The following is a 72,089-nucleotide window of genomic DNA, read 5'->3' on the forward strand; positions in this document are numbered from 1 at the left end:
CTGTGTTACAAGCTCATGTGCAAAGTTAGGTAATTTACGGATAAAAACGGTATAAGGAAGCAAGTGGCCCTTTAAATGGGAACATTATATGCCCATTTTCTGAGTCTCTAACACAATTTTGAAGTGGCCCTTTAAATGGGAACATTATATGCCCATTTTCTGAGTCTCTAACACACAATTTTGGAGTGGCCAAGGAGATAAACAAAGACAATAGTCCAAAAAGAAAATACAACCATATAAAGACAATTCACATGGCATGAAAAAACACACGCATGGCATCTATTCAAAGCAAAGAACATATCTTTTGCGCCAATTAAGCTGCATTTAATCAGCATAAAGACACATCAAGATTCTAGCACATCTATACTATTAATTAATCACCAACCAACTAACTATAAATAAGGTTAAGCCCTAGCCCTAAACTCGACTACCATATACAGTAAACTAAAGTAGCATATGCATAGCAGATCCTAAACCAAAATGAAAAATGATACCTTTGGTGCCATAAAGAAGAGCCTTGGCAACACGAAGTGGGGTCTTCTTAAGACCTTCTCTATGGATATTCTCACCAAGGCCTTGTAATAGAACACTCACAGCATTCTCAATAGCTAAAGTTTCAGTTTGGTGTTCAAACTCGAGCTCAAGGCAATCAATTTTCATTCCATTCTCAAGTTCCACATTGAAATGCCCCTCATCCAAGGCACCCATCGACCAGACCAACAAATCCCAGACTATGAGGTAGGTTCCCAGATGCAAAAACAAATAAGGGTGGTATTGAAAAACCAAAACCAAAAACAAAGAATCTAATCTAATACATAAAAGGAAGCAAAACCCAATAAATAAATCAATGAGGTACCCAGAATCTAAGGAATGAAAAAAAAGAAACCTTTGGGGCGGCCAAATGATATGAAAAAAAAAAGGGAAAAAGATGAAAACTTTGGAGGCTGAGAAAAAAGGAGGTGGAATAGAAATGTAGGGCAGCCGTTGATTGTTGATTTGTGTGGATCTTTTTAAAGGTTCAGTCCATCATCATCATCATCATCATCTTCTGAAATGGTGGGTCCTGTTGCCCATTGCTTGCCACTTGAGATATATTGGTGTTTGTTAAAATGCCACCATCGTCCTGGCTGCCTATTTCATTTCTATTTGTAGTTTGTTGTTTTGCCCTGCGCACCCTCTCTACCCTTCTTGTATTTTGGGCATATAATCATATTCTATAACACCACCCTATCAGCTTTGCAATCTAACTTGAAATCTATGAGATCCAAACCCATTAATTCTTCATCTCCAATTAACTTAAATCTCAATCCAAATCCACTTCAGAATATCCCATTCTAAATACCTTCATTTCATAACATCTTTGAAAATACTCATTTAATCCGTCATGATCTAACCAATATTCGTTCCTGGGCCGCGATGGGGCCGGGCGAACGGTCTTTTTTTTAAGTCCAAGTGCGGTCGGAATCCGGTTTCCTATCCAATCCGTTACATCCGATGTATGCGAGTTCAGGCCGAAGTTTTTCGGACTTACTTGAAAAATTGTATGAAAATGAAAGTTCAAACCCTAATTAAATAGCCTACTATTTTCAGGTTTGGGCTTGGACCAAAATTGGGACGAAAAATTACTGTCCAAGCCCAGCCTTAGAGGACAGGCCTGGGAGAATTCAAGTGTATGAACATGTCCTAATAAAATATTAATTTTAACGGTTAATCACTATTGCTCCTATGAGTTTACAGCTGAATTAATGTTTCCCTCTTGAGTTTTATTATACTAGTTTCGCATTACGTACTACGCACGTGGCTCGTAGTGTAACCCGTCAATTTATATTAATTAAATTCATTATAACTATACCAATGTGTTTATTTATAATCAACATAAAAATTAATTAGAATTTTTATTATAAACAAAATAATATTCAATTTACTGATTTTAAAATTAATTGACGTTGATAATATATTTCTTTTAATCTATTATATTTTTCAATATATTTTACATATAATTAATATAAATTTAGTTAGAATTTTTGTTTGTTGTTAAAACTGATGATATTTTTAACTATGATTAGTCTATTATAAGTAATTTAATAAGCAAACTAATTAAGTAATCTTATTCTATTATTAGTATTATATATAAAAAAAGTTCATAATTCTCTCGATTTTTTTTATTGAAAAAAAATATAAAATTGCTAACACATTCCAAATTTGTTTGTTTTTTTTTTAAATAATTTGCTTTAAAATGATAATATATAAAATTGCTATTAACACGCCCAAGTTTGTTTGCATCCTTAAGAATGAGTATTCTATTATAAGTCATTTACTTAAGTATATTATTATGATATTACTATTACATATACAAAATACCCAATTCTCTCAGTTCCCAACTTCGTAAATACAGTTTATAAAATTGACAACACCACTAATCAGTAAAATTAATCTATCTCAGGTTGCTATAGCTATGGGAGTTAATTAAGGAAAATGGTAATCAAACATTAAAGAGTTTTTATTCACTTAGAAAAGTTTAGAGTTTAGATTATTAAGGATGCTATATTATAGGAAAAGTTAATATCGTATTTGGATAAGGAAGTATATTATGAGTTGAATTAGGATTGATTATTAGATTGTATTAATATAAAATATTAACACAATTTTTAAGTTATTATTAAGGACATTATTGTAAATATGTCTGTCCCTCCCCCATCCGTGCTTTTATATATAGTATAGATAATTAGTTACCCCTTTAAATTTTGGTTTTCTTTAACTAGCGCTCCTTATGTAAAGGGGATTCCATTAAAACATAAAAGTTAAAAGGGAAATAGTAATTTTCAAATGTAAGGGGAAAACAGTATTTTGAATGTAAATTTATGGAGATCATAATAATTTAATTATCCTTAGTTTTAATTGACTTGATTCTAAGTCATGTCTAACTAGTCGCATACGCAAGTGAGCTGTAGACCGTGTGGCTAAGCTCCGCTCTGAGTTTTCTAAAGGTCCTAGTTTTGACCCGGTTTCTACAGCCAATGTACCGACTTGAAAAATGATTTTATCTAGTTATAATAATAACAATAACTAATATCCGCTAACCTCCGCTAACAATATTTCAATTAAAAAAAACTAGTCATATACAATCATAAGGGATCATTATAATCTTTTATCTAATAAATTTAAAAATATTAAATTATATCTATTTTATTGATTAATTTATTCTTAATAGTTACAATTAAAATTAAATTAATTTAAAGTCAAATACTTTTAGTAATAACAACGTTATGATAGAAAAAAATAATTTTGACCAACGAGCTATAACTCAAAACCTTATGTTCTCACCATTACCCACCTTAAAACCGATCCTCGTTCAATCAATTAGAAAGGATGTCCAAAACCTTAAAAATCCTCATTTTTTTCATATTGAGAATAAAAGGAAAAAGGGTCATTTATGATCCTAAAGTTTGAGGGCTTACTTGATCTTAAAATCAAATATTAAGGATATAAATGACCTTTTTTTCAAAATAAAATGTTGAAAATTTATTAATATTTATGAAAAACATTTGAAATTTACATAGAAACAGAGTCAGAAGCGTTAGATATAGAATCATATCATTATGATAATCATATTGTACGCAATGTATTTAACATTAACGAGCGAATGAGATAAATGCCGTGAAATTTATAAATATTTATAAATAATTAAATAAATTTATAAATGTTTATATTCATCAAATTAGAAGTATAATAATTTCTATTTTGGATATCTCTAAAAAAACTATTAAATGAAACGTTGTAAATAAATTAAAGACAAAAAGTACCAAAAAATCCTCGTAGTTTTTACTTAATTACAGATCAACCCTTTTATTTTTTGAGTATAATTAAGTCTCTTTATTTTCAAATAGAACAAATAACCCATTTCGTCCAATACCATTAGAAACACTCGTTAATAGCTGGTGGCATGTCTCTCATAATCATATAGGGAAAAAGTTCAGAAATAAGTTTAATGTTTAATCCAAAAAAACTAAAATAGTTTATTTATTTGATTTCAAAAATAATAAGAATTTAATTGTGTCCAAAAAATTAAATGACGGATATGGATTTTTAAGGAAAAATCGAAGGTTTTTTTTACTTTTTGCCTAAACCACACTAAAAATGTAAATCTATGTTAGGCGAATCAACGACTTTTGGCAACTGCTAGAAGGCAGGGCAAAAACAACAAATGAAGTAGGTGGAAGCTGTAGGACCCAAAAACTAAATCGGTTTCACCAACCCACCACGGCAAATCAACTTGGACTTAGGAAATTACAAAATAATGATGACATAAATTAAAAAAAATTACATTTAACTTAATTATTAATGATAATTAGACTTTTTTAAGTAAAATTTTATAGTCGAGAAAGATTCTCGCTATAATTAGACTTAATAATTAAATGGAAAGTTTATATATTTATCTAAAAAAAAATATTTACACTTTTTATTTCAATATAAGAAAAGCATAAAAAAAATACTCTGTGTTTTTTTTAATTTATATTTTTACTTTCAGTTTTAAAATAATTATAATTTTACTCCGTTATCATGCAGGTATCATAATATTATTATCTCGATATCATTAATTTTTCTGTAATTTTTTTTCTCTGTACTTTAACATACTATTATCATAACCTAATTTTATAAAAAGTTATCGTAACATTATCATGATGTACTTTATCATGATATTATCATACTATTATCATAATTTTATCATTTTATTATGGGTTAATTACATATAAAATCACCACCTTTACACGAAATTGCAAAAATAACACGACCTTTAAAACGTGGCAATTCAGGGCACCACCTTTCATTTCTTTTCAAAAACAACATGAGCACATTTTTAATGACGTTTTTGCTGACGTGGCATGACACGTGGCACTCACATTGGGTGTCCAAGTCAGCAAAATTTTATATAAAAACGTGTCCATGTTTTTTTTGAAAAAAAATGAAAGGTGATGCCCTGAATTGACAGGTTTTAAAGGCCGTGTTATTTTTGAAAATTCGTGTAAAGGTTTATATGTAATTAACCCTTTTATTATTATAAATCTTGTTATACTATTATCATAACCTTTTCTATCTATTATCACAACCGTATCATACTATTATCACAACTGTATCATACTATTATCATAAATTTTATAATATTATGATACTAACATGATAATATTATGATATTAATATGATAAACATCGTTTTCTATAAAAAAAAATCATTTTTCTGCAGTACCAATATGATTATGTCAGTGATACTCATATGATAATCATACGTTATTTTATGCAAGAAATCGTGTTTTTATCATAAAATCGTTTTTATGCAGATTTTTAGATTTGAAACTGAAAAAAAATTCAAAATTAATTATTTTTAGATTTAAAAGTTAAAATAAATTATAATAATAAAAAAATCGGTAAAATTAAAATTGAAAAAAATAGCAAAGCGACGACAGAGCGACTGCGAGTGATGGCGTAGCGAAGAATTAACGACGAAAAAAAAGACAACAAAAATGGAGAAGAAGGAACGAAATGGAGAAAAAGAAGAAAAAATGGAGAAGAGGGAAAGAGAGAAAAATGATAGGCAGTTGGAAAAAAATATGTTTAGAGTAAAAAATAATAATAAAAAATATAATTATAATTAAAATCGGTTTTATAGTTAAAAAAGTAAATATTTAAAAAAGATCAAGTATCTTGCTAAATTTTTTTTATTGGGATAGATTTTTTTTTTTTAAAATGTAGTATTTATTCTAATTTTTCTAAGTAAATTGAATATGCTTGGTTGGTTAGATTTGAAAATTTTCCGGCCAATTTTTAGTGACCGGACTCATCACTCAAGCATTGTATTTTTAATAATTTTTGGTATTTTTGAGGTTTTCTTAAAAACAAAAAAAATATTTAATGTTCTAATATGAAGTGTAACTTATAAAAATGATACACATTCCTCATTATTTACGTGCTTAGTAGAGTTAATTAAATGTTGTTACTAATATACTAAATGGGATTGGGATTCCCTCAAGTTCATTTGAATTTGAGGAGGTCATGTTTATAATCTACACCGTTCATTGTAAAATGAACGGTGTAGATTAATTTGATCAAAAGTATATCTTTTTGATCTACACCGTTCATTGTAAAATGAACGGTGTAGATTAATTTGATCAAAATTATACCTTTTTGATCTACACCGTTCATTTTATAATGAACGGTTTAGATCGTGAACATGACTCCCTTAAGTTTATTGTGAAGTTGAGGGAATCTCAATCCTACTAAATGACCAGAAACTGTATTGTTATTTCAAATGTTTATTGGTTTCATAGTAATAATAAATTAAATTATTAAATAAAACATAAATAAAATTATATTAATGATGTAATAATTTTCAATTTATAAATTATTTAATCATTTTAAAATAAATTAGATATCAACTACTTCCTCCGTCCAGTTTAAGAAGCGATAAATGACTTTTTCACATATATTAAGAAAACATTAACTACTATAGTATTTTTTTATTTTATCCCTATTTATGATAGTGTTGTATTTTGTGTATAATAGTCATTAATTATGGAAAGAGAAAAGGGGGTAAAAAAGGAATTGGCACAAAAAACACGATATATCTTTTTAAGTGAGACAAATAAAAATGGATATGTCCATTTTTAAATGTGACGGAGGGAGTATTTTTTTTGGCGATGAGGGAATCTCTGACGGAGCCGACCATTCTTTAAGAGCGGAGCTCGACCATTTGTGTAAAATCTCGGAAATCAGCATCTCATTGCCCGACCTCTCACTTAATACGGATCTTTTAGCAATTCATTTATAAATATTTTAGATAAGTCCCATTTTATGGGATATGGACTGATTGTATTTATGACCAATTGAGCCCACCCGTGACGGTTAAATATCAACTATTGATAATAAATTTTAAAATAATGACTCTTATATCAGCACATGTTTGAAGCAAAAAATATCAACAAATGTTGATTATATTCATTTCTCAAATTTAAAATTAATTATCCAAACCAAACAATTCATATTTCACTTTCAAACAACCGATTCAAACTTTATATTTATATTGTTGGCATATATATATATATATATATATATATATATATATATATATATATATATATATATATATATATATATATATATATATATATATATATATATATATATATATATATATATAATATATACATATTAGATCGAGTACAAATATATTTTTGATTTTATCTCTAAATAAGTACATACATTTATTAAAAAAAAAAGACATCCATTGAATTTGATCCCAAATATTTCACCTCTTTTGTTGAAATTATAATTATCTTAATTAAAAAAATGTAAAGTAAATGTAATTATCATACATAACGTGGTCTTCAACATATTTAACATAAATGTTTTTGCACTTGAAAAGAAAAATAATATTAGAATATTATTTGAATAAAAAGTATACATATATTGTAAAATTGGTTCCGACCGAGATAATACATAAAGTTTATAATTCTTTAAATTGAAATGTGTTTCATTTTCATTATTCAAATCATATTCAATACTCGCAAATATATTGGTTCGAGGTCGGGGTGTAAATGAACAGAGCCGAGCTGAGTTTTAGAGTATTCATGTTCGGCTCGTTTAGCGAACAAAGTGTTCATATACGGTTCATATTCATTCGAGCTTTAAACAGGGGTGTTCATGTTCATTTTATTTAGACTTTATATTGTTCATGTTCAACTCGTGTTTAGCCGTGTTCGTTCGTTTATAGCTGCTAAACGAACAAGCTCGAAAACGAGCTCGTGAACTAGCTCACGAACAAATTCGACAAGTACCGAACAAGCCGTTCGCGAGCTCGTTCGTTCAACAACTAAAATATATATAGAATTTGCGAGCACAAAACTTAGTTAGTTTTCTATATCAAAACTACGTAGTTTTGATATATTGGCTAAATATATGTAATTTTAAAATTATATAAAATATATATAAATTAATTTAAATATTAGGCAGTTTACGAACACCTAATTAAATTTTTAAACGATCTTCTTTACGAACTTTTATTAGAATTGTATAAGATAGAATACCTTTGGTGGCATAGAGAAGTGCCTTGGCAACACGAAGAGGAGTGTTTAAAAGACCTTCCCTGTTGATGTCCTCATTCAGACCTTGCAATAAAACTCTAACACCATTCTCAATGCCCAGATGATCGTCACCGTTCACCACTTTCACTTCATGCTCCAAATGCATCTCATCCATACACCCATTCATCATCTCCATATTCAAACTCAAAACACAGCCAAACAGACGAAGATGAATATTTCACTGATACAGACACTTTTTATTGCCTTTCTTCGTCTAAATGATATGCCAATTCCTAGATTTATATAGACATGGATATATGTTTATTTAGTTGGCCAAATGTATACGTTGGACTTTTATGTTTGGTTCGGTTTTAAAATTGGACTCTAATGAACTTTTTTTTTCCGATGGAGTTACTTAACTTTATAAAAACATTTCACATCGGACCTCCCAAACCTAAAATGCCACATGTCCGTTAGTGATCGGCCAATGTGAACTGTGGAACCTAATACATCAGTGATAAATTGTCCAGTTACTAACGGACATGTGACATTTTAGGTTAAAAGGGTCGGATGTGAAATATTTTTATAACGTTAAGTACTTCCATCGAAGAAAAAAAAGTTCATTAATATCTAAACTCAAAGCCGAACCAAATGTAAGGGTTCAATAAGTACATTTAGCCAATTTAATTGGTGGTTAATTAATGCTTATGTATAGTTTAATTTAAAATTATAAATGATCTTATATTTTATGATTATGTTAGATCTCAATCTTTTAAAAAATTACCCCATGATTGAAATGCCAAACTATTAAACTAGAATTATTAGATGGACTGCTTCAACTCAATTTGAAATCTCTGAGATTGAACGAGAGAAACAAAGCATTTTATTGAAACTTATAAGATTACAAGGGTTGGAGGAACTCTTATTAAGCATGCATTTTGGAATATGGCACATTGGCACTTGTATTGTATAACACATGGATATAACCTAAACATGCAGCACATGCAACATGATGCTTGGAAACTATGCATACAAGACATTGACACAAGATGACATTTGTACAATAAATTGACATGCAAAGCTAGACAAAATTCATTAGCTAAGCGCTGTGGATCCTGGAGAGCTTGCTTAACCTGAAATGTAAGCAAGCAAGACTGGCAATATGAGAAGAGGTCGAGATCTCGAACAAGTAGGAACCCTCCAGCATGACCTGCTGCATCATTTAAAACCAGCTTCAGGGAATAATGCACTGTTAGCAATATCTTCTGTGTTATAGGCTCATGTGCAAAGTTTGGTAATTGTGGACAAATAAAGTGGCCCTTCAGAGGATATATCGATTTTATTTTTAGCCCGCATGGGTTCTCAGCAATCTGAGCGTCAAAAGTTGCAAGTTTGAACCTCAGCTACACTCTTTCTTAATATGGAGCGGTTGGGGTTGGGTTGCTGGTCATTGTAACACGGAATTATCAGATATACCGGCTTGCGTGCGGTCCACATCTTAGATGTTGGGTCCGGCAATAGCTCAAGAGGGGGGGTGAATTGAGACTTTAAAAACTTTTCTGAAATAATACTATATTGAAATACTTATTAAGCTGGTTGATTACAAACCTTTCAAAAGCTAATCAAATATAAGCTAACTAAAGTCTTTTAGAAAACTGTTTTGATAAACACTTTAGTAAGTTAAAAGTCCAAGCTAATATAAATTGTAAAGCATTTCAGAGTAATGGTATAAAACATTTAAAGTCTTTCAGAAAATCCTTTTGTAAAACAGTAAGCTAGAAAAACAGCAAGCTAATGAAACAGTAAGCTAATATAGCAGTATTGAAAGCATAAAGAAAGAACACCAGATTTATAGTGGTTCGGCAACCCTGCCTACATCCACTCCTTAAGGACCTCATCCTTAAGTATTTAACTTGCACTCCAATCTCTATTACGGGCTAGAGATAAGCCTTGAAAGGATACAGCCCTAGTTCTACCCAGAACCTAATCTGCTTCCCTTCCTACTGGTTTTGATTAGTTCCAGCAAACTAATAGGTTCACAGCCTTAGCTTTACCCAAAACCAATCTGCTCCCCAACCACTGGTTTTCATTAGCTCCAGCAACTACCAGGTCACAGCTTCAGCTTCACCCAAAACTAATCTGCTCCCTGAACCACTGGTTTTCATTAGCTCCAGCAACTAACAAGTGACAGCCTAATTCTACCCAGAACTAGTCTGCTACCCACAAGCTATTCTCACAAGTTGCTTGAAACCTTCTCACAAATACATATAAAATGTTGGTGTTTACTCTCTCATTTAATACATGATAAACCCCTAAAGATAGAGAGAGAAACCGAAAATGAAGCTCCTTTTGGTGGTGCTTTGATGCTCTCACATTCCACACCCCAATACAATAAGTGAAGTCTTCCTTTTATAGAGAGGGTAGAATATTCTGGAATTAGGGCTGAGTCATCCTCCTATTTTCTTCAATTCTTATCCTCAAGGCAAGGTGTACAAGGTGACAAAAGGAGGAGCCTATTCTAGGCTGACTTGGCCAATCAGGTTGTGCTCACTTTTGTTTGCTAGTGCTGGCAACCTGATTTGTGTAGTACAAGGTACACTGCCAGCCTGTTCTTGTCTGCTGAGCTGGAGATCCTCATGCTAATTCCGAAAATGCCCTCTAGGCAGTATGCTTGATCTTCAAGATAGAATATTCTAGACTCTTCTAGAATGTGGGCCTTGCAAGCACTCAGATAAACATGAGCCTTCAATATTTTCTTTGTCCATAACCATATGTGTGCAAGATGACAAATCACTAGCCTGCTGACGAGCTAATAGAGCCGTTGAGCTATTTCTGTCTTATTCTGGCAGAGGCTGATTTGTCTGTACGAATGGCAGACTGACGTGTCAGGTTGTCTGGTCTGGTGTCAGAGACCGTTGAGCTAATTTTGTCTTCTTCTTGCAAAGGCTGGTCTGTCCGTACGATTGCCAGACTGATATGTCAGTTGTCTGGTCTAGTGTCAGAGACCGTTGAGCTAATTTTATCTTCTTCTGGCAGAGGCTGATTTGTGCGTACAATTGGTAGGCTGTTGGATTAGGTTGAGAGACCGTTAAGCTAATCCTTTAGCTTACTGATGAATTATGTTTTCCCCCTTTAAGGTCTTTGCTTCTCCTTTCTTGCATATGGATGATATGTCATTGTGCTCTCCATAGATGGCCATTTGATTTATCGAAATGCCCTTCTAGGTTTGGCTTAGCCTCCAAGCTAGTAGCTTTATGAAACTTGTAGAACCTTCATTACCTAATGTATCCTTCACAAACACTTGATAGAAACATGAGTGAATATTTTGTTATCATCAAAACATGGGCCTTGGAGCTAGGGCCTTTAGCCAACAATCTCCCCCTTTTTGATGATGACAAAACCTTGACAAAATACATAGGTAAAAGGATATATTATAAAAGTGGAAGTTTCATGAGCGGAATATGCAAGCTGACATGATAAGCTAATTATGATAAGCTGAATGTTTAAGCTATATTGTTCAATAAGTGCAATGCATATGCTAGTGCAATTAGCTTATCAAGCTCCCCCTGAATACATGCAATTAGCTTATCAAGCTCCCCCTGAATATTGGTAATAATACACTCAAAACTTCTCCCCCTTTTTGTCATCATCGAAAAAGGTAAGTAGGCTAGCGGAAAATAGATTAAGGAAAATGATAAGGCTTACACTAGCAGAAACTAGAGAGAGTATGAAATTGATGGATGAAATAAAGCACACATTAGGCCATTGCAAAAATACCAATAAAAGTCAACGAGAGAGAAATAATTTTAAGAGCTAATGCAATAGGCTGAAGCACAAGACTAAAAGGATAAGAACACAATAAATACACAGAAAAAATGAGCAATTCTGACATATTGAATTCGCAAGCTAGACATATAGGCTGGCATGATAAGCAAATGAGATATGCACATGAACATAAGCTAAAATGTGTATCATAAAGAGTAGACCATGTCATACCTCGTCATCATTACCTCTTTATCTAGCTTGTTGATTGTGCTCGCTGATGTGTAACTTTGTTTAGCTTTGGACATTTGAAACTTCTTCAGCAGCTCTCTACTGTATTTAGCTTGACCTTTAAACCACGGGGTTGATCTTCAAAACATTCTTCATCCTTACTATAGCCTTTAGCCACTGGTAGAGTCTTGAATATAAACATATTATTGAGATCATGTACTGTTTGGTTCTCACTAGACCTCTCATTTCTCTATTTCAATGTCAAAGAGTTTAGCTTGAATTGTTCTTCCCTGAAGCTGATTGATTTTGAGCTAACACAAAGATTAGCTTTGTCAAAGACTTAGCTTGATACCCTATTAGCTTCCCATCTTCTAGCTTTAACAAACCTGCAATCTCTTATTTGCAGAACTGATCCTCTGGTAATGGCTTGGTTAATATATCAGCTAATTAATTTTCAGTGTAGGCACAAATATTAGCTTGATATCACTAGCTTGAACATGACTGCGAATAAAGTGATGTCTAATCTCGATGTGCTTTGTTCTTGAGTGTAGCTCAGGATTCTTTGACAAATTGATAACACTTGTGTTGTCACATAGAATAGGACTGAGCTTCAGCTTCTATATTAGCTCATAGTCTTCAAGCTGTTGCTTTATCCATATAATTTGTGCAACACAGCTTCCAGCAGCTATGTATTCAGTTTCAGCAGTGGATAAGCTAACAGAGGTTTGCTTTTTGCTTTGCCATGAGACTAATTCACTCCCTAAGAATTGATAGCCTTCTGAAGTACTTTTTCTATCAGCGTAATTCGAGTCTGATTTGGTGGTTGTGCTCATTGATGAACTGCTTCTTTAGCTTCTGTCAACTGAAATTTTTGAGTAGCTCTCCGGTAGGCTAATCTGGTAGCTTTGAACACAATGCTATCCACGCAACCTTTGACATCCATTTGAAGTTCTTGTGATATGTCAAGACACATAGCATCTAGATTGCTTCTAGCGTGACGGTTGAAACAAATGTTTCACCAAGTCTACTTCTCCAGCTTGATTATAACTTTTTAGCTCCTTCATCATTTTCCTTAGCTTACTCCATGTGACTAGCTTGTCTGAAGTGGTATTGGCTAGTTTCTCTTTAGAGTGATGCCTATGGTATCTCTGATTATTAGATAGCTCATTGTTGATCTGATCACCTTGATTAGCTTAAAGATCATTGACAGTAGTTTGATCTTCTCAGTTTAGAAGCTGGACATTTTAATCATTTTCAAGCTAAGTCTGTTAGCTCAGTGGACACAGGTTTATCTTGCACAGATTCATCAGCTTGAAGAGTTTTAGCTTGATCATTTCCTGTTACTTAATCATCAACAAAATCTCTACTGGGCAGAGAGGGATTAGTTTCACTAAAAACAATATGAGTAGATTCTTCAACAACACGGGAGACTTTGTTGAAGACTCTATTAGCTTTGCTATGATTTGAGTAGCTTAAAAAAAATACCTTCAGTGTTTCTAGCATCAAATTTAGCAAGCTGATTCTTATTGTTATGTGAATAAAGCATTATAATCCAAAGACTTCAAAATAATTTAAGTCATGAGTTTTACCTTTCCAGAGCTGATATGGAACAAATGTTACCAAAGCTTTATTCTAGATGTAGCAGGTTGTGCTAACAGCTCCAACGAGCTGATAGATTCATAGTTTACTGATTAGCTTCAGACTTGACCTTACATCCAGGTTGTAAAATAGGCTCAGTCTGAGTAGTCAGCTTTGTCTTGTTTATTTTCACGATGAAATTGTTTAGCTAGATCGGTGAACTCAGTTCTCAGCTTGGTCAGGTATTGGTCGAGTGTGACTTGACAATGTTTCTCAAATGCTTCGAACTAATGTATTAGGCTCTCACAATCCAGCCTAGATTTGACAGTGTTAGGTTCAACTGCTTTTGGTTGAGCTGAGGAGATAGGCTCAGTAACAATACTCTTATCTTCATCAGCTTTAGTATTGATTTCAGGCTCAGAAATGCTATCTTTTCTAGAGGTTTCTTCGACAAGACTTTCCTGGATTCTTTTCATCAAACTAAATCTTCATCATAGCATTGATGATTTTATCCATCTCCGAATCATATTGAGCAGCTGTATTGGCTTGACCTTTCTTATGGAGATCCCTCTTTTTAAGGCCATAGCTATCTTCTTAGCAAGCTATTTTCTCTCAAACAACATAGGCTCGGATGAACAGATTTTTAGTCCACTGGTTAAGGATGCATCTTCTATAGGGAGGTTAGTCACAATAGAAGGGCGAATCATATTAGCTTGACTGTTGTCTCCAAAGCCGACTGTTTCTTTTCAAATAGCTTGAGCTGAGTAAATTTGTATTTGCCACCCGTCACGCGCCTATTGCAAGTGTCGTCCATGAATCAATTAATATGCACCTTCTTGATCCTCGGGCCAAACCTACAAGAGTTAGTGAGCTTTTGGTACCCAAGCTATATTGGGTCCTGGTGAGTTAGCATAAAGGGTCAAGCTAATTCTTTTAGGAACCCTAATGCAATTAGCTTCAACTACTCTTTTCTCAAAAGCGCAAAGCTTAGCTATGTGACCACTGTGATGACAATTAAAGAAAGCATAATGTGTGAAGCTAGGTGATGATTTCAAGAAGTAATGCACGAGCTGAATATAAAGGCTTTTTAAAAATGATTTCCAAAAAGTTCTCTTCCATATTAGCTTAATCCATTTTGCTTTAATAGAAAATCATTTTAATTTCAATTGTAGTTTCAAGTTCATTTTCAAAAAAAAAAAAAATGATTTCAGAAAGAGCATCATTCAACTTTTCATTCAAATCAAAAAGAAGTTTCATTAAGCTGTTCTTAATTAGCTTGAGAATCATCAGACAGATTAGCTTCAGTATTATCAAACTGAGCAACCAGTTTATCTGATTCTAAAGCCTTCATCTTTTAGAAATCTTTTTGAATTGTCCGAATAAGGCATTATATGTATCTTGCAGCTTATTAGAAGAAAGAGGTTTAGACCGGTTTACCTCACTGTTAGCTTCTCCAGAAGAATCGGTTTCTAAATCTTTATCAGCTTGCAAGTTATTAGCTTCACCCTTTTTATTGCTATCAATAAAGTTATTCTTTGGAATAGGCGCATCATCTAAGCTTTCTTCATCAACATGGCAAGCTATTTCAGTTCCAGAGCTAATTATCTTATCATCGACCAAGCTGATCTATCAGACTGAGTTATTTAGTCTTCTCATTGTAACCAGCCAATTTCTTTTCATTGTTCTCAAAGACTCTTCTGTTCATTCACTATGTCAAAGATCGAAAAGCTTAGCTCTGGAGTAGTTTCATCAGGCCGTATCTGCCATAGCTCGTAGTCTCTCCTTAGCTTACTAATTTTTAACTCTTTAACCTGATCAGCTCAAGGTGACTTGAAACTTGTCCCATGTTTCTTTAGTAGTGGTGCATCCGCATACTTTGTTATACTCATTCGCATCTAAGGAACAAAGGATCATGTTAATAGCTTTGACATTGGGTTGAGCTATTTCTCCAATCAGCTTCACAATAATCTTCTTCGATTTTAGTTCTTTAGTCTCCATTAGCTTCTCGGATGGTAAGTTGTGCTATTCCATTTGGAATGATCTTCCAGCTCCCTACGTCCATAGCTTGAATAGCATTTTTCACCCTACTTTTTCAATAATCAGAGTTAGCTCCATTAATAAAATAGGATAATATATAGAGCTATATTCTGGTAGGCCAGTAGTACTAAAAGTAATACTTGAGCTAAATGCCATCGGATCACTTCAGCAAGCTAACACATTAGCAGTAAGCAAGCAGAGCCTGCTCCGATACCAATTGTTGGGTCCGGCAATAGCTCAAGAGGGGGGGGTGAATTGAGACTTTAAAAACTTTTCTGAAATAATACTATATTGAAATACTTATTAAGCTGGTTGATTACAAACCTTTCAAAAGCTAATCAAATATAAGCTAACTAAAGTCTTTTAGAAAACTGTTTTGATAAACACTTTAGTAAGTTAAAAGTCCAAGCTAATATAAATTGTAAAGCATTTCAGAGTAATGGTATAAAACATTTAAAGTCTTTCAGAAAATCCTTTTGTAAAACAGTAAGCTAGAAAAACAGCAAGCTAATGAAACAGTAAGCTAATATAGCAGTATTGAAAGCATAAAGAAAGAACACCAGATTTATAGTGGTTCGGCAACCCTGCCTACATCCACTCCTTAAGGACCTCATCCTTAAGTATTTAACTTGCACTCCAATCTCTATTACGGGCTAGAGATAAGCCTTGAAAGGATACAGCCCTAGTTCTACCCAGAACCTAATCTGCTTCCCTTCCTACTGGTTTTGATTAGTTCCAGCAAACTAATAGGTTCACAGCCTTAGCTTTACCCAAAACCAATCTGCTCCCCAACCACTGGTTTTCATTAGCTCCAGCAACTACCAGGTCACAGCTTCAGCTTCACCCAAAACTAATCTGCTCCCTGAACCACTGGTTTTCATTAGCTCCAGCAACTAACAAGTGACAGCCTAATTCTACCCAGAACTAGTCTGCTACCCACAAGCTATTCTCACAAGTTGCTTGAAACCTTCTCACAAATACATATAAAATGTTGGTGTTTACTCTCTCATTTAATACATGATAAACCCCTAAAGATAGAGAGAGAAACCGAAAATGAAGCTCCTTTTGGTGGTGCTTTGATGCTCTCACATTCCACACCCCAATACAATAAGTGAAGTCTTCCTTTTATAGAGAGGGTAGAATATTCTGGAATTAGGGCTGAGTCATCCTCCTATTTTCTTCAATTCTTATCCTCAAGGCAAGGTGTACAAGGTGACAAAAGGAGGAGCCTATTCTAGGCTGACTTGGCCAATCAGGTTGTGCTCACTTTTGTTTGCTAGTGCTGGCAACCTGATTTGTGTAGTACAAGGTACACTGCCAGCCTGTTCTTGTCTGCTGAGCTGGAGATCCTCATGCTAATTCCGAAAATGCCCTCTAGGCAGTATGCTTGATCTTCAAGATAGAATATTCTAGACTCTTCTAGAATGTGGGCCTTGCAAGCACTCAGATAAACATGAGCCTTCAATATTTTCTTTGTCCATAACCATATGTGTGCAAGATGACAAATCACTAGCCTGCTGACGAGCTAATAGAGCCGTTGAGCTATTTCTGTCTTATTCTGGCAGAGGCTGATTTGTCTGTACGAATGGCAGACTGACGTGTCAGGTTGTCTGGTCTGGTGTCAGAGACCGTTGAGCTAATTTTGTCTTCTTCTTGCAAAGGCTGGTCTGTCCGTACGATTGCCAGACTGATATGTCAGTTGTCTGGTCTAGTGTCAGAGACCGTTGAGCTAATTTTATCTTCTTCTGGCAGAGGCTGATTTGTGCGTACAATTGGTAGGCTGTTGGATTAGGTTGAGAGACCGTTAAGCTAATCCTTTAGCTTACTGATGAATTATGTTTTCCCCCTTTAAGGTCTTTGCTTCTCCTTTCTTGCATATGGATGATATGTCATTGTGCTCTCCATAGATGGCCATTTGATTTATCGAAATGCCCTTCTAGGTTTGGCTTAGCCTCCAAGCTAGTAGCTTTATGAAACTTGTAGAACCTTCATTACCTAATGTATCCTTCACAAACACTTGATAGAAACATGAGTGAATATTTTGTTATCATCAAAACATGGGCCTTGGAGCTAGGGCCTTTAGCCAACATTAGAGTTTGACAATGACACTAAATTTCCGCTCAGTAATACTTGCCCATCTTCTCTAACAAACAGCTTCCAAATGGCATGAAAAAACGCACGCACCGCATTCAATGAACCAAGGGTAAATAAGCATTTCTCTTTCTCCAGTGACTATTCCAAGCAAAGAATTTATATCTTTTCCACCAATTAAGCTGAATTTAATCTGCATCAAGACATATCAAGATTCTACCACAATACTATTATTAGTCATCAACATAGAAAGTTTGAACTATAAATTATTAACTTCAGTCTATGTTCCAACGCAAGGACACCCCCACATTATTATAGTCGAATAAGACAAAAATGACTTGTTACCAGATGAATTAGTTGAAATAAAAGAACTACACATCTAAATATTTAAAAATTAACTTTTATAAAGAAAAGAGAACGAATACACTTTTCTGTTAAATATTCCGTTTATATGAGTAGATTTAAATATTTATAAATAAATATTATTTAATATATATTTTTATTCTAAAAAATTAATATACTACAAAATATTTTTAAAAATAGATAAATATTAAAATATTTTAGATTTATTAATATTGAGTTTTAATAAAATATAAATTAAATAATATATTTTTTCATAAATATATAAATTTAAATTTATGTTACTTTTATTAATTTATTATTAAAGTGATACATATTATTAACTATTTTAAAATATATACATATTCAATTTTTTCATGTTTTTTCTTTGATTGATATGCATTATCCTAAAATTTTCTTATTGAAAATTTTATCATCTCAAATCATGTAGAGTTAATTTCATAATAATTCACTAATTTTATACGTTTTCTCAATTTAATCACGTCTTTCAAAATTTGTCATAAAAATACAACAACTTTCATTTTTTTCCAAATCCATACATACACGGTGCTGAGTTGGCACTTATTCTTAGACTACTTTATCATATAAAAATAACTTTTAAGGCATTTAATGCTATGTTTAGTGCATTGAGTACACTTCTCTTTCTCAATATACGATTTTAAATCATAATTAATAACTAAGAAATACAATGAAGAGTATAAAAGAAAAAATATATTAATATTTAATTTTTTTGATGTGTGTGAAAATTGAAATAGGACAAACAAAATGGGACGAAGGTAGTACTTGTAATCTGTTTGTTATTTAATTCAACATATTTATAATTAATGACTTAAATATATATATATATATATATATATATATATATATATATATATATATATATATATATATATATATATACATATATATAATAATTTTACACATGAAAATATTAAAATATTATAATTATTTACTTTTCCATAAAATTAAAATTAAAATATTATGTAAATAATTTTACGAGACAATAATTTCATAATATTATATTAATAATTTAATGAGACGAGAATATAAAAGCATTGCATAAATAATTCTACAATACGGTAACATAAAAACATTACATAAATTAGACGTAACCTAGAAACGAAACATAATACGACATTGCATGATAACATAATTGATTATGTTAATTTGACTATATTAATGTAATTTTTTAAGCAAACTTAATGAAAATCAAGTTTTAAATAATATAAATATTTATTATAAAAATAATTTAATAATATTTTATTTTATAAATATAATAATTATCATTATATATTAATTGAATTAATCTGTAACAAAAATAAGTTTATGGGTGTAATTGATAAAAATATATAAATATTAAATAAAAAAATGATTAAAATAATAAAAATGAAAAGGAATATTTATTGTTGGTGTAGGAAAACGTGATTGTAATTGGAGTGAATTTGATGATAAATCACCTCATTTATATTTATTGATGGAAATTAAGTGATTGTGTTTGAAGATGGCTTAAATACCATTTAAGATATAACTCATAGTTGATAGAACAATTAAAAGATTACTCATAAATTTAACAAATTGTTATATATGTTGATTAGTAAATAAATAAAGAGCAGATTACTTTAAGGCCCCTCACGTTTGTCATAATCACAGTTTGGTACCCCTTATTTGAAAACCAAACGATTTGGTACCTCAGTTTTGATTTTGTAAACTATAATGCCCTTCTCTAAATATAGGTACCAAATCGTTAACGGAATGAAACGTGAGGTACCAAATCGTTTGCAAAATGTTTGAAAATGAGGTACCAAATCGTTAAAATAATTAAATGTGAGGTACCAAATCGTTTACATAATTGAAACTGAGGTACCAAATCGTTTGAAAGTAAATATCAAATAATTAACGGAACTAACAGAAGGGTATTATAGTTTAAAAAATCAAAACTGATGTATCAAATCGTTTGATTTTCAAACAAGAGGTACCAAACTGTGAATTATGACAAACGTGAGGGGCCTTAAAGTAATTTGCTCATAAATAAATATATTTTAAAATCAAACAATCTGGTAGGTTGGTAATTTAGTTAGTTTGCAAAAATTAAAAAAAGAACATAAATAAAATAAATTTTTTAATTTATTTGGTTGATTTGGTTCATTTAGATAATCCAAATTTTAAACCAAACTAATTTTTTTAATCAAAGCCGAACCGTCGGAAAGTTATTGGTTCGATCATAAAACGATTTTTCGTCACAATCGTGGGTATTTGCAGATATTCGTGGGTATTGATAGTATTATAATACAAATAATTCCATTGACTAAACTATATTATTGAGATATGTTGATAATGTATTATATCATGGCTCTGTTTATAGGTAACCTTTAATTATGTTTAAATATAGACATATAGATCTTCTGTTATATTTTTGATTGAAGACAGAATAGTATTCTACCCATAATGAAATCCTAATTAATGTCAGTATCAATATCGTGCAGGATTCTTGATTAATCTTTCTTTTTGTTTCAATCACTGACAGAAGTATACAATATATATTTTAATAATCTTAATTTTTCTTTTGAAGAAAACCAAAAAAGAGCTCTATTACTTGATAGCAATAAAGAATACAACAAGCAGCAACTTACACTGTACAAAGCAAACAAAAGAGACTAAGCAGCTGCAGCCTACATCACAGCCTACAACAAAACAAGGAAAAACTCAAACCAACACAAGATCTCTACATGCTCTGCACTTTACAAATAGAATCATAAATAGGAGAATTGGTTTTTATAGAAGTAAACTTAGCCAGAGTAGCTAATTTAATTCTATAAATGATGTTATCTGTAACAGGATCTTCATGAGCAAAAATCTTTAAATTCCTTGATCTCCAGATGTGATAGGTAGTAGCAGTGAAGAGAATTCTTCTCATCGAGGCTCTAGCACACTTGCCAGTAGCTTTTCTATTGAACAAGCTAACTAATTGATATGATGAATTTTAGAAGTAGAAGAAGATTAGAAGATCTCAGAGAGTTTAGAAGTCTTTTTACTGCATAATCCCCATTGAATAATATTACAGACTTTATATAATGCATTAAGAAATAACTAATCAAGCTAAACTATAGGAAGTAAATCAACTTATCCCACTAAGGCCTAATATATTGGCTAATTAAAAGGACAATTCATAACCCACTACTGTAATGGTGGTTATGAACGTGATACATATCATTCCCTCCCCCTTAAAGATTCTTGTCCTCAAGGATAAAAATTTGAATATGATTTGGTAGCTCGTTTATCCTCGTCAACAAATGGATTGACATCTTCTATCATAAATAATTGTGGCCGCTGACATTGATGACCCGGACTGAACTTTTCCTCACAATAGTAGCACATTCCTTTCTCTCGACGTTCCCTTGCCTCTTGATTAGTTAATCGTCGAAAAGTAGTTGGATTAGCGTTGCCAGTGGAACTTCCACTATGCACTGGTGGAGGACCTAATACTCCAGGAGCTGAAGTGGAGTTATTCTTTGATGTCGTTGTTGTTGCGGGTTGCGAACAATGTTGATCATGTGGCTTTTTCTGCAATTGGTTGCGTTCTTCAATCAACCGTGCAACTCCTATCGCACTTGCCAAAGTGCTAGGTTGTTTGATCTTAACATCTATGCGAATATCATCATCAAGACCTGCAATAAAACAACCGATGAGGAATGTTTCGGGCAGACCGTCAACGCGATGGGAAAGCTTCTCAAAAGCTTCTTGATAAACTTCCACAGATGTAGTTTGTTTGAGCCTAGTTAAAGCTTCAGACGGGTCCTCATAATCCGTTGGCCCAAAACGTATGTGTACAGCCTTTGCGAACTCTTCCCAAATGAGCGGACCACGGAATTTTGTCAACCATCGATGCCATTGAAGAGCTATTCCTTCAAGATGAAAGGAAGCCAATTGCACTTGTTGTTCTGGCCCAACTTTTTGGAATTCAAAGTATTGTTCTGCTTTAAAAATCCAACCAGTTGGGTCCTCTCCATTAAATTTTGGAAAGTGAAGTTTGAGGCGGTGATGGTGGTCGTTGGGTATATAGGATCGCATAGTGTTTGGAGAATGAGATGTTTCGCCAGAGGAAAAAGGATTGATCTCAGGTTGGGCGATTTGGTTAGCTCGAGAGATTCGCAATGCTTGTAATTCAGTTAACACTGATTGTAGAGCAGCGTTAATTTGATCGAAGTTAGACTCATGTCGAGCCAAGGCTTCATTAACATCATTATGAAATTCAGCATTAGATTTGCCGCGAGTGTCCATTGTTGGATCTCAGGCTTTGATACCAATTGATATGATGAATTTTAGAAGTAGAAGAAGATTAGAAGATCTCAGAGAGTTTAGAAGTCTTTTTACTGCATAATCCCCATGGAATAATATTACAGACTTTATATAATGCATTAAGAAATAACTAATCAAGCTAAACTATAGGAAGTAAATCAACTTATCCCACTAAGGCCTAATATATTGGCTAATTAAAAGGACAATTCATAACCCACTACTGTAATGGTGGTTATGAACGTGATACATATCACTAATCTCCCCCAGTTGCTGATGTTATCAGGACAATTGCATATAGGCAAAATCTTACTCCAGATTCTTCTAGCAAGCTCACACTCAAAGAAGATATGATAAACAGATTCTCTACCTCCATCACACAAAGCACAGTCATCATCTTCAGTGACTCCCCAAGCTTTCAATTTGTTTTTTGTTCTGAGCCTCTTCTTCATTATAAGCTAGAGGATAAAATTGTATTTGTGAATTGAATTCTTCCCCCAAACCAGCTTGAACCAAGAGACTCTATCATGATGAGCTCTATAGATGCCCCAAGTTCTAGAAATAGAAAATTTTCCATTTTTGCTACTTTTCCAATTAATACTATCAGGCTCATTAGAAGTTACAAAGTTCCTTCTGATATAGTCCCAAGCTATGTCTGTATCTGCATCCATAGGGTCTGGGAACTTCCAGTTGCCATTTCTCCATAGGTCAGCAACTTTAGCATCTCTAGGAATGTCTGAATCCCTCATTTTCACTCTTGGAAACTTCTCAAGCATAGAGTACCCATGAGTCCAAGGATAATTCCAAAAACTTACACTGGTACCATCCCCTATCTTATAATCCAGAATGTTCTTGATATCATCTTTAATGCTGTGAATGCCTCTCCAAATCCAACTAGCGCTTTGGTTAGCTTTAACACCCCAGAAACTGCTCCTCTTAATCTTATTATCTTTTATCTAGTTTACCCAAATAGAGTTAACATTTTGAAGAAGCTGCCACACATGCTTGCTGATGGCTGCTCTATTCCAAGTGGATATGTCTTTTACCCTCAAGCCACCTTCAATTTTCATCTTAGACATTTCATCCCAAGAAGCAAGGGCATTGTTTCTGCCTTCTTTAGTCCCATTCCACAAAAATCTAGAACATATTTTTTGAATATTTTTGACAACATTCTTGGGCAAAATGACCACAGAAGCCCAAAAACTATGCATTCTCATAAGCACAGAGGTAATCAATTGCAGTCTGCCAACATAAGACAGAAAGTTACTAGTCCAGGAGTTGATTCTACTAGTAATTTTAGAGATAATACCATTACAGTCAACTTTGGATAATCTAGTGGAGATAAGAGGGATTCCTAGGTATCTAAGAGGCAGAATGTCTTCTTTGAATCCTAGGGAATTCATAATACTGACTTTCACACTATCATCAACATTACAGAAAAAAATTTGGCTTTTGGAAGGGTTAATTTCAAGGCCAGGGGTGTTTTTGAATTTAGAGAGGTTCTCAGTGAAGTATTTCACAGAATCAATATCTTCATGACAGAATAACATCAAGTCATCAGCAAACATAAGATGATTGAGCTTAAGATGGCACAGCTTTTGTGAAATTTAAAAGAATTATTAGCTCTATTAAGATTCCTGGAAAGAAATTTCATGCAAATGACAAAAAGGAGGGGAGAGATGGGATCCCCTTGACGAAGACCTTTTCTAGACTAAAACAAACACCATTATCACCATTCCAATTCACAGAATACCTAGTATTCCTAATACAGTTCATGATCAGGGTGATAGTGATATCAGGAAAATGAAGGTTAAAAAGCATTTCTTCAATAAAATCCCAAGAGATAGAGTCATAAGACTTTTTAAGATCTATTTTCATAAGACACCTAGGATTGCCTTTGTTAGAGCGATAATTTCTAACTAATTTATGAGCAAGCATGATATTGTAGGCTATAGACCTTTTGGGAATAAAAGCTGACTGGTTCTCAGAGATTAAATGACAAAGAATGAGACTGATTCTAGCAGCTAACACTTTAGATATCACTTTGTAAATGACATTACAACATGCAATGGGTCTAAAATCACTTAACTTTCAGCATTTGTGTTTTTAGGGATGATATTTATGGAGGTGTTATTAATGAGTTTGAGAAATTTACCAGATTAAAAAGCTTCCTGGACAGCTTTGATAATATCCTCTTTAACAACTCCCCAAGCAGATTTATAGAAGTGACTATTAAAGCCATATGGACCAGCTTTTTCGTCTGATCCTATAGAAAAAACTGCCTCTCTAACCTCCTCTTTTGTGTCATCTTTAGAGAGATTGATACTGTCTTCCTCTGTGTCACGACCCAAATTATTGAGCCGAGACCGGCGCTAGGGAATAGGAGTGGTAGCTCCGAAACCCGTAGCAAGCCTAAAACCACTAATAATTTTTCGCATTTAAAAGTATAATATTGTATATAAAACATTTTCAGAAAACTCTTTTAAATAGTATAATTATAGATATTAAAATATCATATCAGAGTTTACATTAAAATCAATCATTTGAAGTCAATTCACAAATCTGCTACTGACTCCTATTGACTACTGCAGCTCTAGGACCTCATACTTGTGCAAGTCCAACGACTTTTGGCACAATGAATATGGTTTGTCTGATCCGACTTCTACTACCTGCAAACATCAGAGTGAGGGGTCAGTATTTGGGAAAATACTGAGTGAGTATGCAAATTACTAACGGTATTATTAAATTTACAACATCGCATACTCAGAATATAATTCATGGCTTTACATTTCATAACTATCGTACTTAACCTCATCCTCCTGACATCGATAGCGAAGCCAACCGATGTATCCTACATGCCTGACATCGATAGCGAAGCCAACCGATGTATCCTATATGCCTGACATCGATAGCGAAGCCAACCGATGTATCCTATACGTCTGACATCGATAGCGAAGCCAACCGATGTATCCGATAAGTCTGACATCGATAGCAAAGCCAACCGATGTATCCAATATGTCTGACATCGATAGCAAAGCCAACCGATGTATCCGATTCAACTCACACAAACCAATCTAATATCTCATGCAGACCATAAACATCATCACAAGGTTGATGTATCAAAGCAATCAAACATAACAAAAGCCCATACAAACAAATCATATAAATGCGATGTACAAATAACAACATTCATAGTATATGAAAATAGCTTTTATAATAATAATAATAATACGCGAAAGTAAATTGCCACTCACAGTGACCGCTATTCCTTATATCCGAACGTAAGCTCCAAGAGACTGGCCCGTCAATCTTTGCCGAGCTCCTTGGATCGTCATACTCATAGCTCGATTTCCCGTCACATCTATCATAGGATTCTATCGTTAAAACGTATACTTAGAGAATCTATTCTAACGATTATTCTAACCACCGAACATGACCAAAAGAGCAAAACATAAGCCGTCGCGTTCTAAACGTATCTTTCTTGATATCTATTACCAAATCTCATCCTTACACTTGGTTAATACCATTAGTGATGTTTAACTATCAATTAAGCCTTTCTTAATATGCTTATTCCAAAAGCCTAGCTCAAAACGTCAAGTTCCATGTCCATTTCATGCTATCGGAAGCTATTTTTCGCTCACGGAGTCCCCCCGGAGGTTACGATCGAAGTAGGGCACATCGTGCTAGCTTGGCACGTCGTGCCCCTCATTTTTCATGAAGGGCACGTCGTGCCCTTCCTTGTGCACGTCGTGCACCCCTACTGGTGCACGTCGTGCACCCTTGTGGTGCACGTCGTGCACCTCTGGTGGTGCACGTCGTTCACTCTTGTGGTGCACGTCGTGCCCACAACGTTTTTGACGAATCTGGACCGTTTTCGAGGCCCCAAATCACTCTAAAATCCTTATATCACATACCCAATCCATCTAGATTCAAAACTCATCAAGAATCCATACGAAAATGATGAAAAACGACATGTTTTCGGCGTTTCGATTCGAACGTAGCATTTTTCATCGAAACAGCCCGTATCTTTTGATTTTAACACCCAAATCAGAAATATTACCTTGATATGATGTTTAGGATTGATAGAGCTTCCAATTCCGAAGAGTTTGCCGCGAAAATCGTCCGAAAAGAATGCCGAACGGCGAAACGGCGGCGAAACGACGATGATCGTCGTTTTTTCCTTATCTGATACCCTTTTCTCCTTCTTTCTCGATTATTCCATCTGATTCATATGATAACTTCTTATATCATGGTTAACTTGCTATTTTAATCCTTGTTTTGTTTATTTGTCACAACTAATTCTTTAAACTTTTCTTTCGTTCATTTTAGTCCTTCGCTTAATCAATTAACCATTTAACCAATTTGTATACGTATTATTTATATCTAATAAATAATACTAACCCAAAATTATTAATTTTCCATCAATAATCTTCTAATTGCTATTCTCGAAGCTCAAATGGCTAATTTACACTTTGGTCCTTGAACTTTTCAAAAATTGCGATTTAGCCCAAAACACATCCGCGTCCAAATTTTAAAAGGTCTCCGATTGACCTGAAATTTTTACCACATATACTATAAAACATTTCGCGGATCTAGGCGAAATAATTTCCCTTTTCGGGACTTAACTGGTTAAATTACCACTTTAGTCCCTGAACTCTAGTTTGGGACTTTTCTTGACATTTTTCCTTTTCATTTAAATTCCAACTTTAGAATTGGAATATGATGTTAAATTCCGCATAATTACTTTAATTTCTTGAAAATTATTTCCGATATCGCCACCCTGGCGAATCAGAACTGGACACATGGTCCAATTAAATACTTAATTATTTTGGGGTATTACATTCTTCCCCCCTTATAAAAATTCGTCCTCGAATTTTCATATACTTTTCTTACTTTAATCCCCTTTACATCTAGAATTTTTTTTTGTTTATAGTACGGATACCGTGTTCATCCTACGACACTGGTCAACACATGGAATCATCATTCCAAATTCTGTACTTCTTGCACTTTGATGTCAGTTATCACTGACAACTTTACTTTTGATTTCTTCTCTTTAAACTTTCAGTTCCTTATTGATATCCAATGGTAGTTCGTCTTAACGACGTCTTATCATCAAAGATGTAGTACTCATATGTACTTACCATTCTATGTTCTTGATTCTTTACTTTCGTTCAATACGTCTAATCCTATCATCGTTCCTTGTTGAGTAATGTGAATATTCAATTAGCTCATACTTCTTTATTTGTGTTGTCTCTTTCATATGGCCGACATCACGGCCTGATCCTTATTTATCATCGTACTGGGATCTTCATCCCATTATCCGTTATCCTCTTTGGTCTCGTTACTTCACTTTTCGTACAAAATTTCCTTTGCTATCGCCACTTATCATGATTATCCATGAGATGAATCCTCATGACGCATTTTTATAAGGTCTTTATTCACTCTCCTTGTAAGGCTTACTTGACTTATTTCTTACGTCTATACATTTCGTATGTTTCTTAACTTACTTCCTTTTTCTGTAACATGACGCACTATTCTTGAAATTCCTTGTCTCTTCTACCTCACATCGATCTGTTTCATCAATCTGGTTTTCAACCAGATAGGATTGTCATATAGGTCGCTGAATTCTTATTTTAATAAGACAGAGTGTGACCAATGCTTTGGTAAGCTTTCTTTGCTTATAATCCCTAAACGAGGATCTTAATCCTTTTCCAATCATATACTTGCATCAGAATGTCCTCTGATGACATCGTTACTTGCTCCATATTTGATCTTTTTATTCATCATAATCTAACTTTTTCTTATCTATTCCTTCCTTCCAATTCTCAATCTTAATTGGCTCTTAGCTTTCAAATCATTTCCCTTTACTATCACGTAGTACTAAACTTACTTCTCATTACTATTCATGATCTTTCCATTTCACTTGTTATTCCTACTTCTATCCATATCGTAGGTATACTTCTTTGTTACTTTCTTTGACTTCTTGTCCTTAGTTAACCAATAGGATTAATAGTCTAAATGCTATTATCCTATGGTATTCTTATTGCGTTCCTAATTCACGCTTTTATCATATTTCTTGATTATCTTCTATTGCATTCTTTGCTTTCCTCCTCAGCGCCTTTTGTACATCGTATACTACTTGCTTTTAATATCCACAACATCGATCATTAATAGAGAATCGTGGTCTTTTCGTCTAAATTTCCCGATGTAGTACGTTCTCAATCGTATATATATTATCATGGCCGTCTGTGAAGCCGATCATATGCGGGTATCACCTCTATCGCATCTCGTATTCCTGATTTTTCTTGTTTCGGCACTCTGAACGTCGATTACCAATTAAATAATGGGTCGCAATTCTTTTGCCTGAATTATCGACGTAGTGCATTCTCCATTACTTACATATCGCCCTATTGTACCCTTACTGAAATCTTAACTGTCAGTGGATCCATTCATATGACTCTATCATCTTTATCCCTTTTTGTTTCTATGCGTTGACGACTACATAGAATTTAATCCTTATGATCCTCTCGTCATCTTTCCACGTGACTTTCTCTTTTTCATTTCTCAATAACTCTTATCAAGTTCCTTGCGACATACGCAGGTTATCCGTACTTTCCTTAACTCTGTTTACTTTAACTAACTTCTTATTATCCATAATCTACTTTTGCGTCTTTATACTTTATCATATACGTCATGTACCTTTAGCAATCCCTCGACCGTACGCAGGAAGTCAGTGGAATATAGTCCTACTGGTAGCATTTCTTGTGAAAAGGAGCGCATTTGCTTCCTAACCTGATCAGAGCCACTCGTGTCTGACCATTGGCTATCTCCGCATCCTCCCTCAGATTGTGATATTACCGTACACTGGATCAGAAATGCTTACTCCAGTACTCCTCGACATCGGACTAGTATGATAACTCTTCTTCCTCGAAGTCATCTTCCTGAGGATCTCTTTCTGGGAATGTATCAAACAAATTTGATCGTGTCTAATACATCTTAATCCTTTGAGGATCATAATCAATCTTCTATATCGATCACATTATACACTTTATTCTTTATTTGATCTAACTTGAAGTCTAAGGTTTAGCACTTCACAAGCATCCATTACATTTGTACCTTTTTCAGCCTATTATTTCGCTTCATAATTGATACCTTGAGGTGGAAGTTTCAACTCTCAATCCACCGATTGCAGTTTTTGTTGTTTATTTCTTGATCTAAGTACCTTGATCTTTCCCGATTATCCTCAACCAGAACTAATAGTTGAAAGAATTTCCCAAATCGGGTCACAAACTTAGTTCATGTTATTTGGTCTTTCACCACTCTAATTGCATGTCGGAACTAATTATAGGTTGAACCTTTCATCGACATCTTTATTGACATTACTGTTTGTCCGTCATCCACTCGATTTGTACGAGCATCTTACTTTACTTTCCTAGTGGATTTAGCATACCGCTTGATCCATCAAACGTTTTTAGTCTTAACTTAAGTATAAAAACATCAAATCTCTACATGTGTTCCTTCCTTCACGTTGATACTATCTTTGTATCCCTCATCATACGCCCTCTTGGCTCATCATCCTTATCCATATATATCTTCCATTGATACTCCTATTAAACTAATCCAAGCCCTTAATTCAACGATCGCAGCGATTAATACTTAGGTAATCGTCTTATAAACGTCATATCCCGATATTAACTTGCTCCAACGGCTTAATTCAAAGTCAACACAGTTTTACTAAACCTTCATAGGTATTTCTTTCTTCACGCTAATATTGTCTTTATATCCATTGTCTTAATTGGCACACAATTCCTTATATCAGTTGCTTTTTTGGCTAACTGATTCATAATGACGTTGGGCTACGGCGGCACTTCCGATGCCTGTATGTTCCCACTTTACTTTGCTAAGTTTCCGTTGTCCTTTATCTCGTCTCTGGCCGTTACTGACCAATTGGAGTAGATTGCATTTACTTTGGTTACCTCGATTTTCTTCTCGCGCCTCATACACTTGCTGTGTAATAGCGCGTGTTTGTGCAGTTCTTTATTCATAGTATAGCGATTATATAAAGGAATACTGATAAATTCCTTAAAATATAACCCTTACTAATCATCACGTCTAATCGCTGTCCACGTACGTTGGACTTTAGAAACGTCTCCTCCCTTTTTACCTTCTATGATACGTCTCTTATTGCTAGTCTTCTGAGTGTTCTGACTCATCATTGACTAGCCAATTGCCAAAACATATACTCGCGTTGTATATGTTAAACGCATATTACTATCGTAGCTATAAGAATCTATGTTGACCGGATTCAAGAAAATCAGTGTCCCCTAGATTTTCTTGATTACGTATCGCCTCTTAAGTCTTGCGAGCATTCCACTCACATAGACTTAACCAAACATCATGGGTATCAAATCACATCATACATGTTCTATACATTATTAATCGGATATAAATTATTATCCGAACACATATATTATTCTAACTGTGTACTAGCCTGTTTAATCAAGGCTAAGTTCATTAACTAGAGACACAAATCCTATGCTCTCACAATTATACTTGTTCATTCGCCTCCTAGCCTTGATCACAGCTTGCTCGCGAGCATCTCACTTCCGTCACAGAGTTCTGGTCTAGGTATACTTACATAAAAACAAAACTTCTTTGAAAACTCTTTCAAATAAAACGACTCATTTGAAAATTTCATTTAAATCTTAGCAAAATTGTGCACTAGGGTGATGACGTCTCTCATCCCCAAAGAGTTGCCACATCTCACCTCTTTGTCTGAACATAATGCATATGATGCATGTCCTATTGATGCATGTATTGATGTATGTAGTGATGCATTTTCTATCGATGTCGTGGCAATTATCAATGGCTATTACGGGTCTAGGCACAATTATGCTTTTAGAATCGTTAAATAAATAACTTTAACAAGTTATAAACTTTACGTTTTGTAAGTTCTCTAGACCTTAAAACTCTGTCTCCGGCAAGTTTCTCCCACTTCTATAACTTTGCATTCCTCCTTCACACTCTTTCTGAAATTTCGATCGATCGAATTCTATTGCATCTATCACGTTATCTGATGCTAAGCACACATATATATGACATCAAATCAAAATCATATCATTTATATTCTTTTCACAGGAGGCAATACATCTCCTAGAAGTTTCATTCCAATAGGCATATCATGCGTGCCTATCCAATCGAAAAGAAAATACGTGTATGTATCTCATATACACGTGTCGTAAGAAGCAAACACACATTTCACAAATCAATATGTCATACTGATCACAAAGCAAGTCACACTAACGACCTGGATCAGACAAACCTTCACTCTATAGCTGCACTAGTTCCTAGGTTACTTGACCGACAAACGCATCTAAGCAGAGGTCACTGGACCAACTGCTCTGATACCACAATTGTCACGACCCAAATTATTGAGCCGAGACCGGCGCTAGGGAATAGGAGTGGTAGCTCCGAAACCCGTAGCAAGCCTAAAACCACTAATAATTTTTCGCATTTAAAAGTATAATATTGTATATAAAACATTTTCAGAAAACTCTTTTAAATAGTATAATTATAGATATTAAAATATCATATCAGAGTTTACATTAAAATCAATCATTTGAAGTCAATTCACAAATCTGCTACTGACTCCTATTGACTACTGCAGCTCTAGGACCTCATACTTGTGCAAGTCCAACGACTTTTGGCACAATGAATATGGTTTGTCTGATCCGACTTCTACTACCTGCAAACATCAGAGTGAGGGGTCAGTATTTGGGAAAATACTGAGTGAGTATGCAAATTACTAACGGTATTATTAAATTTACAACATCGCATACTCAGAATATAATTCATGGCTTTACATTTCATAACTATCGTACTTAACCTCATCCTCCTGACATCGATAGCGAAGCCAACCGATGTATCCTACATGCCTGACATCGATAGCGAAGCCAACCGATGTATCCTATATGCCTGACATCGATAGCGAAGCCAACCGATGTATCCTATACGTCTGACATCGATAGCGAAGCCAACCGATGTATCCGATAAGTCTGACATCGATAGCAAAGCCAACCGATGTATCCAATATGTCTGACATCGATAGCAAAGCCAACCGATGTATCCGATTCAACTCACACAAACCAATCTAATATCTCATGCAGACCATAAACATCATCACAAGGTTGATGTATCAAAGCAATCAAACATAACAAAAGCCCATACAAACAAATCATATAAATGCGATGTACAAATAACAACATTCATAGTATATGAAAATAGCTTTTATAATAATAATAATAATACGCGAAAGTAAATTGCCACTCACAGTGACCGCTATTCCTTATATCCGAACGTAAGCTCCAAGAGACTGGCCCGTCAATCTTTGCCGAGCTCCTTGGATCGTCATACTCATAGCTCGATTTCCCGTCACATCTATCATAGGATTCTATCGTTAAAACGTATACTTAGAGAATCTATTCTAACGATTATTCTAACCACCGAACATGACCAAAAGAGCAAAACATAAGCCGTCGCGTTCTAAACGTATCTTTCTTGATATCTATTACCAAATCTCATCCTTACACTTGGTTAATACCATTAGTGATGTTTAACTATCAATTAAGCCTTTCTTAATATGCTTATTCCAAAAGCCTAGCTCAAAACGTCAAGTTCCATGTCCATTTCATGCTATCGGAAGCTATTTTTCGCTCACGGAGTCCCCCCGGAGGTTACGATCGAAGTAGGGCACATCGTGCTAGCTTGGCACGTCGTGCCCCTCATTTTTCATGAAGGGCACGTCGTGCCCTTCCTTGTGCACGTCGTGCACCCCTACTGGTGCACGTCGTGCACCCTTGTGGTGCACGTCGTGCACCTCTGGTGGTGCACGTCGTTCACTCTTGTGGTGCACGTCGTGCCCACAACGTTTTTGACGAATCTGGACCGTTTTCGAGGCCCCAAATCACTCTAAAATCCTTATATCACATACCCAATCCATCTAGATTCAAAACTCATCAAGAATCCATACGAAAATGATGAAAAACGACATGTTTTCGGCGTTTCGATTCGAACGTAGCATTTTTCATCGAAACAGCCCGTATCTTTTGATTTTAACACCCAAATCAGAAATATTACCTTGATATGATGTTTAGGATTGATAGAGCTTCCAATTCCGAAGAGTTTGCCGCGAAAATCGTCCGAAAAGAATGCCGAACGGCGAAACGGCGGCGAAACGACGATGATCGTCGTTTTTTCCTTATCTGATACCCTTTTCTCCTTCTTTCTCGATTATTCCATCTGATTCATATGATAACTTCTTATATCATGGTTAACTTGCTATTTTAATCCTTGTTTTGTTTATTTGTCACAACTAATTCTTTAAACTTTTCTTTCGTTCATTTTAGTCCTTCGCTTAATCAATTAACCATTTAACCAATTTGTATACGTATTATTTATATCTAATAAATAATACTAACCCAAAATTATTAATTTTCCATCAATAATCTTCTAATTGCTATTCTCGAAGCTCAAATGGCTAATTTACACTTTGGTCCTTGAACTTTTCAAAAATTGCGATTTAGCCCAAAACACATCCGCGTCCAAATTTTAAAAGGTCTCCGATTGACCTGAAATTTTTACCACATATACTATAAAACATTTCGCGGATCTAGGCGAAATAATTTCCCTTTTCGGGACTTAACTGGTTAAATTACCACTTTAGTCCCTGAACTCTAGTTTGGGACTTTTCTTGACATTTTTCCTTTTCATTTAAATTCCAACTTTAGAATTGGAATATGATGTTAAATTCCGCATAATTACTTTAATTTCTTGAAAATTATTTCCGATATCGCCACCCTGGCGAATCAGAACTGGACACATGGTCCAATTAAATACTTAATTATTTTGGGGTATTACACTCTGATATGACAGGGCCATCCCTTAAAGAATCTCTATCAATATGATTTCTCACAAAACCATTATTGCTGAAAAGGTTCTTACAGTAGTTGGTCATTTCTCCGTGAATTTCATCTTTATCAATAATGAATCTATCAGAGTCCACTTTAAGAATAGAAATAATGTTCCTACTTCTTCTTTGCTTAACTGAGTTGTGGAAGAACTTAGTGTTGGAGTCCCCTAGATTTAGCCAATTAATTCTGGATTGTTGTTTATAAAAGCTCTCTTCACTAATCAAAAGCTTCCTCAGATGGTTCACCATAGCTCTTTCCTCCTCCAGTAAACTGGTATCAAGAGGATCTAACTGAATATCTTTCTAAATTTTCTCCAACATACTTCTTTGAGTTTGAACTCTTTGGGAAATACCAGAATAGAACTTTTTGTTAAGCTTGGAAAGCTTGTTTTTAATCCCCTCAGCTTCTTAACAATTTTAAACATAGTGAAACCCTGATACTCTTCATGCCACTCATCTTCTATAATCCTGTTATGCTCAGGATTTTGAGACCAGAGATTAAGATACCTGAAGCTGCTCTTCTTCCTGTAATTAGCTTCCATAATATTGATTATCAGAGGACTGTGATATGATATCCCATTTGGCATGACTTCAAAAAATGATTTTTGAAACTTATTCTGCCAATCACCATTAACAGGGGCTCTGTCAATTCTCCTCCAAATTATGTTGTTTATCTGATTATTACTCCACGTATAAAACCAACCTATACTCCTTAATTCAACAAGCCAAATCATTGCCATACAATTAGCCATCTCAGTAGCATGGTTCAAGTCCAAGCTATTACCTCCACATCTATCTTTATCAGACATCACCGCATTGAAATCCCCTTGAATAGCCCATGAATTGTCAATACTTCTAGCTATAGAATTGAGACTTAACCATAAGCTCTGTCTATCCTTGATATCATTGGCTTCATAAATGGCAGACCAATAAAACATACAATCTCCCTTAGTTACTTTGCAATGAATCAATTGATCTGACTTGTAGAGGACATCAACTGTAATCTTTGAGTTATACACAACCCAAATTCTTCCTATATCTGAGAAATCATAATTCTCAATAACTTTCCAACCTTGTAAGTTTAACTTCTTCCAAATCCTTTCAAAATTAATTTTCCCAACTCCAGTTTCTAATAACCTAGCAAACATAATTTTTTTGTTAACAAGCAGCTTTTGAACTTCTGCTTGCTTCAGGGAGTCATTCAAACCCCTGACATTCCAACTCAAGGAATTCATCTTCCTCTATCCAGAGGCTTAATAAGCCTCCTGGAAGGACCCTTCTCAATAGTAACTTTAGCACTAAATTGATTCATAGGTTGCATGCCTGAAGGTCTCAAATCTGATTGAACCTCCAAATTCTTCTTATCCACAAACTTGTTTTTCTGCTTCTTACTAGTAACAAGTTGAAATCCATCCTCCACTTCAGGATCTTTTGGAGGTGTTTTAAGACTAGAAGCCTCAATCCTCTTATCTCCATTATCTTCCTTTCTTATATCCTCTTTAACATTTTCATCAACAGCTGTTTCAATCTTTTTTTCTTCTTCTGGGGCAATTTCCTTGTCTTCATTAATGGCTACAGCTTCTTTACCATCAGATTTGGCAACCCATATTTCTACTTTCTAACAATTTCTATGCCCTAACTTTTTGCAAGCAGAGCAAAGAACTGGTTTCCATTCGTAAACCACCATTTGACAAATCTGTTCTCCATCAGCATCCTCTATTATCACTGTATCTGGAAAAGTCCCTTTCAGTTTCATATCAATGAGAACTCTGGCATAAGAGAGTTTAGACCTCTCTCTTATACATCTATCTGCAAATAAGGGTCCCCCTAGAGTGCTGGCTATTGCACTTAGAGATTCAGAGCTCCAAAACTCCCAAGGAAGCATAGGCAGCTTAACCCAGACAGGAACAGAAACTACCTCTTCAATATCAAAATTCATTCTCCTTTTCCATTCTGAAGAAGAAGAGGATACTTGTCAAAAGTAATTGGTCCATCCGCCATAGCTTTTAGTTTTCCTTCTTCTGACTCGAAAACGAAGGCAAATAGGTTGGGTTTGATTTGATATCAATTAACCCCTAACTTCCCCCTATCGATCTCTAATAAAGCTCTGCAGCTTATAGAATTGTAATACCCCAAAATAATTAAGTATTTAATTGGACCATGTGTCCAGTTCTGATTCGCCAGGGTGGCGATATCGGAAATAATTTTCAAGAAATTAAAGTAATTATGCGGAATTTAACATCATATTCCAATTCTAAAGTTGGAATTTAAATGAAAAGGAAAAATGTCAAGAAAAGTCCCAAACTAGAGTTCAGGGACTAAAGTGGTAATTTAACCAGTTAAGTCCCGAAAAGGGAAATTATTTCGCCTAGATCCGCGAAATGTTTTATAGTATATGTGGTAAAAATTTCAGGTCAATCGGAGACCTTTTAAAATTTGGACGCGGATGTGTTTTGGGCTAAATCGCAATTTTTGAAAAGTTCAAGGACCAAAGTGTAAATTAGCCATTTGAGCTTCGAGAATAGCAATTAGAAGATTATTGATGGAAAATTAATAATTTTGGGTTAGTATTATTTATTAGATATAAATAATACGTATACAAATTGGTTAAATGGTTAATTGATTAAGCGAAGGACTAAAATGAACGAAAGAAAAGTTTAAAGAATTAGTTGTGACAAATAAACAAAACAAGGATTAAAATAGCAAGTTAACCATGATATAAGAAGTTATCATATGAATCAGATGGAATAATCGAGAAAGAAGGAGAAAAGGGTATCAGATAAGGAAAAAACGACGATCATCGTCGTTTCGCCGCCGTTTCGCCGTTCGGCATTCTTTTCGGACGATTTTCGCGGCAAACTCTTCGGAATTGGAAGCTCTATCAATCCTAAACATCATATCAAGGTAATATTTCTGATTTGGGTGTTAAAATCAAAAGATACGGGCTGTTTCGATGAAAAATGCTACGTTCGAATCGAAACGCCGAAAACATGTCGTTTTTCATCATTTTCGTATGGATTCTTGATGAGTTTTGAATCTAGATGGATTGGGTATGTGATATAAGGATTTTAGAGTGATTTGGGGCCTCGAAAACGGTCCAGATTCGTCAAAAACGTTGTGGGCACGACGTGCACCACAAGAGTGAACGACGTGCACCACCAGAGGTGCACGACGTGCACCACAAGGGTGCACGACGTGCACCAGTAGGGGTGCACGACGTGCACAAGGAAGGGCACGACGTGCCCTTCATGAAAAATGAGGGGCACGACGTGCCAAGCTAGCACGATGTGCCCTACTTCGATCGTAACCTCCGGGGGGACTCCGTGAGCGAAAAATAGCTTCCGATAGCATGAAATGGACATGGAACTTGACGTTTTGAGCTAGGCTTTTGGAATAAGCATATTAAGAAAGGCTTAATTGATAGTTAAACATCACTAATGGTATTAACCAAGTGTAAGGATGAGATTTGGTAATAGATATCAAGAAAGATACGTTTAGAACGCGACGGCTTATGTTTTGCTCTTTTGGTCATGTTCGGTGGTTAGAATAATCGTTAGAATAGATTCTCTAAGTATACGTTTTAACGATAGAATCCTATGATAGATGTGACGGGAAATCGAGCTATGAGTATGACGATCCAAGGAGCTCGGCAAAGATTGACGGGCCAGTCTCTTGGAGCTTACGTTCGGATATAAGGAATAGCGGTCACTGTGAGTGGCAATTTACTTTCGCGTATTATTATTATTATTATAAAAGCTATTTTCATATACTATGAATGTTGTTATTTGTACATCGCATTTATATGATTTGTTTGTATGGGCTTTTGTTATGTTTGATTGCTTTGATACATCAACCTTGTGATGATGTTTATGGTCTGCATGAGATATTAGATTGGTTTGTGTGAGTTGAATCGGATACATCGGTTGGCTTTGCTATCGATGTCAGACATATTGGATACATCGGTTGGCTTTGCTATCGATGTCAGACTTATCGGATACATCGGTTGGCTTCGCTATCGATGTCAGACGTATAGGATACATCGGTTGGCTTCGCTATCGATGTCAGGCATATAGGATACATCGGTTGGCTTCGCTATCGATGTCAGGCATGTAGGATACATCGGTTGGCTTCGCTATCGATGTCAGGAGGATGAGGTTAAGTACGATAGTTATGAAATGTAAAGCCATGAATTATATTCTGAGTATGCGATGTTGTAAATTTAATAATACCGTTAGTAATTTGCATACTCACTCAGTATTTTCCCAAATACTGACCCCTCACTCTGATGTTTGCAGGTAGTAGAAGTCGGATCAGACAAACCATATTCATTGTGCCAAAAGTCGTTGGACTTGCACAAGTATGAGGTCCTAGAGCTGCAGTAGTCAATAGGAGTCAGTAGCAGATTTGTGAATTGACTTCAAATGATTGATTTTAATGTAAACTCTGATATGATATTTTAATATCTATAATTATACTATTTAAAAGAGTTTTCTGAAAATGTTTTATATACAATATTATACTTTTAAATGCGAAAAATTATTAGTGGTTTTAGGCTTGCTACGGGTTTCGGAGCTACCACTCCTATTCCCTAGCGCCGGTCTCGGCTCAATAATTTGGGTCGTGACAATTGTGGTATCAGAGCAGTTGGTCCAGTGACCTCTGCTTAGATGCGTTTGTCGGTCAAGTAACCTAGGAACTAGTGCAGCTATAGAGTGAAGGTTTGTCTGATCCAGGTCGTTAGTGTGACTTGCTTTGTGATCAGTATGACATATTGATTTGTGAAATGTGTGTTTGCTTCTTACGACACGTGTATATGAGATACATACACGTATTTTCTTTTCGATTGGATAGGCACGCATGATATGCCTATTGGAATGAAACTTCTAGGAGATGTATTGCCTCCTGTGAAAAGAATATAAATGATATGATTTTGATTTGATGTCATATATATGTGTGCTTAGCATCAGATAACGTGATAGATGCAATAGAATTCGATCGATCGAAATTTCAGAAAGAGTGTGAAGGAGGAATGCAAAGTTATAGAAGTGGGAGAAACTTGCCGGAGACAGAGTTTTAAGGTCTAGAGAACTTACAAAACGTAAAGTTTATAACTTGTTAAAGTTATTTATTTAACGATTCTAAAAGCATAATTGTGCCTAGACCCGTAATAGCCATTGATAATTGCCACGACATCGATAGAAAATGCATCACTACATACATCAATACATGAATCAATAGGACATGCATCATATGCATTATGTTCAGACAAAGAGGTGAGATGTGGCAACTCTTTGGGGATGAGAGACGTCATCACCCTAGTGCACAATTTTGCTAAGATTTAAATGAAATTTTCAAATGAGTCGTTTTATTTGAAAGAGTTTTCAAAGAAGTTTTGTTTTTATGTAAGTATACCTAGACCAGAACTCTGTGACGGAAGTGAGATGCTCGCGAGCAAGCTGTGATCAAGGCTAGGAGGCGAATGAACAAGTATAATTGTGAGAGCATAGGATTTGTGTCTCTAGTTAATGAACTTAGCCTTGATTAAACAGGCTAGTACACAGTTAGAATAATATATGTGTTCGGATAATAATTTATATCCGATTAATAATGTATAGAACATGTATGATGTGATTTGATACCCATGATGTTTGGTTAAGTCTATGTGAGTGGAATGCTCGCAAGACTTAAGAGGCGATACGTAATCAAGAAAATCTAGGGGACACTGATTTTCTTGAATCCGGTCAACATAGATTCTTATAGCTACGATAGTAATATGCGTTTAACATATACAACGCGAGTATATGTTTTGGCAATTGGCTAGTCAATGATGAGTCAGAACACTCAGAAGACTAGCAATAAGAGACGTATCATAGAAGGTAAAAAGGGAGGAGACGTTTCTAAAGTCCAACGTACGTGGACAGCGATTAGACGTGATGATTAGTAAGGGTTATATTTTAAGGAATTTATCAGTATTCCTTTATATAATCGCTATACTATGAATAAAGAACTGCACAAACACGCGCTATTACACAGCAAGTGTATGAGGCGCGAGAAGAAAATCGAGGTAACCAAAGTAAATGCAATCTACTCCAATTGGTCAGTAACGGCCAGAGACGAGATAAAGGACAACGGAAACTTAGCAAAGTAAAGTGGGAACATACAGGCATCGGAAGTGCCGCCGTAGCCCAACGTCATTATGAATCAGTTAGCCGAAAAAGCAACTGATATAAGGAATTGTGTGCCAATTAAGACAATGGATATAAAGACAATATTAGCGTGAAGAAAGAAATACCTATGAAGGTTTAGTAAAACTGTGTTGACTTTGAATTAAGCCGTTGGAGCAAGTTAATATCGGGATATGACGTTTATAAGACGATTACCTAAGTATTAATCGCTGCGATCGTTGAATTAAGGGCTTGGATTAGTTTAATAGGAGTATCAATGGAAGATATATATGGATAAGGATGATGAGCCAAGAGGGCGTATGATGAGGGATACAAAGATAGTATCAACGTGAAGGAAGGAACACATGTAGAGATTTGATGTTTTTATACTTAAGTTAAGACTAAAAACGTTTGATGGATCAAGCGGTATGCTAAATCCACTAGGAAAGTAAAGTAAGATGCTCGTACAAATCGAGTGGATGACGGACAAACAGTAATGTCAATAAAGATGTCGATGAAAGGTTCAACCTATAATTAGTTCCGACATGCAATTAGAGTGGTGAAAGACCAAATAACATGAACTAAGTTTGTGACCCGATTTGGGAAATTCTTTCAACTATTAGTTCTGGTTGAGGATAATCGGGAAAGATCAAGGTACTTAGATCAAGAAATAAACAACAAAAACTGCAATCGGTGGATTGAGAGTTGAAACTTCCACCTCAAGGTATCAATTATGAAGCGAAATAATAGGCTGAAAAAGGTACAAATGTAATGGATGCTTGTGAAGTGCTAAACCTTAGACTTCAAGTTAGATCAAATAAAGAATAAAGTGTATAATGTGATCGATATAGAAGATTGATTATGATCCTCAAAGGATTAAGATGTATTAGACACGATCAAATTTGTTTGATACATTCCCAGAAAGAGATCCTCAGGAAGATGACTTCGAGGAAGAAGAGTTATCATACTAGTCCGATGTCGAGGAGTACTGGAGTAAGCATTTCTGATCCAGTGTACGGTAATATCACAATCTGAGGGAGGATGCGGAGATAGCCAATGGTCAGACACGAGTGGCTCTGATCAGGTTAGGAAGCAAATGCGCTCCTTTTCACAAGAAATGCTACCAGTAGGACTATATTCCACTGACTTCCTGCGTACGGTCGAGGGATTGCTAAAGGTACATGACGTATATGATAAAGTATAAAGACGCAAAAGTAGATTATGGATAATAAGAAGTTAGTTAAAGTAAACAGAGTTAAGGAAAGTACGGATAACCTGCGTATGTCGCAAGGAACTTGATAAGAGTTATTGAGAAATGAAAAAGAGAAAGTCACGTGGAAAGATGACGAGAGGATCATAAGGATTAAATTCTATGTAGTCGTCAACGCATAGAAACAAAAAGGGATAAAGATGATAGAGTCATATGAATGGATCCACTGACAGTTAAGATTTCAGTAAGGGTACAATAGGGCGATATGTAAGTAATGGAGAATGCACTACGTCGATAATTCAGGCAAAAGAATTGCGACCCATTATTTAATTGGTAATCGACGTTCAGAGTGCCGAAACAAGAAAAATCAGGAATACGAGATGCGATAGAGGTGATACCCGCATATGATCGGCTTCACAGACGGCCATGATAATATATATACGATTGAGAACGTACTACATCGGGAAATTTAGACGAAAAGACCACGATTCTCTATTAATGATCGATGTTGTGGATATTAAAAGCAAGTAGTATACGATGTACAAAAGGCGCTGAGGAGGAAAGCAAAGAATGCAATAGAAGATAATCAAGAAATATGATAAAAGCGTGAATTAGGAACGCAATAAGAATACCATAGGATAATAGCATTTAGACTATTAATCCTATTGGTTAACTAAGGACAAGAAGTCAAAGAAAGTAACAAAGAAGTATACCTACGATATGGATAGAAGTAGGAATAACAAGTGAAATGGAAAGATCATGAATAGTAATGAGAAGTAAGTTTAGTACTACGTGATAGTAAAGGGAAATGATTTGAAAGCTAAGAGCCAATTAAGATTGAGAATTGGAAGGAAGGAATAGATAAGAAAAAGTTAGATTATGATGAATAAAAAGATCAAATATGGAGCAAGTAACGATGTCATCAGAGGACATTCTGATGCAAGTATATGATTGGAAAAGGATTAAGATCCTCGTTTAGGGATTATAAGCAAAGAAAGCTTACCAAAGCATTGGTCACACTCTGTCTTATTAAAATAAGAATTCAGCGACCTATATGACAATCCTATCTGGTTGAAAACCAGATTGATGAAACAGATCGATGTGAGGTAGAAGAGACAAGGAATTTCAAGAATAGTGCGTCATGTTACAGAAAAAGGAAGTAAGTTAAGAAACATACGAAATGTATAGACGTAAGAAATAAGTCAAGTAAGCCTTACAAGGAGAGTGAATAAAGACCTTATAAAAATGCGTCATGAGGATTCATCTCATGGATAATCATGATAAGTGGCGATAGCAAAGGAAATTTTGTACGAAAAGTGAAGTAACGAGACCAAAGAGGATAACGGATAATGGGATGAAGATCCCAGTACGATGATAAATAAGGATCAGGCCGTGATGACGGCCATATGAAAGAGACAACACAAATAAAGAAGTATGAGCTAATTGAATATTCACATTACTCAACAAGGAACGATGATAGGATTAGACGTATTGAACGAAAGTAAAGAATCAAGAACATAGAATGGTAAGTACATATGAGTACTACATCTTTGATGATAAGACGTCGTTAAGACGAACTACCATTGGATATCAATAAGGAACTGAAAGTTTAAAGAGAAGAAATCAAAAGTAAAGTTGTCAGTGATAACTGACATCAAAGTGCAAGAAGTACAGAATTTGGAATGATGATTCCATGTGTTGACCAGTGTCGTAGGATGAACACGGTATCCGTACTATAAACAAAAAAAAATTCTAGATGTAAAGGGGATTAAAGTAAGAAAAGTATATGAAAATTCGAGGACGAATTTTTATAAGGGGGGAAGAATGTAATACCCCAAAATAATTAAGTATTTAATTGGACCATGTGTCCAGTTCTGATTCGCCAGGGTGGCGATATCGGAAATAATTTTCAAGAAATTAAAGTAATTATGCGGAATTTAACATCATATTCCAATTCTAAAGTTGGAATTTAAATGAAAAGGAAAAATGTCAAGAAAAGTCCCAAACTAGAGTTCAGGGACTAAAGTGGTAATTTAACCAGTTAAGTCCCGAAAAGGGAAATTATTTCGCCTAGATCCGCGAAATGTTTTATAGTATATGTGGTAAAAATTTCAGGTCAATCGGAGACCTTTTAAAATTTGGACGCGGATGTGTTTTGGGCTAAATCGCAATTTTTGAAAAGTTCAAGGACCAAAGTGTAAATTAGCCATTTGAGCTTCGAGAATAGCAATTAGAAGATTATTGATGGAAAATTAATAATTTTGGGTTAGTATTATTTATTAGATATAAATAATACGTATACAAATTGGTTAAATGGTTAATTGATTAAGCGAAGGACTAAAATGAACGAAAGAAAAGTTTAAAGAATTAGTTGTGACAAATAAACAAAACAAGGATTAAAATAGCAAGTTAACCATGATATAAGAAGTTATCATATGAATCAGATGGAATAATCGAGAAAGAAGGAGAAAAGGGTATCAGATAAGGAAAAAACGACGATCATCGTCGTTTCGCCGCCGTTTCGCCGTTCGGCATTCTTTTCGGACGATTTTCGCGGCAAACTCTTCGGAATTGGAAGCTCTATCAATCCTAAACATCATATCAAGGTAATATTTCTGATTTGGGTGTTAAAATCAAAAGATACGGGCTGTTTCGATGAAAAATGCTACGTTCGAATCGAAACGCCGAAAACATGTCGTTTTTCATCATTTTCGTATGGATTCTTGATGAGTTTTGAATCTAGATGGATTGGGTATGTGATATAAGGATTTTAGAGTGATTTGGGGCCTCGAAAACGGTCCAGATTCGTCAAAAACGTTGTGGGCACGACGTGCACCACAAGAGTGAACGACGTGCACCACCAGAGGTGCACGACGTGCACCACAAGGGTGCACGACGTGCACCAGTAGGGGTGCACGACGTGCACAAGGAAGGGCACGACGTGCCCTTCATGAAAAATGAGGGGCACGACGTGCCAAGCTAGCACGATGTGCCCTACTTCGATCGTAACCTCCGGGGGGACTCCGTGAGCGAAAAATAGCTTCCGATAGCATGAAATGGACATGGAACTTGACGTTTTGAGCTAGGCTTTTGGAATAAGCATATTAAGAAAGGCTTAATTGATAGTTAAACATCACTAATGGTATTAACCAAGTGTAAGGATGAGATTTGGTAATAGATATCAAGAAAGATACGTTTAGAACGCGACGGCTTATGTTTTGCTCTTTTGGTCATGTTCGGTGGTTAGAATAATCGTTAGAATAGATTCTCTAAGTATACGTTTTAACGATAGAATCCTATGATAGATGTGACGGGAAATCGAGCTATGAGTATGACGATCCAAGGAGCTCGGCAAAGATTGACGGGCCAGTCTCTTGGAGCTTACGTTCGGATATAAGGAATAGCGGTCACTGTGAGTGGCAATTTACTTTCGCGTATTATTATTATTATTATAAAAGCTATTTTCATATACTATGAATGTTGTTATTTGTACATCGCATTTATATGATTTGTTTGTATGGGCTTTTGTTATGTTTGATTGCTTTGATACATCAACCTTGTGATGATGTTTATGGTCTGCATGAGATATTAGATTGGTTTGTGTGAGTTGAATCGGATACATCGGTTGGCTTTGCTATCGATGTCAGACATATTGGATACATCGGTTGGCTTTGCTATCGATGTCAGACTTATCGGATACATCGGTTGGCTTCGCTATCGATGTCAGACGTATAGGATACATCGGTTGGCTTCGCTATCGATGTCAGGCATATAGGATACATCGGTTGGCTTCGCTATCGATGTCAGGCATGTAGGATACATCGGTTGGCTTCGCTATCGATGTCAGGAGGATGAGGTTAAGTACGATAGTTATGAAATGTAAAGCCATGAATTATATTCTGAGTATGCGATGTTGTAAATTTAATAATACCGTTAGTAATTTGCATACTCACTCAGTATTTTCCCAAATACTGACCCCTCACTCTGATGTTTGCAGGTAGTAGAAGTCGGATCAGACAAACCATATTCATTGTGCCAAAAGTCGTTGGACTTGCACAAGTATGAGGTCCTAGAGCTGCAGTAGTCAATAGGAGTCAGTAGCAGATTTGTGAATTGACTTCAAATGATTGATTTTAATGTAAACTCTGATATGATATTTTAATATCTATAATTATACTATTTAAAAGAGTTTTCTGAAAATGTTTTATATACAATATTATACTTTTAAATGCGAAAAATTATTAGTGGTTTTAGGCTTGCTACGGGTTTCGGAGCTACCACTCCTATTCCCTAGCGCCGGTCTCGGCTCAATAATTTGGGTCGTGACAAGAATCTTGGATTTAGACCGTAGACACAGCCTAAAATAGCAAATTTCCATCTGTCTATCTCGTCCAGAATGTCTCCTTCTTGAACTTTAGTCAGTCTTAATCCATTGTTAATGGGCGCTATGTATTTTAGGGTGCAATTAGGGTTTTTCTGGCGATTAGATTTCACCAAATCTGCCCATTTCCTCTCCTTCTTCATACTAGCTGATCCCTCTTTATCACCTTCCTTACTGTTATGTTGTTCAGTCTCCAAGATATTTGGATCTGAATCATCTGTATTGGCTGCTTCATGAATTTTTTCAGTTTCTACAACTTCAATCACAACTGTTGTAACTTCTTTAGCACCATTTAGATCTTCCTCATTAACATGCTTGTTACTGTTTTCTTGAGTAGCCTTAGATTGCTGGTATTGGGTTTCTTTCCTTACTTCTTTGCCATGGAAACGGCGTATAATAGCTAGATTAGCTTAAACTACGTCGAGAGAATAGAGGAGAGAGAAACCATTTCTTTTTTTCCTGTTTTTTTCTTGCCTAATAATCTCAATTATTTAAGAGTTAATAGCAAAACAATTTCCGAACTATAAATTATATGTTCATATTTGACATTATTAAAATTTAAAGCATGTTATCATTATAAAATATAATAAAATTTATGATTTTAATTTACATTTTACCATTATTTAATAGTTTTTAGCTGTATTTTTTTTTATGTTAATTCCATAAAAAAATCACGACCTTTATACGAATTTTCATTTTAATCACGATCTTTAAAAGTTGCCATATAAAACCATGACCTTTCATTTTTTTTAAATCTATCATTTCAATGTATTTTTGTTGACTAAATTCTTTACTAAACTATTAATGAAATATTCAAATTATAAATCGACACCAAATACTATTAACTTTCAGTTAGAATATGTAGAATTAGTAATTTTTAGTAAGAAAAAATACACTGAACTTTACATTGGTGATAGATTGAAACAAAATGAAAGGTCGTGCCTTTATGCAATTAACCCATTTTATTATATTGGGATCAAACCGATCATATTGATTTAGGGAATCAATTCAGTCTCAAGTCAAACCCACGATCTAACAGTTTGCTCCTAGCTCTTATACTATTTGAGATATGATAAATATAAATTTTATTGAAAGGTCGTGATAAAATTGAAAAAATGTGTAAAATTGGTCAACCCTTAAAAAAACTGTTCTTCTACATCACGTTCTGTATGCCCGGTCTGTTCAAATTCGCTAGATTTTGAATCTGTGATAGATTTGAAAAGAATTAAAAAATAGTCATTTTAACAATTTTTAAAGAATGTGAGTAAATTAAAAGAGTGTGAAAAGATGGTGATTTAATATGCAACTAACCTATAAATTTATGATCTTTACATGAAATTACAATTCTATCACGTCCTTTATATAAAATTTTATTTTCACATGCAAGTCTATTATCCACGTAAGCTAAAAATATTAGATTTAGAAATGGTAATCATGTTTTTCAAAATTTGTAATACCCCATGTTTTACCGGCTTATTCTGATAGATTATTCGATGTATTTTGGGTTGATTGTGAGTGTTTCGACACCTTGAAACCTTGATTTGGTGTGCTTAACCTCTACTTTGAAGTTCGACATTGTTCTTAGTGTTATAAAACCAAGTTTTGCAGGTTTTGATATTTTGAACGACCGCTCATATTTTAAACGACCGTTTATTTTCCTTTCGTGAACTCAGTCCATTGAACGATCGAGTAAACGATCTAATAAACGATCGTTTATATTGTTTTAAACGACCGTATATATTTTAATCGATCGTTTACGCTGAAATTCTATAAATTCGACCTTAACGAGCCAAATTAGTTTTCACTCTTTTTCTAAGCCCTAAACGGCTGATAACTCTCTGATTTTCATCTCCTATCATTCTTTGGTCCTTTTTGATCGATTGTAAGTATTTTAATCTTTCCCTTGTGATTTAATCTATGGTTTATCATTTCTAGAGTTTGTATAATCATTATTTGTGATGTTTGATTGATGTAAGCTTGTTTCAATCAATTAACTTCTGGGTTTTCTTCTTTTAATCATCTAAGAGGTATGTGACAACCTTTCCTTTAGATTTGTGATAGAATTTATGTGTTAATTGGTTGTGTTGTTGCATTATACCTTTACTTAGGGCGTTTGGGTTATTTATTACTGATTTTCTTTGTTTATAAAAATCTGGAATGTTGTTTTGGATGTGTATTAGCTTATGGATGTTCCTTATTCTTTAGGTGGATTGGTATGAATGATGTAATTGAATGATTTATCAATTTGTTTAAGTTTTTGGTTTGAGATTCTGTTTTGGACATTATTCAAAATCTGGAAATTTATTGTATGCTTTTGTTTTGGCTTTAAAAGCTTGCTAATACTTTGGGTAATGGATGATCTTTGGCTAATACTTAAGATATGGTGTTAATTGGATTTTGATGAGATTAATTCACTGTTTTGAGTTGTTTAACATTGCTGGAATTATTTTCAAAGGATTGATTTTAAATAGTTAAAAGATTACTTTGGGTGTTTATTGATTAGTGGTTTAACCAATGTTTTTGGCTATTGTTATGTTGCCTACTTAGGATGGTTTTAATCAAAATATAAGGGCTGGAAATATATTTTATAAAACTGTTCTGGACACATAAAAGATGTAGTTTACCTTGGGTTGTTTTGATAATCAATAATTGATACGGTATATAAGTGTGGTGAATGTTTGTAAAGGTTTTATGGCTATTTAAGTTGATATTTCAGATCTGAGCTTAAGCATTTAAAAGGTGTTTAAAACATATTGATTTTATTTAAGGTGACTTGTTAAGTGATGTATACATTGGATGAAACTTGCCAAGTGTTGGCAAGTTACATGGCTTTTGCTTCTTATGGTTATGGCATGGTTAAGCTATGGATTGAGTTCTTATTTTCAAAAGACTTTGGTTTATTTAAAGGACTTTGGTTTACACATTGGTATATGTTTGGGTCGGGTTAGACTTGGATCGCCCGACATGTTGTGTTGAGCTATATTGCAGTTAAGGCTAACACACTATCTTAGAAAAATTATTTTGGTTTTAAAGAATCTATTTAAGTTTTGAACTTCGGTTTTGTTTTAAGGATAAAAACTCATCTAAACTTAACTTGCCTTATTTGTTTACATGGATTCTTTGTTGTACTTGGGTTGTGATGAGATGCTAGTCCTATGTCGTGTTTAGTATTCCTAGAGTTAGGGGTTGTATGGATTTTATATGTCTTGTTTTTAGACCCGTCGTAAATTCGTTCTTCGGAATCTACGCAAGGTTAGCTTGCTTGCCAAGGTTATCACGTGGATACGCAAGCAGTGAGTTTATAGTGTTATTCACTGCTTTATTAAGTACCGCAACTTATTTTAATATATCAACTGTTTACAAGTTGTTTAAAACGATTATGGATCTGGATTGGAATGAGCTACTCGATAGGCGAGTATCGAGACTTTGTGCACCGATAAGTACTTTGGGATTAGCTGACTATAAGTCTGGCTTACTTTGGGCTCGATATGGATTTGTTCCCATCTACTTTGGGTTATACTTTGGAATTTCATTTCAATACTGTATTCCATAATCAAGTATATAAGTATATTATTAAAAAAGGATTTGGTTTTAAGGGTTTTAAACTTAATAAATGTAAATAGCATTATGAAATCATCTAAGAGGCATGTTTGGAGAGTATTTTATTACAGAACTGTTTATATAAATTGTTAGATTTAGGTTGGAGTCTCGATTACCCCCGAGCATGTTTTTCTGCAGGCTTATATGTATGTTTGGTTATCCGCGAGACATGCTACAGATTTTGCTATGACCATATCCTAGCGCCGGTCGCTATCCATGAATCTGGGTCGTGATAAAAATTGACAGTGAATAAATTTTCAACTTTAAAATAATATAATAGGACAATGATTTCATATAAATATATGTATGTTGATAGCTACTGAAAAAAAAAAAATACTCCAACTAATAAATACTCCATCCGTCCCAATAGAGTTGTCCATTTTGCGAAATTTTTTTGTCCCAAAACTTTTGTCCACTTTCAAAAAGTAATTAACTTTTACACTTAATTTTTCTATATTACCCCTATTTAAAATCCACTAATAAGTAAATTGAAAGTAAATTGCAACTGAACCCTATATTAAATAGGGGTATAGTAAAAAAAGTAAGGAAAATTTTACAAAACCCATAAACAATAATTGTTTTTCTTAAACTGTGTGATAAAGGCAAAGTGGACAACTCTATTGAGACGAAGGGAGTATCAATTATAAATAATCGGCCATCTCTTCCTTGTGAATTTATGAGATGATTGCTGATTGCTGATCACGTATGTCGATAGCTCCCTCAAGCTGGAGCATAAATATTGATGATGCCCAATTTAGATAAAAGTAAAGACAAGTTGAAGTAGAAAAGGATTTTGTTAGGAAATCAATGAGTTGACCAATAGACCGAACATGAAGTAAACAAATGACGTATTCTGAAGTTGTTGCCTCACGAGATGACAATCAAGTTCAATGTGTTTCGTCCATTCATGGAACAATTGATTTCTACAATTTGAATGGCCGACTGGTTGTCACAATAAATATCAACATGTTCAAATAAAGAGATACCTACATCATGCAAAAGATATAAGAGCCATTAAAATTAACATCTAACTGAAGCTAATACCTTGTATTAAGCTTTGGAAGAGGATATGGAGAATGTTTATTGCTTCTTAGACTTTCATAAAAACATGTTGATCCAATAAAGGTACAATAACTAGTGATGGGTTTACGAGTATCATAGCAAGAAGCCCAATCGAAGTCGCTAAAAGCCTGAAGTTTAATGGAAATTTTGGAAGGAAAGAATAAAACATTAATCTGGTGTAGCCTCTGTGTACCTTAGAATCTATATACAGTAGAAAGATGAAGCTCAATAGGAGCTTATAGAAATTGAAACAATCGCTTAACAAAAGAGCTTAAGTCAAAGCGAATGCTTATCAAATAAAAAAGTCTTCCAATGAGTCTCTAATACATGGTAACATCACTACAAACAAGAGTTCCATATTTGATGATATTTATGGAAGGAACCATATAAGATGAAATTAGTTTTACACCCTAAGAATCCTACATCTTTGAGAATATCAAGTGCATATTTACATGGATAAAGAGTAATATCTTAGGAGGATCGAGCAATTTCCAGACAAAGGAAATATTTCAAAAAGCCTAGATCCTAAATATGAAAGGTTTGAAATTAATAATCCTTTATTAATTGAAAGAAGACAAAAAAATTACTTTCCAACATCAACATAGATCAAACAAAGCAATAAACACATCATTCTTGATGTGAGAGAAAAGACAGGAATCATCAAAATATTGAGAGAAGCCTTTCTGGATCAAAGTTGCTAATGGTTTTATATTTAAGTGTTGACTAGCTTGTTTTAAGCCAATAACATGGACATTATAATATACAGCCACATGTTGTTGCATGATTGATCGTGTACCAATTTGCCAAAAAAATGAAAGTTGACAATAAAAAAGATAATTCACACATATTAGACTCAAATACTCATTCACTTATTTATTACCAAAAACCCCTTTTGACTTAAGCATCAGAGTGGCTTTTAGGCAAAAACAGCCTAAGGTCCTTTGAGCTTACATTGTTACTTGTGCAGGAAATACTGATCAGTCGACCTCAGAAGTTTGAACAGTATCATTTGGTGCGGTGAGCGTGGATAGAATAGTTTCGTTGTTCCTTCTTGATTTCTTTTTAAAGTTTGTAATCCAGCAATGGATCCCCCAGAAGATGACACCCCACCAGCTACCGATAGAAACGCTGGAGATGACGCACCACCGACGCTGAAGCTGCTCCCACCTGGCAGTGAAGAAGGAGAGACAAGTGATCCGCAGATAGCAAGGCAGGTGAATCCACCAACCGGAGCTCCGGTAGGCGTGTTAGCAACCAGACTATGCTCAAAGCATTCCTGGAAATCACCAGTTTGCTTAAAGATATCAAGCAAACAGTATCGCGGCAATCACAGGGGTCAGCCCCCGAAAAGTTGCCGGCCCAGAAATTGGCGTCACCGGTGGATAAAGGAAATGAGCCGATCCATCAGGAGGAAATCCCAGAGAATTCTGCCAAGAAGCAGGGCACCTCGATACTGGTCCCGGATGATGACCACTGGATGGGCGAGCAGCCCGGCCCCAAAGACGGGGAGGAGCATTTAGAGGAAAAAGTTTGTCAAGTCATGAGCCGCTTGGAATAAGGTGTGAAGATGTGGATATCTCCTTACACAGTGACTCTCCTCTAGCAGATTTCATCATCTCCCATGAATTTCCCGCAAAAATCAAATATCCTCCAAACCTGGAATCCTATAACGGAACTGGCTGCCCTAAGAGTCACATCCACAAGTCCCAGGCGGCGATCAACGTTTAGACAAATTTGGATCACGTGTTATGCAAACTCTTCCCTACAACCTTGAAGGGCCTGGCACAGGAGTGGTATCAGAGTTTGAAGCCAGGGTCGGTGCTGACGTTCAAACAATTTTCAGGGCTGTTTCAAGCTAGGTTAGTAGCGTGCATCCCTCAAAAGAAGCTGTCAACGGATTTGTTGGCCATCATGCAGAGGGATGGTGAGACGCTAAGAAAGTATATGGAGAGATTTAATCAGGCGACAATGCAAATTGAAGACCTAAATCAGGAGATCACCTATACGGCACTACTCAACGGGACCACCAATTCCGATCTTCGGAAAGAATTGTTGGCCAAGTCCCAAGGTCGTTCCCCACCCTGATGACAATTGCACACACGCAAATTAGGGTGGACGATGGTCAAAGGGAGATAGAAAACTGAAATGGAGGAAGGATCCTCATTAGAGCGGAGAAATGAAGACAGGTCAAATGACAGATCACCAGCAGAAAGGAGGTTCGGAGATAAAGGCAATGACAGATTCAGAAGTAAGCTGAAGCTAGATGAAGAAAGATGCTACACCCCTATGAATACCACGAGAACCAACATACTGTTCTGGGTAAAGGACAATCAAGAGAAGGTCAGGTGGCCGAAGAAGATGAACGCCGCATCGGCAAGCAAAAGGGACAACAACAAATATTGTGAGTTCCACAGAGATAATGGTCACACAACAGACGAATGCTGGAACCTGAAGGAAGAGATAGAGAAACTCATAGAGAGAGGATCCCTTTCCCAGTTCATCAAAAGAGAGTCCAAAGCCAAGGACATCAAAGGAGATCGGAAGAGGGAGCGCCGAGAAGATGCCCCTAGAAGGCCTAGACCAGAACCTGCAGGAGTGGTTAATGTAACAATGGCAGGATCGACCGGAGGAGACAGCAATACGACAAGGAAAAAGGCAGCCGGAACGGTTTATTCAGTGAGTCCAGGAGCCCTGGACGTGAGGAAGTTCGGAAGCATATCCTTCTCTGAATTAGACGGCCATGGCTTAGCACTATCTCATAAAGATGCACTAGTAGTGAAAGGAAGACTCAACAACTTCGAAGTATCCAGGATGCTAGTAGATACAGTGATTTCAGTCAACATGATCACCACTAAAGTTTTCAATAGAGTCGGGCTGAAGAAAGAGGACCTAACCCGGGTCTCCACCCCATTGGTGGGACTCGATGGAAAATTGGTGCATGTAGAAGGATCATTGGAAATAGACGTTCAGCTGGGCGATGGTGATATTTTTAAAGAAATTCGAGCAGAATTCATGGTCGTCAATATGGACTTCGCCTATAATGCGATTTTAGAAAGGCCGCTGCTACATGACACTTATGCATTCATTTACATGAGGTACCTACTAATGAAAATTCCGACAAAGGAAGGCGAAGCAGAAGTAAGAGGATGTCAGAAATTGGCCAGAGAGGCGTACTTTACAGCCCTCAGGAAGGTTCATGTGACGCTGCCGATCTTAACGGTGGAACCCCCAGAAAAGGTGGAAAGGCTAGAACATTATGGCAGTACCCTGAAGATAGAGTTGTTCCCAGGCAAAGAATTCATGGTGGGGGATGAGTTAGAGGAAGGAGTCCGAAGATCTTTAACAGAGAATATCAGGAGCCTCAAAGATTCATTCGCCTGGACCACAAATGAACTGGTAGGAGTAGCCCCAGAGGTTATATTCCATCGTTTGAACATCGCCCCAGATTCAAAACCGGTAATACATAAGAAGAGAAGACATTCACCAGAAAAACAGCTGGCCATTGCAGAAGAGATCAAGAAATTGAAGGAAGCGAAGGTGATAAAAGATGCACACTATCCCCGGTGGGTAGCAAATGTTGTAATGGTGAAGAAGTCCAACGGCACCTACCGAATGTGCGTAGATTTTACGGACCTGAACCAAGCATGCCTTAAAGATAGCTTCCCATTGCCAAGCATCGACCAACTGGTGGACTCCACAGCAGGGCATGCCCTGTAAGGGTTCTTGGATGCCAAGGCAGGATACCATTAAATACCCATGGTACCAGAAGACCAGGAAAAGACGGCCTTCATAATAGATCAGGGGCTATTTTGTTACAAGATGATGCCCTTCGGCTTGAAGAACGCCGGTGCCACATACTAGAGACTGGTAAACTCCATATTCAAAGAGCGGATAAGGAAACACATGGAGGTCTACGTGGATGATATGATTATCAAAAGCACCAGGGCAGAGGATCAACCCAAAGATGTAAAGGCGGTCTTGGAAACCCTGAAGAAGTATTAACTAAAACTGAATCCAAAAAAGTGCGTGTTCGGAGTACCGGCAGCAAAATTTTCTAGGATACATGATTTCTCAATGAGGAATCAAAGGCAACCCAGATAAGATCGAAGCCGTTCTAAAAGTGATGCCACCCAAAAGCATACACGAGGTTCAGAAACTCAATAGGTGGATCACTGCCCTAGGGCGATTCATATCCTGCTCTGCGAGGCGATGCTTTCCTTTCTTTAAAACATTCAAACAGGTTAAGAATTTCACCTGGACGCCGGAGTGCCAGAAGGCCTTCGTCGAATTAAAAAGCTTCTTGTCATCACTACCGCTCCTAGCAACGCCCGAAGCAGGCGATATATTGTACTTTTACATCTCTTATGCCGACAAAACCATAGCCGCTGTACCAGTATCGGAGAAAGATGGAGAACACTTTCTGATCTACTATATTAGAAAAGTACTCAGGGATGCAGAGCTCAGATATCCGAAGCTGAAAAAGCTAGTGTTATGTGTATACACCGCAACAATCAAGCTTCGGCATTATTTTGAAGGGCACCAGGTCGTTGTACGGACCGACCAACCACTGAGAAAGATCCTCTAGAAAGCGGAAACAAGCGGAAGGATAGCGGAATGGGCTGTCAAGATAGGAAGCTTAGGCGTGATCTATGAAGCTAGGAAAGCCTTAAAAGTTCAGGCATTGGCCGACTTCTTTGCCGATCTAACGTTTGCAGAGCCGGTCGAAAGCAAGGAAAACCCCTCGGAAATCCATGTCGACGGGGCCGTTTGTGAAGAAGGAGCAGGGATCAGCGTAGTGCTTAAAGGGCCAGGGAATGTCCAAATGGAATACTCCGCCAGGCTCAAATTTCCGATCTCCAACAACGTTGCGGAATATGAAGCACTCTTGGTCGGACTGCAGCTGTATGGAGAACTCAACATATCGGAGGCACAGATATATGGTGACTGACAACTGGTTGTGAATCAGGTATCGGGAAACTTCAAAGTGAAGAAGGCCACTCTGAAGAAGTATGCCAAGCAAGCCAAAGCCTTTTTCGCCGACAACGGGCGATCCTAGACAGTACAACAAATCCCTAGAGCCATGAATGGAAGAGCGGATGAGCTGGAAAAGTGGGCCTCAACGAAGAACTATGACCTAATGAAGAACATTCCTTTTGAAATCTAGAAACAATCTAGCTTCCAAGAGGAATTGGAGGAGGGAGAAGTGCTGATGGTAGATGGAGAAGAAACATGGATGACTCTGATCATGGCATACCTAGCCAGCGGACTGCTCCCCGAAGACAAAAAGCTGCAAGAAGGATAGTAATATTTTCATCAAAATTCGGCATATACAACGACCAACTATACAAACGATCATTCACTCACCCTTGGTTAAAGTGCGTGAACAGAGATGAGGGAGACTCCATCTTAGAAGAACTCCATGAAGGAGCCTGCGGAGAACATGATGGGGCTTCAACGTTAGTTAGAAAAGCCTTACTACAAGGCTACTACTGGCACACAATGAAGGAACAATCAACTGCATTGGTAAAGGGATGCTGGCCATGTCAATAGCATGCCTTAGTACCCAGAAAACGAGTTTCGGAAATGAAGCCTATTGGCAGCGCATGACCCTTCGCCCAATGGGAAATGGATATCCTGGGTCCACTTCCTCCAGCCACTGGCCAAAGAAAATTCCTGAGATACCATAAATTATTTTTATTTTTATATTTTAACTTTTATATCAATTTTATATTTAACTTTTATATCCAAATTTTATATTTTAACTTTTATATCAATTTTATGTTTCCAGAGATACCATAAATTAAATTTATCCTCAAATTTAATTTATGTTCTCCCGGTCCTATAAACTATTCCTTACGTGGAATAATTTAGTCCTTTAAATTTACCGGGTATTACATTCTCCCCACCTTATTAAAATTCGTCCTCGAATTCCAATAAGAACTACATACCTTGTAGAAATATGTAAGGATATCGCTAACGCATATCCGCCTCCTTCCCCCACGTACATTCTTCTACAGAATGATTCCTCCATAATACTTTCACCATAGGGATCTCCTTAGTACGAAGCTTCCGTAGTTGAGTATCTACTATCTCAACAGGTTGCTCCTCATAAGAAACTTCCTCGTTGACTTCTACAGCTTGTGGTTGAATCACATGAGAAGGATCTACGATATACTTTCACAGCATCGATATGTGAAACACCGGATGAACTTGCGACATATCTGGCGGTAAATCTAACTTGTAAGCCACGGCTCCTATGCGTTCTATAATTTCGTATGGTCCCACATACCCTGGAGATAGCTTGCCTCTCTTTCCAAAACGATACCACGCTTCATATGTGATACTTTCAGAAAAACATAGTCACCAACTTGAAACTATATCTCTTTCCTCTTTGGATCTGCATAACTTTTCTGGCGACTAAAAGCAGTTTCCAATCGCTGCTTAATCAGTGGTACCTTCTCTGAGGTAATTTGAATAATTTCCGCTCCTGTCAATTTCCTCTCTCCAACTTCGTCCTAATAGAAAGGAGATCGATACTTACGACCGTATAATGCCTCATATGGAGCCATTTCTATACTTGTATGATAGCTGTTGTTGTACGAGAACTCCACCAACGGTAAATAAACATCCCAGCTACCTCCAAAATCCAGTATACATAGTCGAAGAATATCTTCTAAAGTCTGAATAGTCCTTTCAGACTGTCCATCAGTTTGCGGATGAAAAGCGGTACTAAAATCTGGCCGCGTTCCCATTGCTTCTTGCAAACTTCCCCAAAATCTAGAGGTATACGCCGAACCTCTATCTGAAACTATTGACACATGAACTCCATGTAGACTGACTATCCTGTCAATGTACACTTGTGCCAACTTCGCTGCAGTATAAGATATCTTAATAGGTATAAAGTGTGCTGACTTCGTCAGACGATCCACTATAACCCATATAGAATCAAAACCTTTGTGCGTCTTAGGTAGTCCGACCATAAAATTCATCGTAATCCTTTCCCAATTCTATTCTGGAATGTGTAGGGGTTGTAAAAATCCATATGGCCTTTGGTGTTCAAGCTTAACTTGCTAACACACCGGACACTTTGCTACAAACTTCGCTATATCTCTCTTCATTCCGTTCCACCAGTACATCTCCTTATTATCTCTATACATCTTGGTAGAACCTGGATGAATACTATAAGTTAAACCATGAGTTTCCTCCATGATCTTCTGTCTCAGATTCTCCACGTCTGGTACACACAATCTCGTACCATACTTCAGTGCTCCGTTGATAACACTAAAGTCTTGACACTTTCCTTTCTCTATCTCATCCATCACACGTTTCAATTGAGGATCCTCACCATGTAACTCCTTAATCCTGTCAATTAATGTTGGCCGCACACTTAATTGAGCTATCAAACTTCCAAGTTGTCCAACTTCAAATCTGATGTTCTGACTGAACATCGAATAGATCTCTTTGATCAATGGCCTTCGCCACTCCGTAGTAACATGTGCTAAGCTTCCTGCCGATTTCCTACTTAGCGCATCAGCCACCACATTGGCCTTGCCTGGATGATATTGTATAATGCAATCATAATCCTTAAGCAACTCTAGCCATCTCCTCTGTCTGAGGTTCAATTCGCGTTGATCAAACATGTACTTCAAGCTCTTATGATCTGTGAATATCTCGCACGTTGCTCCGTACAAGTAATTTCTCCATATTTTCAATGCGAAAATCACTGCTGCCAATTCTACATCGTGAGTAGGATAGTTCACTTCATGCTTTTTCAGCTGGCGAGAGGCATAAGCTATCACTCGTCCATGCTGCATCAAAACACATCCTAGACCAACCCTCGAATCATCACAGTAAACAATAAATCCTTCGATACCTTCTGGTAACGCTAGCTGTCGTTAGACACTCTTTCAGTTTCTGAAAACTATCATCACATTTCTCTGTCCACTCATACTTTGCATTCTTCTGAGTTAACTTCGTTAATGGTGCAGAGATGTTTGAGAAATCTTGCATAAATCTTCTGTAGTATCCTGCTAACCCAAGAAAACTACGAATCTCAGTCACTGAAGTTGGTTGTTTCCATTCCACAACCGCTTCGATCTTCTTTGGATCTATCTTGATTCCACTTTGAGACACTACATGTCCCAAAATTGCCACTTCTTCTAACCAAAATTCACACTTCAAAAACTTGGCGTACAATTGATGCTCCCTCAATGTCTGAAGAACTATACGCAAATGGTGCGCATGCTCCTCTTCTGTGCGCGAGTATATCAAAATATCTTCAATTAAGACGATCACGAACTGATCCAAGAATGGTTTGAATATCCTATTCATCAAGTCCATGAAAGCCGCTGGTGCATTCGTCAATTCGAATGACATAACTAGGAACTCGTGGTGACCATACCGAGTCCTAAAAGCAGTTTTAGAAACATCATCATCTCAGATCTTCAACTGATGATATCCCGATCGTAAATCAATCTTAGAAAAGTACCTTGCTCCTCGCAGTTGATCGAACAAATCATCAATCCTTGGCAAAGGGTACTTATGCTTTATCGTAACCTTGTTCAGCTGTCTGTAATCTATACAAAGCTGAAAGAAGTTATCTTTCTTCTCAACAAATAAGACAGGTGCTCCCCACGGTGAAACACTTGGTCTGAAAAAACCACGGTCAAGTAATTGCTCTAATTGATCTTTTAGTTCTTTTAACTCTGCTGGCGCCATCCGATAAGGGGGTATTGATATCGGTTTGGTACCAGGAGCTAACTCAATACAAAACTCTATCTCTCTATCTTGTGGTAATTTGGGTAACTCATCTGGAAAAACATCTGGATACTCCATAACAACTGGTATATTGTGTACACTCCCTTGAGTTTTCTCTCTATCTAACACAATAGCTAAAAATGCTTGACACCCTTTCCTCATCATTACTTGAGCTTTCATAGTTGAGATTATGCTAGTAGTGGATTTCAGTTCCAGACCTTGAATTGGAATTGTTTCAATTCCAGGGGTATTAAATGTCACTAGCTTGTTCCGACAATCCACACTTACATAATGTTGAGCTAACCGATCCATGCCCAATATAACATCAAATGCTAGCACCTCTAGTAAAACTAGATCAACAAGCAACTCTCGTCCTTGAACATTCACAGGACAAGACGAATAAACTATGTTTGTATCAATACTTTGGCGTGGCTACTGATAACGGATTTTGCAAGTAAGCGGGTTATTTCCCCATCTTAATTGCAAAACTCGGCAAAACAAATGAATGTGTCGCACCCGGATCAAATAATACTAAGGCATCAATAGAAGCTATAGCAAAGATACCTTGCACAACTGTATTAGAGGCTTGAGCCTCCTGTTGGTTAAGTACAAACACTCTGGCTTGACTTCCTTCTGCTTGCGAAGTCTGGCCAGTACCTCTTCCTCCAACATTTCTTGCTCCACCTCGATTGCTGCCAAAACCTCTACCTCTTTGACCAGTAAATGTACTATCGGTTTGACCTTGCCCAGATGCCGCTGGAAACACAGGCCTCCGCTGCTGCTGAAAACATTTAGCAACACTGGCAGTAGACCCTTGTGCTCCTGACATCGAACACTGTCTAGCATAATGGCCTGGTTGGCCACAAATAAAGCACGCTGCTGGAGCAAGATAACACACTCCATAATGTCTCCTCCTACAATTCTGGCAGAATGGAGCTAACCCTCCAGCACTTCCTCAGCTGCGTCCACTCGAACTAGCTTCAGGGCTATTGAAACGCTTGTTATTCTTTCCCTTCTTAAAATTTCTGCGACGTGGCCCAGTGAAACCACTTGGACTGAACAACATCTGTTATTGGCCATCGCAGTGACCTGATCACTCCTCGTCGACATTGGTGCAGTAGGATTGACAATCCTTCCAAACTGTACCAACAAAGTCTCCATCTGGCTTGCACTGTCTATCAGCTGGATCAAATCTCTTTCACATCAGAGACAAGGCTGACAATTTCGGGTCCTAAACCCTTGATAAACCTCGCATTCACCCTGATTGGATCAGCCATCAAATCAGGTGCAAACCTTCCCAAATCTTGTAAATTTCGTCACATATTCATGCACTGACTTATCTCCTTTTATCAAATTCAGCAGCTGATCTCGATAACTCTCGGTCACAAAGAATGGCAGATAGAACTCTCTGTACCGATTGACAAATTATGCCTAGGTCATCTGATTCATCGTAGGTTGAATTATACGTCTAAACCAATCCTTTGTTGGTCCTTTCATTGACATCTCAACTAACAGAATTGACTATCTCTCATCAGCCTGCAGACGTCTAGCATTACACTCAACTTCCTCCAACAAATCTAGCGCATCACCAAAACCGTCAAATTCTGTTGGTCTAAGCCGCATATACGCCAAAACACTGCCTCTGTCAACATTTGCACCAACTCATTGTTGTTGTTGCAATAGTTTCTCCCTATGCATAGCCTAATTCTCCACTTGGTTAGCCTGCATAGCTGCAACTCCATCTAAGAACTAATTAAAGTCAAAGCATGGCGCATTACGGTGTTGAGGCATTCCAGGAGCCTGAACAGGTTCCTGTTCCTCCACTGCCTGACCTTTAGCTCTATCTCTAGGTCTAGCGCGCCCACGACCTCTACCTGCCGCATTAGCCGGTTCATTTTTCCCTAAATGCACAGATGGCTCATCATGAGCTTCTTCAGGTGCATCTCGTTTCATCGCAGCTCGACCACGAGTTTGTCTTTGGTCATCCATCCTAACCAAATCAAACCACACTGCAATCAAAGCAATATACAACAAATACGAGTTCAACATGTACTCATATAACCATCTCAATTGTCACACCTCATGTGCTCATGCGTATCACAACATAAAACTTGTGTCAATAACTAATATAGACTCACAGCCTAAAGAAAAAGCTGAACATTTCATTCAAGGACATGACTCGAATCCTATTGTTGTAGTAGTTCTATAGACTATATCGTTCTAGTATCAGCAATGTTATTATAGACACTCTAGTTCTACAACATTGCTCTGATACCAAGTTTGTCACGACCCGATTTCCACCCAGAAACTCGTGCCGAGACCGGAGCTAGGGAATGGGAATGATTGTTCCAAAACCCGTAGCGAGCCTAGGAAAAACAGTAAAAACTTTTTGCGTTTTGAAAACATAAAAGGTCTCAATCTCTTTTCGCAAGTATTTGAAAACCTTTAGATAAACGTGTAATCAAAACCATGCGATTGCATTTCTGGACTCGGGGTAGTACGTGTACACAACACGTACCTTATAACAATCCTTTCCGAAAATAATGCCAGCGGTGCAACCAGTTAACACATCAAGTAACCGGTTCAAGCATACCAAACAATCATAAAGCTTTTATTAAAACCAGGTTCACTACTATATAGCAGCACTTTTGCGACGGAATTTTCCGTCGCTATATACCAAAATTCTGTCGCAAATCGCCTTTTGCTACGGATTGGCGACGGAACATTTCCGTCGCAAAATGTCTGGTCGCTAAAAAATAGCGACCAGAGCGTCGCAAAAATGGCGACGGACAGTCCATCGCCATTTCCAAAAATCTGTCGCCAATTTCGTCTCCTCAAAAATGAAAAAGGAGACGAATTGGCGACAGATTAATCGAATTATTCTGTCGCCACATATGTTTATAAACAACTGGAAAAAGCTTTTTTCGTATAAGACATGCTTTTGTCAGAAAAATGATATTGACAGTAGTTTCACATCAGAGTTAATCTCATCCTCGATATCGATTCTTAGTACTCTATCTATTAATCACTTTGATTAATAGATGACCTAATTAAAACGTCTTTAAGTTTTAATTAGTCGAATCTCTTAATTGTCCAAGTTTTTTTAGTCCTTTACACGTATAGGTTTAAGGTTTAAAGTCTATTTGAATCATCTACGGTTCGACGATTACGTGCGTCGACAGTTAGGGCAATGCCCCAAAATGCTCCCCCCTTTGAGCCATGGCAGCACGATCGTGCAACCCCGTGCACGGTCGTGCTGCCTGGTGCACGTTCCTGCACCAGTCGTGCACAGCCCTGGGAATTTGCATTTCCCGGGTTTTCCTACGTGCTTAACGCCATTTTTTCAATCCTAAGCACCTATTCAAACACCAATCTATCAATTTCCGCTATTGAAACGTAAAATTATTACGTATACGTTTGATTTGATACGGTAACCGTTATATATTCGAATATAATCAATTTTCTATATAACCAAATTCAGAATAACGGTTATAACTTCGATTAATAACGAATTACCGAAGAAATTTGAGTTAGAAACGAGAATCGGATCGAAATCGGTGAACCTACCGTCGCGCGTCGTCGTTGCCGTTCTCTGAAGCTAAACCTAAGTTTCTAAGCATCTGATACAAATGAAATGTTCATTTGAAATGAACACACAGTATATATAGTTTGATTAAAATCCAAACTAGCCCCTAAGTATTTACGCGTTACTTTAATTCAAATTCTTAAATACTCGTCCGTAACTAAAATGGACAACGAACTCCGAATTTTATGAAATTTTAACCATGAATTCATAATTCGTAATTAGACACGGGGCTATATTTTATTTTTAATAAATCGTTTAAGATTTATTAGGGCTAAATTAGATCCACTTAATAAAATTTCTATCTTCAAATTTTATAAAATTTTAGGAGTAATTTCCTAAAAATATTCTATGAATATTGACTCCAAAAATATTCATACGGGACTTATAAATTATTTTATTTTAATTTATAAGCATTTCTTAATTCTCGTTTAGTTAAAATATAAATATTTAAATTTTATATTTTAATTTCTATAGCTATTTTGTGTTTCCGAAGATACCATAAATTAAATTTATCTTCAAATTTTAGTTTACGTTCTTCCGGTCCTATAAATTATTCCTTACGTGGAATAATTTAATCCTTTAAATTTACGGGGTATAACAAAAGGTTTTTCAATGCCAAAAATACTCTAAATATCCTTTAAAATATGATCAATATTATACATATCAAAAGAAAATTAAAAAGAAGTTAATTACAGCTAATTTTTAGGAAAATATAAATAATTAATTAATTACTGTATTTCATAAATAATTTGTAATGTATTGATCTTGCAAATACTTACCGGAAATTAATCAATCTTACGATCAATTCATGGTTCCATGCCAAACACTTCGAAAAGAAAAATATGAAAGTTGTTGGTAGTTAGAACAAAGGGGACTTTTGGTTTAAGGTTAGAAATATTAATCGTAATGGAAATGAGAAGGACTATTTTGCATATGTTGCTTGGTGCAATAAACTAGTGTTGGAATGAAAATGAGTGTGCAAAATTTTAAACCAATTTGATTCGATTTGATATTATAAATTATAAATAATTAGTTTTTCGGTTTGATTTCGTTTTAGACATAATCTTTTAGTTAAACTATAATATATTGAACTGAAATCCAACCGAACCAAAAATCTGACCGAAAAGTGTGGTCTCGTCCAGTATGAAAAAAAAATTAATTCCTTAAAATTTTGGTTTCATTTAGTTACTGAAAAAAATAGAAAATTTAATTGTGGTTCGATTCGGTTAGTTTGATATCATAAAAAATCAAATTTTGGTTTGATTAGGTTTTGGAATAAATTTTTTCCAGTTAAGTTTAATATTAAACAATCCACAATAATCGAACCAAACCAAATTTAGTTCGATTTGATTTTATTAAAAAATTGGATTTTCATTTTAATTTGGTTTTGGACATATTGTTTTTAAGTTCTAAATAAACCGAACCAAAATAATTGACTGAACCAAAATAATTGAATGCACCAAATACATGAATGTACCGACGAGTCTGGTTCAATTTGATAATTTCAGAAACTAGTTTAATATTGACCAAAACAACAGGTTTGGTTCGATTTGAAAAAAATTAAATCTTTGAATTTTAGGTCGATTATGAATTATATTTTATTCGTTCGGTTCGGTTTGATCGAAATTAATTTTATTTTTATTTATATTTTAATTAATATTTAATATTAAAAATAAATAAAAATTTAACTTTTGATTTTTAATTTTTTAAAATATATCTTTTAAAAGGCCAAATGTCGTAAAAAACCAAACCTTTCCTAAAAGTTTCACAAAAGTCCAGACCTTTCAATTTTGTCGATTTTGGCTACAAATTGATTATTTGGTTTCAATTGTGGCCAACTCTCAATTTGATTTCAATTTGCCTATATGGCGCCTATGTGGCATGCACATATATTGAAAGGTCAGGAATTTTGTGAAACCAAATAATCCATTTTTGGCCAAAATCGACAAAATTGAAAGGCCAGGACTTTTGTGAAACCAAATAATCAGTTTTTGGCCAAAATCGACGGTCAGGACTTTTGTGAAAGGTTAGGCTTTTTTACGACATTTGGCCTTTTTAAAATATATTTTTTGGAAATATTTTTTTAATAATTATTTTTTATTTATTTATTATTAAAATATTTAGTTAAATTTTAATTTGATTCTCATTGGAATGGAAATTTCATTTTCATGGATAAAGGGGATGAGAGATTCTGGATAATCATATTCCCATTTCTATTGTGAATTTTAATAAAACAAACACAATCAATAAAAATTATTGATTTTCATTTCCATTCGCACATGTTTTTTAATTAAAAAAAGAAAATATATTTTAACCATAAAAACAACGAATTATTAAATTAAATTAAAATGGTAGTATCTATATTTATATCTATACTATATATAAAAGCATCGGGAGGGGGGGAGCATGCACATTTACGCTAATATCCTTTTTACTTTATAAAACATAATTATCAATTAAAAAATTATTAAGATAATTATTAGAGTTAATTAGAGTTAGAAAACTAACTAAAATAAAGTACTTATAATATTACGTATAGATAATTGTTTAGAGTACTAATTCAAATAGACTACTTTATATTTAATAACTGGTATTTTAATTATTATTTAATCATTTAAAATTTTAACTAAGATAAATTATTTTTAATAAATTATTATCTAATATTTTCAAGTCATATTCGCTATAAATAAGATAAATTACTCCTAATTAACTACTATTTTAATAATTATTTGATATTTGATATTTGATATTTAAATATAATTTACGATTATAAAGATAATTATTAACTAAACATATTATAATATTTTGACGAGTCATACTACGAGCCACGTGCGAAACACGAAAGCAACACTAGTTATATATAAAAGCGACACTAGTTATAATATTTTATGGTTTATTAATTAATAAAGATAATGTACCTTTAGAGTTCAATTTGGATAAGAGAAACGACACCACTAGAAACATCACCACTTGAAACTCCTTAAGAGTCAGCTATGCATACCACTACTATGTTAAACCTACGAAATAATGTTAAAAGATGTTCCTGCAAGTAGATACTAATGTAACCAATAAAAATAGGCCTAATGTCGTAAAAAGGCCAAACCTTTCATAAAAGTTTCACAAAAGTCATGACCTTTCAATTTTGTCGATTTTGGCCAAAAACAAATTATTTGGTTTCAATTGTGGCCAACTCTCAATTTGATTTCAATTTGCCTATGTGACGTCTATTTGGCGCCTATGTGGCATGCCAAAAATTGAAAGGTCATGACTTTTGTGAAACTAAATAATTCATTTTTGGCCAAAATTGACAAAATTGAAAGGTTAGGACTTTTGTGAAACCAAATAATCAGTTTTTGATCAAAATCGACAAAATTGAAAGGTCAGGACTTTTGTGAAATTTTTGTGAAAGGTATGGCCTTTTTATAACATTTGGCCATAAAAATATAAAAACGTATTAGACTTCTTTTGTTGAGAATAAACAAATTAGACCTTTAAATTGATTGCTATTTACTAATAAAAAGTGTACATGATAAATTATTAATGGCCCAATCCATCCTCAGATCCTTCTACTCTTCATCTTTTTTTTCAATAAGTCCCTCTACTTCAATTTAACGTTTACAGGTCCTTTAAACTTAATTTCGTAGTTATTGTACCCTTTTCTGGATGGAATTTGGAGAGTGTGTTGTTATTGAGAGTGGAAAAAAAATATATATGATATTTTCACTAAAAAATAAAGTAAAAAATACTTTAAAATCCTTATATTTAATCTATAGTATATTAAAATCTTTATACTTAATCTATAAATTAAAATCAACCCCAATTTTTCTTAAAATAATTAATTATAGTATTATAAATTCTTATATTTATAAATAATTAATGATGTAGTATTAACTAATTAAAAAATTAATTTAACAATTATGATTAATTTATTATTTTAATTTATCTTAAAATTTAATTTTTATTTTAAAATAAAATTTAGTCCGTAATTTTAGTTCCTCATCGTCTTCTCCCTTCCCCATTCCGATCGGCACTCACATAAATTTTATTATATTTTATTAAAATATTAATTTATATCTAATTTTTTTTAATTCCGAAAACAAAATACCGCCAGCCACCACTTTCAGTGGTGGTTTCTCTCCTCCATTAATGGAGGAGAAACTCTCCTCCATTAGTGGAGGAAACTTATGGAGGAAACCTTCTCGTTTCCTCCATAATGGAGCAAACTAGCAGATCTCGTTTTCTCTATTATGGAGGGAGGAAACGAGATCTGCGTTTCATCCATGAAGGAGACGAACTGCTCGTCTCCTCCACGGAGGAAACGCTTGTTTCCTCCATAATGGAGGAAACGAGATCTGTTCGTTTCCTCCACTATGGAGGAAACAGCAGCTTTCTTTCCTCCATTAATGGAGGAAACCAGGTTTCCTCCATTAATGGAAGAAAGAAGAGTGGTAGCCGGCAAATTTTAAAAGTACTATTTGGTCCTTTAATTTTTGTCATATTATTTTTTAAAAATTTTGACACATCACTATGTAACGGATTTTGTTATTTAACGGAGAGTGTAGCACACTCTCCACATTCCATGCGTTTAGGGGCATAAAAACAACGAAAATTAAAGTACAGGGATACAAAAACGTCAAATTGAAATAGAGGGATTTAATGAAAAAAAGTGAAGAGTAGAGGGATCTCAAAATGGGTTTGGCCATTATTAATCAGAATTTTATATGTTTTACATGAAATAGAACAGAATTCAAAAAAGGATAAAGGTGTCCTACAAACCAAATTGATATTAATCACATTGTCTATTTTTTATTTAATATATCACTATTAAATTTTAAAAGGACATATTCATCAAAAAAATAAATTAAAAGGATATAAATTGGATATTGTATTTTTTCTTTCTATTAAAAATAATTAAAATATTTTAGAATACTAACTAAAATAGACTACTTTAATATTTAATAATTATTATTTATTTATTATTTAATCATTTATAATTCTAATTAAGATAAATTACTTCTAATAAATTAATAATTTAATTATTATTTGATATTTTTTATTTATATATTATATAAATAAGATAGGCTACTCCTAATTAACTACTATTTTAATAGTTATTTGATATTTTATACTAAAATACAATTTAAAATTACAAAAAATAATTATCATTAAATATAAATATAATTTTGGGATTAATTTTCAAAATACCTGTTTTGGGTAAAGTATTTACACCATTTTGACCCATCTTTTCCTCTTATCCTACATTACCTAATAAGCTAATTTATTTACCAAAAATATCCACTATATAAAGAAGTCTTATCTCATTTTAGGTTAAACTTTTACAAAGCCACCTTTTCTCTCTCTCTCTCTCTCTCTCTCTCTTCTTTTCTCTTCTTTTCTCTTCTTTTCTTCTTCTTTTCTTCTTCTTTTTCATTTGATTTTCAGTTTATCTCCTCCGATTACTTTTCCGTTCGTCTTTTCCGTTCGTCTTTCCGGTCGCGCTTCCGTTCATCTACTTCCGATGGATTTCTCGTCGTTTCCGGTCGTTTTTCCGTTCGTCTTTTCCGTTCGCGCTAGTCCGTTCGTCTTTTCCGTTCGCGCTATGAATTTCTCGACTCGTTTTTAGGTTTTTTTTCATTTTTTAGACTTTTTTTAACGATTTAAGTATTTTGTAAATAAATTATTGTAATCTATAATTTTTTGTTTATAAAATTGTTCTATTGTTCATATGATTATGTATTTTGTCTTCTCTTATTCGTAGATTTGTTTATTGCTACTGATTTTGTAAAGAAAATATTGATTTATGGTGTATTTGTAATAATTTTATAATATCTTTACGTTTTAGTGTATTTTTGGTGTATTAATGGTGTATTTCTGCCGTTTTTTAGTATATTTATGGTGCATTTACAGTGTTTATGGTGCATTTACAGTGTTTATGGTATATTTGCAGTGTTTCATGGTTAAACCACAAAAAAAACTACAAAATGCTATAAATACACTACTTATATACTACTTATACACCACTTATACACTACTTATACACTATATATACACTATATAAACACCATAAAAACACTATATATACACTACTGTTACACTATAAAAAATAAAATAAAAAATTCCAGGAAAAAAATCTATAAAAAATAAAAATTAACACTATATATACACTAATCTTGCACTATATAAAAAAACTGCCGGTCGGTACGGTCGGTTTGGTTGACCGAACCGAAAAAACCAAAAACCGAAATTGGAAAACAGAAAAAGGTATTTTGGTAAATAAAAAAACAAAACAGGTAAATAAAGTTAGGGTAAAAAATCAAAAAATAAAATTCAAAATTTGCAATGTAAAGTTGTAATTATTTTGGCGAAACATGTATTTAGGGAAATTAGCGCACTATAATTTTTTAACGAGTCGCACTACGCGCCACGTGTGAAACACGTAAAGCGAAACTAGTCTATATAAAAGATGAAAGATAAAGTCATGGAATAAGTTTCAGGCATCATATATTCTTTCGAATTTACATTTAATTTTGTGATCATGCGTGTATCATTTTCTTTATCATCAATGGGCAAACACTTGTAATATAAATAATTATCAACAAATAAATATCTTTTATAATTTTAAATAGTCAAGATATGTAGAGATGAAACATAAAAATCAAAATAGAGTATAATTAAAAAATTTCCTAGATCATTGTATAAATAAAAAACAGTGGCAAGGTAGGTGGTTTTTAAATAATTAGACCTAAATTTTACAGGCAACAAGTTTTCAATTAATTCAGTTCAAACAGTTATCTGATCAAGTTTGAAACTATTAGCAAGCCAATTTTATTTTTAAAATAGTTAGCTATTATTGATTGTGTTTCAACAATAACATAAATTATTTATTAGATTTTTAAAATAATTTTACTTTGATTAAATTAAAATTTAAAGTTTATTTTTAGTCTGTATAAATTTGATTGCATTTCTAATGATACTTAGAGTTTGTTTAGAAATTAAGAGTATTTCATGCTCCTAGTATTATCTAAAATTAGTAAAAGATGCATATATATTTTTAAACGTTTATGACACTATACCCTTCAACTCTAGCTCGATGCAATCCGATCCTTAAAGTAATAATTGACTCGTATAGTTTGACCTAATGTATGGATTTTCTAGTGATTTTCCCAAAAGAAAAAGTGGTTGGACAAACAACAACAACACAAAGAAGAGCTAGCTACTATCATTTATTGAGCTAATACTTTTAAATCCCTTAGAAGCACGTCTAAGCTGTTTTAACTTCACAAACCGATACTTCGACTGAGGCATAAGATGTCTACCATTTCGACTGAGGCACCTTTCCCATTTCTGCGAAAGAGCAAACGGGTTTAATCTGTGGGTTGAAGGTTCGTCTCAACAGCTTCCATGCCCATTTTACTTCTTCATGGAGTAGATGTAAAATGTGAGTACTTCCATGAGTAGTAGTAGCAGGATTTGCTGAACCATTTAGGACTTGAGAGCTAGTTTGTTCAACGCAGCCGTAACTCTTTCCTCGGCGATCGATCTATGGCCTTCGTAGAAATCCAATATTTCCATTGAGATATTTTTCACCTGCCAATTAGAATTTTTCCACAGCAATATCAGGATTAGGATTTCCCATCAAAAGGTTACCGTTCAATCTGAGATATTTGAAGCGTTTTCGCAAAAAGCTACTGATTTCAAGTATTTTATTACCCAAAGAGCATCTCAATGTCCAAATCTAACTTCAAAAAATTTGTAGTTGCCTTGAATTGACTATAATATAATTAAGATGATCCTTTTCTCAATACCAGTTGTAACCACAAACACCGGACAAATCTTTGTTCATAACAAGATGGATCCAGAAAAGAAGAAAGACAAGAGATACTCACCACATTCATATCAGCGCGAAGCTCTTCAAACCATGCTGTTATATCTTTCTCTCTATACACACTAGCAATGTAAATGCAAGCTAAAGCAATCAAATGTGGTGGATGCATAAGAATCAAGTCCATCTTGTAGGTGTCATTTACAAGTCCCCTGTATATTTATGTTATACAAAAATGTATGTCAAAGTATAGGTTTTAAGACATATATTTTGTATATTAAGATCAAGCATGCAGATATGACAAATAGGTCCTGCCAAAAATTCTTTAAGCTCTATTCCAATCAACCTAAAACAAAAATCTTAAAGCAAGTTTCCGAATCGTGATCAATTTTTGGAAGGTAAAACTGCCACAAGCAAAGAAAGAACAATAACAAAAAAGGGAATGTTAGAAAAACAGGATCACCCTTCCTTTACAACACGGCTAAATCAAAATTGAGACAGAAGGAAAGAAAGTACCCCCTTCTAATTTTTCTTCCCATAATTTCAGTTGTCTTGATTATTTAAAAATACCCATAACTAACAAATTCTAGTAATTTTTGAAGTTTTAAAAAGCTGTTATGCAGCAAGCAGATTGATATACAATGACCTTTATGTTTATTTCACATATATTCTTTATGAGCCATTTATGGAACTCATCAGCAATAATAATGAAAAAACATACTATGTTGAAAGAATAGATCGGTCAATAAAAAAAAATGGCAACAGCTACAAATAGGATTCCTTTAAACATCCGCAAAGGTGTATCTGCACCAAACTAAAGCTGTAATTACGGATTACTCCAGAAGGATGGTTCAAACCATCTAATAACTAGCTTGACCATTAGTTCTAGAACATGCAATGGACAGATATGGAAAAAAGTTAACCTCCAGAAGTGCAGATTTAATTGTATAATGTACTCCATAAATAATATGCAACTAAACATTGGAATAATGAAAAATGTAATATATTTTAAGCATCCAGCAAAAGTTTCAAATATGAAAGGAACTATAGAGTAGATAGTTACCAAGATAACTGAATCATGTTTGTGTCATGAATGCCAGCATCCTGCAACAA

General features: G+C 35.0%; 3 protein-coding genes across 3 annotated transcripts in view; all 3 read right to left on the reverse strand.

Moving 5' to 3' along the window:
* Positions 1–784, reverse strand: part of LOC126655339 (GTP cyclohydrolase 1) — a 2,390-nt gene extending 1,606 nt beyond the window's left edge. The window contains exon 1 of the mRNA XM_050349470.2: positions 495–784. Within this exon, the coding sequence (XP_050205427.1) occupies positions 495–708 (214 nt within the window). The 5' untranslated portion in view covers positions 709–784. The remainder of the gene's footprint in view (positions 1–494) is intronic.
* Positions 785–22,884: 22,100 nt separating this feature from the next.
* On the reverse strand, positions 22,885–35,629 carry LOC126657101 (uncharacterized). The gene is made up of 8 exons (XM_050351729.1): positions 34,748–35,629; positions 34,343–34,697; positions 31,397–31,505; positions 30,263–30,461; positions 29,285–29,381; positions 24,128–24,456; positions 23,428–24,021; positions 22,885–23,382 (listed from the first exon to the last, which is right to left on the reverse strand). Exons 1-8 carry the CDS (start codon positions 35,627–35,629, stop codon positions 22,885–22,887), a joined length of 3,063 nt encoding a protein of 1,020 aa, XP_050207686.1.
* A 34,542-nt stretch (positions 35,630–70,171) lies between these two features.
* Positions 70,172–72,089, reverse strand: part of LOC126656445 (cyclin-C1-2-like) — a 4,237-nt gene continuing 2,319 nt past the window's right edge. Inside the window, exons 7-9 of the mRNA XM_050351015.2 lie at positions 72,040–72,089; positions 71,041–71,188; positions 70,172–70,741 (exon numbers count right to left, since the gene is read on the reverse strand). The exon at positions 72,040–72,089 is cut by the window's right edge and continues 1 nt beyond it. Of these exons, the coding sequence (XP_050206972.1) occupies positions 70,637–70,741; positions 71,041–71,188; positions 72,040–72,089 (303 nt within the window). The 3' untranslated portion in view covers positions 70,172–70,636. The remainder of the gene's footprint in view (positions 70,742–71,040; positions 71,189–72,039) is intronic.

The sequence above is a fragment of the Mercurialis annua genome, linkage group LG7 (genome assembly GCF_937616625.2).
Source record: "Mercurialis annua linkage group LG7, ddMerAnnu1.2, whole genome shotgun sequence".
NCBI lineage: Eukaryota > Viridiplantae > Streptophyta > Magnoliopsida > Malpighiales > Euphorbiaceae > Mercurialis > Mercurialis annua.

Excerpts from the sequence above, each read along its gene's own strand:
- LOC126657101 (XM_050351729.1), bottom strand. The coding sequence starts at position 35,629 with ATGAATTCCTTGAGTTGGAATGTCAGGGGTTTGAATGACTCCCTGAAG. Across the intron at positions 30,462-31,396 it reads AGAAACTTGCCGGAGACAGA|AACTGCACAAACACGCGCTA; the intron begins GTTTTAAGGTCT and ends CTATGAATAAAG. Across the intron at positions 29,382-30,262 it reads CCCAACGTCATTATGAATCA|AAAGAGATCCTCAGGAAGAT; the intron begins GTTAGCCAAAAA and ends ATACATTCCCAG.